Source organism: Oryzias latipes, chromosome 11 (assembly GCF_002234675.1).
Source record: "Oryzias latipes chromosome 11, ASM223467v1".
NCBI classification, from domain to species: domain Eukaryota; kingdom Metazoa; phylum Chordata; class Actinopteri; order Beloniformes; family Adrianichthyidae; genus Oryzias; species Oryzias latipes.
The window spans coordinates 13021538-13093626 of NC_019869.2; positions in this window are offsets into that span (position 1 = coordinate 13021538).

Genomic DNA, 72089 nt, shown 5'->3' on the forward strand with positions numbered 1-72089 from the left:
CAAAAGTCTTCAACCTTCTAAGAAATTTTATTTTGGAAAATCTATTGAGACAGAAAAAAAACATGTCCCAGAGATATACTCAAGGCCTGAAAGCTGGCAACAAAGCAATAAAGACATGAAATAAAGACCAAAAGTAATACAGAGGAAATATTGCATTTCCGTCTCCCCTGCAGTTCCAGAGCAGATTAGTTCTCCAACAGCTTCAGCAGATGAGGAGGTGCAGACAGTTAAGACAACGTGTTACATAATTGAATGGAGGAGTGGGCAAACAGGTTTCTGCAACTCTCCAGTTAATCTGAGGACAAAAATCATGCCAGTTAGTTACACATTCAAAGTTAAAACACATCCCACTCAATTAACATTTTAAGTGTCTTATACACCCTATCCTATTAGTGCATTTAATAACCAAATTCAGCACATCCCTGAATGAAACATTATTTATGTTTAACACATAGCTGGTGTGTGGCGTTCAGGTCTGTTTGCAACCCAATACTACAGTTAGAAAAGGCTCTGTGTGAAATGTCCAAGCTGTGCAAATCTATCTTGCAAATCTTACTCCAGGCTTTTTCATTCAAACCTCTACTACGATATATAAAAGACTTGGTGTGTACAATTCTGGCCGGGTACAAACCCCAACCATTCATTTATCCTTGTAAAATTATCAATCGGTTGGGACTTTGGTGTTTTGAAAAAGACACTTCCCAGACGTCACAAATCTGCGTTCCTGATTGATCCAAGTTTAACTGGTCTAACTTTCAGCTAACATTTTTTGTTCAAAAAGATGAAAAAAGGAACTTAAAGGGTCTATGCCATGCCAAACCTTTTGAGCTTTTGAGTGTATTATAATGTTAATCCTTTAATAAAAAAATTTAAAGCAGGCTTGAAAGCAGGAAACCTGACAGCTCCCTCCCCGGACCACATTAAGGAGTTCCTTACTTTCCTTTAGAACGTATTTATTCGCTCGTAATTTTCTAAATACATGCAGTCCGTGCTGAACTTTCCTCTGGGTCGCACAGACCCGGAGGAAGGTTTAGGTTTTGGTTACGGTTACGGCGGCGCAGAAAACGGTCCTGCGCGGTTGTTACGGCAGCACACCGCTCCCGCGGGAGTCGGGTCAGCTGAGGAGAATAAATGTCCCACACCTACATGCGTGACAGCTAACGGGGCTTGAACATTAAACACGTGCGAGCAAAAACAACATTAGTTTTAGACACACTGAAAATACGTGGGGAAAATGCAACGATCGACGTGTTTGAGATGAACCAGCGGCTCGCCGAGATCGTTGGGGAGACCGGGGGGGGGGGGGGGGGGGGGGGGGGCTGTGAGATGAAAGCGAATCTGCAGCAAGACTGAAGGAGGACAGGAAATTGGAGTTGTCCTTAACATTCAATTTAGTTTTAATATTCTTCTCCCCCTTAGTATGATCTGTGTTATTATATATTTTATGATTATTTTAATATTTTGTGATGTATGTAGCCTTTTTTTAATGAATTGGTATTTTAAATTATTTTAATTAATCACTCCACTACAAAAACCATCAGGACACATGTCCCATAATGCATTGTTTTGTAGTCTGTAGAGCAGCTTTCAGTCAGTTCAGTTTCCAGCTGTGTCCGGGTAGGTTTGCCCCTTGCTCCCACCCCTTTCTCGATTGACAGTTGATGTTGGAGCAAAAACAAAAATATACGTCACACACCAGGTGATCTGTGCAGCGTTGAGTTCACCTGGGTGATCTCAAACACGCTTATTGTGCATCTTGGCTGCACCTATTTGGTGTCACAAAGATAAATTTGTACTGTCATGACAGCGATGCTTTTGTTTTGTTGCATCTTCAAAAGTGCAGAATAAAATGTGACACTGAATTTGAAACAGCACATTGTAATTTCTGCATCTATTATTAAAGTATTTATTAGTAATACAGTGGAAATTAGTAGATTTGGTTAGAATGTTGATTTACGGTATGCGCCCCTAAATTTTCTGGTTGCGCCCCTAAAATTTTCAGTTAGGGGCCACTGTGCTCCTAGTGAAAAAAGTTAGTCTGGAGCCCTGAGCATAGTATTGGTCTTTTTTTGTGGACTGGGAGGGGCTAGTATTCAGAGCGCACGTTTTTAGAAGAATACTCAGAAATGCATGAATGGATCAACCACTTTAGGGTTTCTTATAATGAGGAATAAAGATTATAATACACTTAAAAACTAAATAAATGGATTTAGCATGATTTAGGCCCTTTACAAACCTTCGTAGTTGCACATGAATGCAAGAGTTTTGAACGTCGAAGACTGAAATGCGCAGTTGCTCAAATGGGCATTACTGAGTCCAGCGTGAACGTCGCATTAAGGTCATCAGTGGGTGGAGTCCAAAACCAACTTGGAAGATAATTTTTAGTCATTCTTTTATTGATCTTTATGCAATTTGTCTAATTTTTGGTGACAGTGATAATAAAAAAAAACAAGTCCTCTCATGTATTTCCTATATTTATCTTTTCCCTCCTCTGACTAATGCGGGACAGCAAGACATCAAACTGGATCACGGAGAGACAGAAGTACTAAATTGGAACCTCTGCATGCTAATCCCGCTGACTGATCCACTGAGCTAACACTTTTGTGGTAACTCACAGCAAACAAACACATAGAATCATTTTTTCTATAAATTAGGTTCTTCGTGTATCGTCTCAATGGGATAAGCCGAGTTGAAACGATTCCAAGCCACAGTATGTATTTTACGTAGAAAAACACGAACAAAAGTCGTACACTTTGAAAAGTCGAAGGATTTGAAGGACCAAAAGTCATAGTAGGCATTAGACGAAAGAGATAAACATTTTAATAGTTGAATGGTTAAAATATGTGAAAAATTGTAGCCGTAAAACGGCAGAAGATACCGTAAAAAGAATAAATAAAGAGAAACAGGAAAACAGCATTCAACATGCGCACAGCATGCCCCTTACTTGAACTCACCTATTTTGGATTACTGGAGTTTATAGGTGAAACTATTAATACATTTTGTGTTAGGTCAATAAAAATTATTTTAAAATAAATATATTTAAATAAAACTATCAGAATTTAATTGTGTTACATGAAAGGGGGGCTTGAATCATTTTTTTGAGTGCATTTGCAAGTTATGAACAGGTGCTAAATCTGGGTAAAGTATTAATCTTTTGGTGTAGCCTCCCTTTAAGCTATGCAATTAAAATAATTTCCTGGAAAAACAAACCTCTTGGACTTGGGCCCCTTTTGAACTAACCGATTCAATTGTGTAGAGCAAATAAACCTGATCTCTCAACACCATTTATGTTTATACAGTCAATGCTCCCACGTAGTGATGAGGCTAAAAACTTTTGACAGTAGCTCCTTCCACAAGCATGTGGAGCGTCATGTTTATGAACACAAGTTTTGGACAAGCATTTAGCAATGAATTTGCCGTTTGTTGAAAGAGAACTAGCGGATGCAAATTTTATGTACGAATTGTGTTCTGTGTTCTGTGTGAATGTAGTGAAGTATAAAGTTAAATATAGGTAAAATAATAAACGAGCACAAGAGGAAAGTATTGACAAGACATATATACTCACAGGTCTGATGAGACACAGATGCAAATGATCAGGGCAGATTGGAACAAGGGAAGGCAAGAAGAAACCTTCAAAATAAAACAGGAAGCAAAATTAAGGTCTAATCATAACAGAGTTTAGTTAATAACCGTCAATACAATGTGTATTTAAGGTCAAAAGAAGCTAGTAGCCAAAAGAATCCTGTCATTGCAGGGCTCCTCAATGAAATATTTTCACAGGACAAGGGTTACTTCTGAAGCAAAGAGTCTGATCAGTTTTCTATGTTGCTTTTTACCAGACCACATCTACCTGTTCTGTCCATCCAGCTGTTCTTCACCCCAATTCCAGCTTTCTGAACTCTTATAGATACCAAGCCCCTCCTCTATGGGTTTCACCACAGTGTACAAAAATTACCAACGCGACCATTAAATAATCTCTGAGCCATACATTAAAGAAAGAATCCTTCTACAAAAAACATCCAGTAACATGAATTTCCACCAATAGTTACACTTTTTTTGGGCTGCATGGTGTTGCAGTGGTTAGCGCTCTTGCCTCACAGCAAGAAGGCCCCTGGTTCAAGTCCTGGATGAGGGACCTGAAACAGAACATCAATGGGGGACCTTTCTGTCTGGAGTTTGCATGTTCTCTCCGTGCATGCAGGGGTTTTCTCTGGGGACTCCAGCTTCCTCCCAAGTCTAAAAGCATGCTTCATAGGTTACTGTAGATTGTCCATAAATATGAATGTAAGTGTGCATGGGTGTGTGATTATGGCCCAACAACAGACTGACGACCTGTCCAGATGTCCCCAGCCTTCACCCACCGGCAGCCCCGTGACCCCAAAAGGGACAAAAAAACGGGTTTAGAAAATAAATGAGTTACACATTCTCCTAAGTAAAAATACAGAATTGACATAAGTCCTCGCTATGATCAGTCTACTGGTTGCTTCTTCACAGATGTGGTCACCTCTATATTTAAGCTAGCTGCTCTGCTTTGCCTGCTCTTTTCCCTATGGGAAGGCAGTGAACCCAAAATGTATATATGTTATGCAAAAATGGTAAGCGGTCAGGTGTGCACCCTCTGATGCTCCAGGCTGCAGGAAGTATATGGGTGAGCATGGGAGTCCTCATGGTGGAGATGAACACACATGAATGAAAATGTGAAGCTTATAGGATTCTGAGGGTTTGGTGTAACCGCCGTGCTCCATCATACGGTGACAAAAGTATTGAAGATTGAAAAAAAAAAAAAAAAAAAAAAAAAAAAAAAAAAAAAAAAAAAAAAAAAAAAAAAAAAAGTATTGAAGATTGAAATTAAACCTAATGGTTTTGGTGTTAAAATATACTAGTGTGGTTTTGGTTTTAAAATATACTAGTATTTTCCTTTTCTTCGTTGCAATATATTATTTTAGAGTAAAAACTGCTTCATATGCTTTGACTGAAAGTTGGATCAATTTATATTCTCAATTTTTATTATAGGAAATGTTTTTGTACCACTGCTTTTAGAATCCATTGCAACGCTTACTTTCACATCAATCCAAACAAAAAAAAAACGTTAATAGGAAGTCTAAGCTTATGAATTTTCTCTCTTTAAAATGCATGACATGAGCATAGCTGGAATGATAGACCTAAACCAGAAACCCTTGACCTCTGAGGCTCCAAACGCTTCAGTTTTGTTTGCATTTACAGATGGGAACAGATTTTAGCTAGCAGGGGGAAGGTGGTGAGTCACCCTGTTTTTAAATTCAGAGACGGGATCATAGCAGAAATTACTCTTGACTGAGGGATTGAGATTGGAATTAAGCTGCCTTTTCATAAGATGGTTAAACAGGGTCAAACCCAATCATTTTAAAGCTGGTAATTTACTGTAGTGGCAGCCATATTTGATCAAAGGCTGGCAAAATTCAAAGAACATTTTTAACACTACTGTCAGCACAAGGAGCATGCAGCATGGGTAATCTAACAGACTTCAAATTAGGGTTGTATTTAAATGTTTGTGTGTATTTTTCTGGGAGCTCCAGCTTCTTCCCTCTGTCCCCTATGTGTGAATGTGAGTGCGTTGTTGTGTGGCGACCTGTCCAGGGTGTACCCCGCCTTTTAACCACCAGTAGCTCCAGCAGACCCCAAAAGGAATTCAGCAGGTTCAGAAAACAGACGAGCAAAGTTTAAAACACAGTGACACAGCTAAAACCATCTAATGTTGCAGAGAACAAGATATCTATCTTAAGGACACAAGTTCATCAATGTAAGCTACATGTCACAATTTGAAAGCTATATTACCGATGCAGTTTAAACTTTGATAAAGTAAAGCTATAAGTTATGTCACAAGTGATGATTAAACAAATACATCTACCGTAAATTCCGGACTACAAAGCGCACCCGATTACAAGCCGCACCCACCCATTTTCACGTGTTTAACTGCTTTTAATCATACGCAAGCCGCGTCGGGGTAAAAGCCGCATGCATTGGGTAACATAGTAAACCTGATCAATCACATCCTGACTCCCAAACTGCGTGAGATTTAAAACCACACTGTGGGAGGAGTCAGCCTTGCTTCAGGCTCATGCATTTTGAGTATACCCACACCTGCTAAAAAGCATGGAGCTCTATTCTGTTCACAAGTTCCTCAGTTATGTTTTTTTTATTTATTTTTTTTTTTAAGTTTTTTTTTTTACTTATTGACAATCTAGGTATCATACATAAAATTACAAATAGTAACCATATAATCAACATTACATCCCTCAGTTATGATGAGGAAATTTACATCCGCGATCCCCCATTTCCCATGAGTCTTAGGGGCTAAAGGCGGGGCCAACGCCCGGCTCGCCACACTGTTGTACATGTTTAAGAATGAGCAAGTATCAGCAGTGCATGGAGGGGTGAACGGGAACAGCTCTCCTTCCGCTTGTGTCGCGGCAGCGTTATGGGAGTAACGGGGCTGGTTAAAAAAACACACCAGTAAAATAAAGCAGCGGCGACTGAAAAGCATGCGCCTCAGTGCGATTCGCGCGCCTCAGCGCGCCGCGTTCGTCAGAAATTTCCTTCCACAACAAACACTGTTGCGCCGCGGACGCCTCTCTGCGCTCTGCGCTCCGCGCTCGCCCCGCGCGCTCCCCTTCCCATCTTCTCCGACACCTCTGGCCAGGGCGGCTCCAGGGAGGAGCAAATCGTGTCTGTGCAGAGCAATCGGACTTAATGCTGTACGTTTTGTGGATGAGGGGCGGAGGCGTTGTTACGTGTGGGAGCCATCAGACTGTCATTGACCCCGCAGCTCTATGTGATGAGCAGCAGGAGAACATGTCTCCAGCTCCGGACAGTCCTTAGAAACCGTAAAACCGATCACGTGGATTTGTGTTTCCAGTTGTGTCCCGGCAAAATAAAGGCTGATGTTATTCCCACATATTTACGTGCAGCCAGCCGAGTCACTATGAATGACTCAGAGGTAAATTCACTCCTGAGCATGCGCTGTTCTCTCCGTCACGCAGCTGACCAGCTTTTCCAAACCCGTTGGTGATGGTGGATTTTTTCACGCTGCTTTTAACGATTGCTTTTAACTTGAAAGCTTCATCATATCGTAGCGGCGATCACGTGTACGTTGGGTCTAATGGCACCAAAGGATTCTGGGATGTGGCCGGGCATGCGTGTTTCGTTTTGTTGAACCATGACTGAAGTGTCTAAGACCTAAAGTGAGGTCCATGCTGTTTGGCTGTTTAATGTGTTGAAAAACAAATAACTTGTGCTTGGTGTCAGATAGAGAATTCAATCCATTCACTGAGTCCGAAAAAGCCGCGTCACTGAACAAGCCGCAGGGCTGTAAGCGCAGGAAAAAAGTAGCGGCTTATAGTCCGGAAATTACGGTACTCTATTTATCCATATGCACCAAAACAGTTGTTGATCTGCTGCAATGCCAACAATTCTATGCTGCATAACTAAAACATTAAGGTGCAATAATGTGTGTTATGATTGTATCATGCCCATCTCTGCAATTCACCATTTATTTCCTAGTTATTTAAGTCATATTTTTCTCTTTTTTATCATTCCCTCTTTTTCTTTGTTCTCTTTCTTTAAGCCATTTTTATTTATTTTAATTCACTGACCTGACTTGGGAGCTGTCAAAAGAAAATTCCAATGTAGTTGTTCTGCATAAGTATAAAAAAACAAAACAAAGGCAACCAGCGCAACTAGAGAAGCTTTGCTTTTACAAAATAGAGAGAAAACAAGTATTTAAATACTCACTCTGATTAAAGTAATGTTTTTAAAATTTTCTTATGGAATTGTACTGATGATAGATGTAAAAAGACACGTAAAAAGAAAAAAAAAGAAAAACTGAGATTGTAATCGCATTTCTGAGTATTTCTATTGCAATTGTGGTGAATCACGACCAGACGTGAAAAGGAAGTTGAAAAAAGCTTGCAGCCGATACGTAGAAAATACGTTTTGCGGGGCTCAGGCTACCTGCTCTGCTCCATTCTTATCCTCCACTTGCTGACAAATAGATCCATGTACGTCTTTGTTTTCTTGTCGGAGTTGGAATCTGGCTACAAACCGTGCTACGTTTGGCTCTGATATTGCTTGCTATTTTTGTTGGACCAATGATGTTGGGTTGGTCGGGTGTGAAGGGCTGTAAATTGGTGGGACGGAGTATAAAATGAGAGCTCAGCAACAGGGTAGGAGATGGGGGCGTGTTGTTCCGCACCAACAGTCCCGCCAATAATTTACAGCTGAGTTTCTAATGAACTTCTGCCGCTCTGCAGTAACTACGTCCGAAGAAAACGACACAGGTTTTTAAATTTTGGCTAAAAACATAATTATCATAATTAAAAGACCTCTGGGAACACTCTGAAAATGGATCAAACAATGATCAAAGTAAGACTTGAAACTCAAACAATCCGTAACTACATTTTTCACCTGCTTTTTGCAAAGAGCTTTAACAGATTTTGCTTGATGTCTTTTTCAGGTGTCTGTGCAGCGGTTTCAGACTGGTTCCCTTGCTAAATGCAACTGCATAATTAGTCAGTTTAAACAGTGCAGGCTGAAAATGGCTTTGACCTCCAAGGCTTAAATGAGTGGAAAACGTCGTGAATGCTTCACAGCTTGCCCTCAGGCAGAGCTCCACACTTCAGATAGGGCATTGCCCATGATGTGTGTGCTAAATATTGTTTCGTTCTTGATAAGGAAACTGGCCTTTATGGTTAAAAGAGATGTCGGCTTGAAGTCCAGACTGGCAGGGCGATGATTCCAGTCAGCCGGACTGAGACAAGTTCACTTTTCTTCTTTGGTGATCCAGCATACCTGCTGGAGATTTGAGGTGGAAATCTAAGGTCCGTGTCTCTTCCTTACAGTGCATTGTCACATTAAATTACTGCTACCGTCCAATCAATAAGATGACCTACAGCACAAAAGTGTAACTTGGCTTCCTCCACTGATGCCTCCATTTTAACGAAAAAAGAAAATCTTCCACTTCTTCTACTATAGATTTTTCCCTTGTCCTCAGGCTAGTCAATTGCATCAATAACTCCCTACAACAACAGCAACAGGAGAAAACAAGGTGAAGTAGCCCCTTCTGTGAGTTCAGCACCCATTCTTTCTTGACATTCTGCCTGGGAAGTAGTATTTGTTTTTCTTTTTAGTTGTTGGTACTGTTATTCTCTTTTTCTTCTTTTTTCAGAGCCTCACTGCTTTTTTAATTTTTTTATTTTTCTGTAGCTGTCAGAACCTGGCACTGTGGCAGCTTTACTGCATTCCCTCACTGTGTATCTTGACAAGATGGAATCACCGCCTAAAGGTTGGCAGCTATTGAGACATGCCCTGTTTATTAATGATGGCAAAGGAAAAGAAGATATGAGTGTGCTTGCCCTTATATGGAAGGTTAGATCTGATAGTGAGCCAATGACAATAACAGAAACTAGAGATCGCCAAGTTTAGTTTGGGATAATTTCCCTCGATTATGCATGCAATTCTCATGAGAGAACAAAATCCCCAGAAGATTACAGTCTGTGAGCGTTTGAAACAAAAAAATGTGCATTCATTTTCATTTTTACAGCTAATTCCATAAATTACACAAGCAGTACAGTCTTGCATATAGCCTATATTAAATTCTAAAATCCACATTTTCTTGATGTTTGACAGCATTCTTCCTTATAATGAAAAAATAGACCCTCAAAAATAAGTTGGCACTGTCAGAAAAAAAAAAAAAAAACGATAGTATTGGTCCCCAAAAATAAAGAATACATTAAAAATTTCTGCAAGAGCTTTTTACCACCAACACTGCCCGGAACTTGATAAAAGCTTTTATAAACATATATATAGATATATAAAGATATATATATATATCTATATAGATATATATAGGTACACATCTTATTATTCCTGGAGGGTATCTGATAACTGGCAGTGCGTAGCTGTTTATTGCCCGGGTCATATAAAAAATAAAAAAAACGCCCCTCTCACCCTCCGCGGGTGGTTTCTCCTCCAAGCTCGGGTCCTCTACCAGAGGCCTGGGAGCTTGAGGGTCCTGCGCAGTATCTTAGCTGTTCCTAGCACTGCGCTTTTCTGGACTGAGAGGTCTGAGGTCTTTCCAGGTATCTGTTGTAGCCACTCCTCCAGCTTGGGGGTTACTGCCCCGAGTGCTCCAATTACCACAGGCACCACTGTCACCTTCACTTTCCAGGCTTTCTCCAGTTCTTCTCTGAGTCCCTGGTATTTCTCCAGTTTCTCATGTTCCTTCTTCCTGATGTTTCCATCGCTTGGCACTGCCACATCCACCACAACGGCTTTCCTCTGTTCTTTATCCACAACTACAATGTCTGGTTGGTTCGCCATTACCATCTTATCAGTCTGGATCTGGAAGTCCCACAGGATATATATATATATAAATATATATATATAAAAAAAAAATGTATATATATATATATATATATATATATATATATATATATATATATATATATATATATATATATATATATATATACATTTTTTTTTTTTTTCGTTCAAGGCTTAATGAAGTGGAGTCTTGGATTTGACTGTGCATTGAGAATTAGTCACATATGGCAGGAAAGGGTTAAAAATAAACCAAATGTTTTAAATATTTTAAACAGTTTTTTAAAATAAAAATACAAAAATAAGCTTAATTTGGAAACATGATCATTTGCACAAGTTTGACATCACTTCCTCTTTCCAGGTGTCAATGAATATGTATGATGGTGTATACAGTGCTCCGATATGAAAGTGTGGTAAGTGGTTGACGGTCAGTAAACTAAGTGTGCAGCCCTTAATGTACCGAGGTCCTGCGGCACATTTCGAGCATCAGGGGGCGGCCTTGCGGTCTGGCTGAGGTGGGTGTTGGGCAGTGTGATAACACGGCACAGCAGAAATTTAAATGCGTGATGAAATTTTGGCTTTTAAAATAACTAAATTTTGGCAAAGAGTTTGGGTCACATCAACCAATCAGGAACTCACCTTTGGCCCATGACATGTCGATGATGTGACCAACAAACGGAGTCCAAAACCACCATGGAGGAGAACAATCTCCCCCTCACCTTTATGATATAATTCTTATTTGTGAAGAGATAATAATAAAGAGTTCCTTTAATTCAATTTTTCTTTTTTTGTCAGACTAATGCGGGACAGCGAGTCTTCAAACTGGGTCACAGAGACGTGGAAGTAGCGCTGAAACATCCATCATTCAGGCGCAGATGGTGAAGCTCATCCCTGTGAAAACATTGGACTGTAGCTCATCCCACACACTTTTGAACACACTTTTGTACAAGTATCCAGCTGCAAAATTAGCATACATCTAAAAAGAGGTGAGGGAGACAAATTTGAAGTCAGTGTGAAGTCAGTTTGTCGGGAACACAGCATTAGATTCAAACAAAGTTCACTATTACCGAGTGGTGAAATGCAAGTGAGTTCTTGGTGTGTGTGCATGTCAGAGGTGGGTATGTTTGATATAAACAATAGAGACACTGCTGATCGACGGAGACACAAGAAATAAAACCAACTCAGGCTGACATTCAGGCACTGTCCTGCATCCTGCGATGTTGCTGCGTTACACCCCGTTTCACCCCCAGGGATCGGTACCGAAACTAAGAGCCAAGTTGGTACTGGTACCAAGTATTATGGTGCTACCGGTACTGTATAAATAAGTGGATTCTGGTGCCTTGTTTAGGACATGCCAATTCCTTTTATTCTATTCACTTTTCCTGTACTATTCTATACAATCATTCAATCAGTTGTCTTCAAAATATATCGTAAGCACATTAAAAATGGGGCATGAAATAAAACAAAGGTATCAGAACCCAACAAATGTGAACCTTTGTTAGTGTAAAAATCAGGAGCTTGGCAAATGAAGACGTATCAGCGTGTTCATCCCGCGGTCCAGTCGGACGTAACCCTTCATTAACACGATAAACAGCAGAATCATATTCCAATCACTTGTCTTTTTTCCTCCCCTCTGTCTCATTTAGTATAGTGGAACAGACGTTTCCAGCTACAACATGATGGATACATCCATCTAAAAATGCACTTTCCTTTCTCTTCTTTTTATTAATCCTGAAAATATCTGCATGTGTTTCATTGCACAGTTTGCTTTGCTTTTGGAGAATAAAAAAAGACACAGAAGAAAAATGTTCTGTTAGCACAGCTAATGAATCATCACCCACACAGTCAACACAAAGACAGACAGGCTGGGCTGCAACACCACAAGAAGCACAGATCCCAAGTTCAAACGCTGGTTCAAAGGGGCGAGATGTGAGCGAAAACAAAGGCGAAAAACAAATGCTCGTGTTGAAGTTTTTAAATCTTTAACAGGGCAAAAGAAATTCAAAACCAAAGTTACGAGTGTAAAGCATAAAATAAAAATCAATCCATCTTTTTTTAATAATTAACCATAGACTATCTTTCCGAGGCGCCGTCTAAACACCAACACAATTTACCAATGCACAGCATTTGATCTTGGTAGCTAAAATAATGACAGGATTTCTTTCAGCACACAATTTTTGATGTGCCAAAAGCAGTGAGACTCTCAGCTAGCTGCATGCAGCCTCTGAATGGCACAATTTACCTTTAAAAACTAAAGAAAGAAGGAAACAGATGAAAAAAACAGGGAAGGAAAGAAAGTAAATGAATGACCCCCTCTGTGGATGAAGGGCTGTCTCAAAAGAGTAGTTTAACATGAATTATAGACCCATTCAGGCCCCCCTCATAGGTGATTGACAGGGCCATTGGCAAACCCTTAGAAACAGATTTGGAGTGCTACATAACTCCCTCTGGGAAGCAAAGTAGATGAACACCCCCTGGTTCACTGCAGAACTCGGTAAAATATGTATTGGGTCATGGCACACTAGTGAATGGTTCTGCTTCTGTAAAATAACCAAACTGAATATAAATGTACCCTATTAAATATTTTTTAGGCTATTTAGGCTGGTTTAAAAAATTTTTTGCAGATTATGTTCATTCTTGAATTTGGGTTTGTTACCTCGTTCAAAGAGGGAATATTTTCACAAAACAAAATTAACATTTATGAGTTGTATTATTTATTTTACTATAACAAGTGAACATTGACATTTAGCCTATAAGATACTTACATTGCTGCACTGAAAAAATTAGAGGTTTTTGGTCAGACAGATTTTATCGCCCTCTTTAGCAAGCAGTTAAATGCACTAGAAAGATGCACAATGTTCTCCCATACTATATTTCCCATGTCTGGAGTGGCTTGAGTATCATCATCATCAGCAAAAATGTTTATAGTTTTTAGAGAGGAATTGCTTTGTGCTGAAATGACTATGTGAAAATGGAAATCAGCCTTTGAAAAAAGGAAACACAGGAAACATTTTCAAGTACATTTGAAATCAATTTTCATGCATCATGGATATCTAAAAAAGAAGTTCCGGTCACATAGCATAAATGTTTCAAATTATTGTGCTGACCTACACGCCAGTTGGCAACAGGAATAACAGACACTTGGAACATACATAGGTGGACAGAGGTTACTCCAGTTCACATGTGTCAAACTCAGGCTCGGGGGCCAAATTTGGCCAGCAGAATAATTATAATTGACCTGCGAGATCATATGAATGTGCATCAGAGCTGGCCCGTGGTATGTACTGTACCGGTAATACTACAAATCCCACAATGCTTTGCTAGTACGTTGGTGCGCAGTCGAACGGGTAAGCGCTCCTTTTTTCTGTTGGCAGTCATTGACGATCATGCTCCAGTCACATCGGACAAATTAATTTCACCCTCCACAAAAATGGTCAAATGAAAGATGGACAATAGGAGCTTTCAAGACAGGCCTCCTAAAATACTAGGCTTTTTCTCAGCTCAGAGCCTGACCTCAGTCATTGATGAACTTGAAAAGATGAAAAAGAAAAGATGCCAGGTGTCGGGCTTAGACCAATGTGCAGAGTAAATCAGAGTGTAGCAAACGGAGCTTGAATATACTGTATCTGTTTCTTCACTTTTCTACTGCAAGGTGTGGTCTGTTAATAGTTGAAATTCTATTGAAATAGATTATTTTTGGTTCTTTTGTTGTTGGCTTTGAAAAAGATTTATTTTAAAAGGGAACATAAAATGATTCGGGGAGAGACATACTTTATTTATTTATTTAAATAAGAAATCATTACCACAAATGTGTCTAATGTAATATCAAGCTTCGGTAGTTCCAGATTGTGCGTTTAAGCAAAACTAAAGTTTGTTTCCATATGAAATGGATAAATATTATGTATCAGTTGCAGTTAATTTTTCAATAAATATTGAGTTTGGCCCGTGACTTTACTTCACTGCTTAATTCTGGCCCGCTGTGAATTTGAGTTTGACACCCCTGCTCCAGATGATCACAACAGCAAGTCAGTAAAAAAGATTGTTGTCCTTCAAGTGTCCCTACGATGGACATGTCATCATGAAATAAATCAATTGTTAATATAAATTTTAACAATCAGGGTGAATGGTGGACACGTCTTGCAAAAAAAGTGATTTAGGAAACTACTTTGTTTATTAGAAACCAACTTTTGCTTCATCATCTGGACAAAAACAGGCAGTGAGAGGTGAACTTTCCCTCTAAAATGATGCTTTGTACCCTTGTACATGATGTCTACCATACAGATCACTTTCCTCTGCAGCAGTAGAGCGAGGTCCATGCTGGCTCAGTAGCCGTTACCATGACAACGTGTTGCACTGCGTATGAATTTGTCCGCTCCTTGTGAGAAATGATTTAAACCCACATAACAAATAACACGATTAAAGTGCTAATAATTGATGTAGTATTTATTTCGTTCATCAGTGACCATGGTATAAGAGGGATGATGCCCATCGTAGTTCGATACTATTAATGCCATTGATACTCAGCTTGAGCCGCCTACCCCTATCACAATCATCAATATCGAAGGTAAACCTCTAAGCTCGGAACAGGCGGAATTCTCCGGCTGTGACTCATATTCTCCATTGCCACTAACAAAAATAAAGAGTTCATAGCACATAAATCAAATGTCTTTGGCAGTGTTTTTTTAACCTTTTTTGAGCCAAGGCACACTTTATCATTGACAGAAATCCCGCGGCACACCAGCATCCAAATATTTAAAAAAGGAGAAACTCATACTCTAAATTGATGTACAGACCCTCTGCGATCTCACATGCATTTTTGGTGATAATTGTGGCAGAAAAAGCTGCAAGTTACAGCTGTTTTTTTCTAAAAGATGTAATAAAAGTTAAGTTACTTTTCAGTAATAATTTTAAAATAAATTATTTGAAATTTTACCTTGGTTGTTGTTTTATCCTTCAGTTTATTAACATGCAACTTCATGTAACCTCACAAAAAAACAAATATGTTCTTTCTAAATTGTGATTTATTTATTTTTTGTATTTATTTCAATGTTAGTGCAAAGGCAACTGTAACTGTTTTGCACAATTATATGATCTCGATATGTTTGATAAAATTTACACAAAAAAGACTAACATTATATTTATTTTTTTCTGTAGCTACACAAGAAGTAAACATGTTGAAATTGTATTAGTTTTTCTATTGTCTTAATCAAAAATGAAGTCTTTGAAAACTTTCACAAAAAAGTTTTATTTCTTTTTAGATGAATAAATTGTTTCAATTTCGTTTTATTGTGTATGTTGGCTTTTTCACCTCAATCCTGTTTCTTAAATGTTGTCATTACTTCTTCTTAAATTGCACATATAAAATAATCCAGACGTTATTAGAAAAGTGTTTCTAATAACGTCTGGATGAGTTTGGTTCTTAATGTGGCTAAAAACCAAACTCTGGGATGTTTGAAGGAGAACTAAACTGCTAACCTCTGATTTCATCAAGAAGATTTAAAAACTGTTCGATATGTGTTTGTTGTGGTTTCAATACGTTTAACAGGGAAGACTCTTGTACACTGAGACGCTGTCACTTTAACCCAATGCATCATGGGAGATGTTGTGCGAAAACGGCCAGAGATCGCTTCTCTGAACTTCATTGTTTTTTTCACTTGTTCCATGGTCCGACAGCAGATTCTGTGGAAGGCTACACTGCTAAAGACGAGCTATAGCTTTTATTTTTGTTGGAACTGAGAAACTTTACGAGCTAAATCTTGACAAGGAAGTGAAGACTTATTGGTGGAGACAGTTAAAGGGGGGGACTTTTCCGAAAAAAAAACTAAAGTTGCAGCTAAATTGCGGTAGTGTCATTTTTATCAAAATGTCTTTAATAGAATCAAATAAACACAAAGAAAAAAGTCTTTAACGATCTTTCATATTCCTAACGACTCAGTGTTTTACCAGGGCCTGTTTGGATGAACAAAGAACTGATATCCTGGAGATGATAAAGTAGATCAGTGAATGGGTAATTTCCCACAGTGCACCAGACACACTAGTGTGCCGCGGCACACTGGTTGAAAAACACTGATATATGGCATGTGAACATTGTGGCTTTTTTCTTATTATTATTATTTTTTTTTACACAAAAAGTAGAAGAGTTCAATGCAGTTTGCTGCCATATTAGTCAAAGCAATTCTTGTGCTATTCTACCTTTATAGCATGTGTCCAAAATAAAATATTCAAATATCAAGCCAAATGTATTACTTTGAAGTAGTGAGCTTTGTTTAATGAAAACACGGTACATCAATAGAAACATCACAGCTGTCAGTTTGTTGAGGCGGTCTTGAGCTTTAGCGTTATTTTGAATTATATGTTCTAGTTACCTTTGAATCAACCATTAACTTCTCTAGAGAGATGTAGATTTGAATATGAGGTCAGTTTTATTGACACGGTCACAGCTAAGAACTCAATAGAAGCGTTCAAGCATCCCAACACAACTGTGCAGAAACTACTACTCTTCCTTGACCTGAAGCAACCTTATTTCAAGATTGAGCTAAACCTTTAAGTTTAGTTTTTTTATGCTCCGTGACCAAGCTGGAATGTGACAATTACAGAAACACGAGTAGACGGATCAGAAGTGTATACAAAACCTACTGCATACCAAACAATGATTGTATGCTATTCACTCTGGTCTGATGAAAAAGTCAGTAAATAAAACACTTTGCACTAGATGAAAACTAAATTACCTTGCTTTTCTGTTGAATGCTCTCAAAAGTGTATGAATAAAAGCTACACATATCCCACACAAATGATTATCATTTCGAGAAAGACTGTAGTTTTAGTTGGATTTTTCAAAAATGCTAGAGCACTATTTTATAACTACAACCAAAATGGACCAATAACTGACCTCACAGATATCAACTTTTTTCTTGAGTCCTTTTTCTCATGATGGAATCTGTTGCACATAATGTTAAGTTGGGGGTGTGAGGGGCTCTAAGCTAGCGGGAGAGAGTGTAAACAGACTGCTCAGTTATGGGTGACGGTAAAGGGGACGGGGTTGCTCCACACCAAAGGTCCTGCCAAAAACTCAGAGGTGAATTTCTAATAAATTCCTGCCGTTCTGCAGAAAATATGCCCTATAGAAAACCATGCTTTTTTTGTTTTTATTTTGTCTAAAAGGAAGCATAATCATGATTTAAAAACCACAGGAAGCTGACATAAAAACACACATATTGCCAATTGCCACCCCGCACAATGACTGTGAGTAAAAATTTCAATTTACCCAAGAGAAAAGAAACTTTTTCTCTCTACTCCAGATCTCATGCCTTCAAATCTGCCCCATTCTTGACCTGTCTCATTTTCTCTCCACTGTCATCCAGTATTTATCTGTCTTTGTTTTCTAATACTCTGGATGGAGAAATGATGAACAGATGCAGGATGGGAGGGACAGTCACCCATCTGCTGCCTGATACAATATTGATCCCTGTTTCCACAAGAGTGAAAAATGAAGGTTTCTATGGAAGTCTCATTGAAAATAAACAAATAAAAAAAAAATAAAAATCATCAAATCATCAACCCCTTCCAGTGCCCCCTCCAAACTTATACACACACTGCCCGATTTCCTCCTGAATAATGACCTAAATGAAATTCTGACAATTTTAGACCATTCTGTTACAAATGTGAAACGTAATTTACACCCAGTAATATCTGACATATTAGGGTCAAAGTGTTCTGAATAAAACTCAACAGTTAAAAATGAGGCAGGTAATAAAACTTAGCAACTGGCAGTTGTAAGATTCATTATAACATAGCTACAGAAGTTGACAACAGGCTGTGGGAAGACCGGGGGAATATTAGATAGCAGATTAATTATATTGGATATCTGGCCACACCGCAACACAATATAAATGTCCTCATCTCCAGCCTGTCTGCAGGAAACGGATGAGTTCATAAGCAGACAATGGAGGACAGTGTGTGTCCTGAGGCTAAATGTGTCAAGAAGAGAGCTCAATACACATATGGGTTTTTGTGTGTATGTAAGTGCGAAGAGAATGACAATGAGGAAGAAGAGGAACACGTTCAAAAGGTTGGAGCACATTGTTCTAAACATGGATATGTTCACGAAAAAAACATTTTAAAATATACTGAGGATTTAGTGCAACAGAAAACAAAGCTTTGCTAACTAGTCAGGCTTGTACTGAAATTATAGCTCGTTTTATATTTATTTTTTTCCAGAAAACTCAAAAAAGATAACGTGGCTTGTTAGAAAAACCATCTGAAAATGTCTTCATTTTCCTTGTGTACTGTCTTTCTGCACAGAAAAGGGTGTGTATCTTGTGTGTAAGAGTCTGGCAATACAATAAGTATCCCAATATGCATCCCACCATACAATACATGTCACCTTCATTCATCTTCTAAACCTGTTTTGTCTTTCGTAGTCACTGGGCCACTTGTTTGCGAAGGCAAGCGACTTTCTGGACAGGTCGCCAGGGCCACACAAATTAGAATGAGCAATTGACTTATGAAGCCTGTTTATGGACTGTGGGAGGAAAACCCCGGAGAAGACCTACGCATGCACGGGGAGAACATGCAAACTCCACACAGAATGGTCCCCCATAGTCTGATTTCCACAAAATATTTTTTAGTATAAGAAAAAAAAAATGGAATGAAAGTGCCTTAACCAATAAGGTTGTTGGGAGAGGGGAGTGGATAACTGAATCCAAGTGCAGACACAAACTGATAGAAGTTAGGTTATTTAATTTGACTAGGCAGGCAGACTGGCAGGCAGGCAGACTGGAAGGCAGGCAGGCAGGCAGACTGGAAGGCAGGCAGGCAGGCAGACTGGAAGGCAGGCAGGCAGGCAGACTGGAAGGCAGGCAGGCAGGCAGACTGGAAGGCAGGCAGGCAGACTGGAAGGCAGGCAGGCAGACTGGAAGGCAGGCAGGCAGGCAGACTGGAAGGCAGGCAGGCAGGCAGACTGGAAGGCAGGCAGGCAGGCAGACTGGAAGGCAGGCAGGCAGACTGGAAGGCAGGCAGGCAGACTGGAAGGCAGGCAGGCAGACTGGAAGGCAGGCAGGCAGACTGGAAGGCAGGCAGGCAGACTGGAAGGCAGGCAGGCAGGCAGACTGGAAGGCAGGCAGGCAGGCAGACTGGAAGGCAGGCAGGCAGGCAGACTGGAAGGCAGGCAGGCAGGCAGACTGGAAGGCAGGCAGGCAGGCAGACTGGAAGGCAGGCAGGCAGGCAGACTGGAAGGCAGGCAGGCAGGCAGACTGGAAGGCAGGCAGGCAGGCAGACTGGAAGGCAGGCAGGCAGGCAGACTGGAAGGCAGGCAGGCAGGCAGACTGGAAGGCAGGCAGGCAGACTGGAAGGCAGGCAGGCAGACTGGAAGGCAGGCAGGCAGACTGGAAGGCAGGCAGGCAGACTGGAAGGCAGGCAGGCAGACTGGAAGGCAGGCAGGCAGACTGGAAGGCAGGCAGGCAGACTGGAAGGCAGGCAGGCAGACTGGAAGGCAGGCAGGCAGACTGGAAGGCAGGCAGGCAGACTGGAAGGCAGGCAGGCAGACTGGAAGGCAGGCAGGCAGACTGGAAGGCAGGCAGGCAGACTGGAAGGCAGGCAGGCAGACTGGAAGGCAGGCAGGCAGACTGGAAGGCAGGCAGGCAGACTGGAAGGCAGGCAGGCAGACTGGAAGGCAGGCAGGCAGACTGGAAGGCAGGCAGGCAGACTGGAAGGCAGGCAGGCAGGCAGACTGGAAGGCAGGCAGGCAGGCAGACTGGAAGGCAGGCAGGCAGGCAGACTGGAAGGCAGGCAGGCAGGCAGACTGGAAGGCAGGCAGGCAGGCAGACTGGAAGGCAGGCAGGCAGGCAGACTGGAAGGCAGGCAGGCAGGCAGACTGGAAGGCAGGCAGGCAGGCAGACTGGAAGGCAGGCAGGCAGGCAGACTGGAAGGCAGGCAGGCAGGCAGACTGGAAGGCAGGCAGGCAGGCAGACTGGAAGGCAGGCAGGCAGGCAGACTGGAAGGCAGGCAGGCAGGCAGACTGGAAGGCAGGCAGGCAGGCAGACTGGAAGGCAGGCAGGCAGGCAGACTGGAAGGCAGGCAGGCAGGCAGACTGGAAGGCAGGCAGGCAGGCAGACTGGAAGGCAGGCAGGCAGGCAGACTGGAAGGCAGGCAGGCAGGCAGACTGGAAGGCAGGCAGGCAGGCAGACTGGAAGGCAGGCAGGCAGGCAGACTGGAAGGCAGGCAGGCAGGCAGACTGGAAGGCAGGCAGGCAGGCAGACTGGAAGGCAGGCAGGCAGGCAGACTGGAAGGCAGGCAGGCAGGCAGACTGGAAGGCAGGCAGGCAGGCAGACTGGAAAGAGATGCAAAAGTTATTTTAGTTGCTCTTGAGTGTGAATGATTGTTCAAAGCCAAGGACTTGTTACCACAGGGTGAACAATAATCTGGCGCTGGCTGGAGATCCTCCTCAGGAATAAATAGAGTCTGTGATGGCCTGCAGGTGTGGAGGTGCTGATTGTAGAGATGAGCAGCAGGTGTTGGGCTCCAAGGAGGAGGCATACTCAACAGAACCACAACAAAGGTTCTAAAAGTACGATTGAGGAAATAAAGTACTGTTCATTTCAAACGTTTCTAAATGTAGCTTCTCCAGTACTTTGAAAATAAAAACATAAAAAAGCACAAATGTCTTCCAGAATCATTAAAGTGTGATGAAACAGCACGACAGGGTGAAGGAAAGCGCTTTAATGTGGCTGAGATGCTTTGTTTTCAAGAGTCTAGACTGGAGCTCTGTTTTTTACTGCTCATCGCCACAATGTTGACCTGTTCCTGAGCGTTGTATACTGTACATCACTCTGATCTATCAGGTCTACAGAATCTTTTCGTGTGAGGTTCTGCAGAACTTTGGCCCGCTTTGCTGATGCTCCGTGCATTAGCCACTGTGCAGCTACACTGCTTCACGCATTCTTATCTGTGCCGTTACAAAGCACCACAATCCGCATTTTTATATGTTGCTGGCAGCAACATGGCACCTAGTTTTGAATCAGTGACCATCCCAGGTAAAAAATAAGTAGTTCATGTCTGATAACAACAAAACAAGCTGCTTCATGCTGAGATCTTGTTGTTTGTTCTGTGTGGTGTAGAGCTGCTCAAAGAGGCTCAGTGTGAGGTGCTGCCAACTGGCGGTCGGGGGTTTAAGTCGAAAACAAGAGTCAGGCGCTGAAGAACGCTCAAAAAATAAATAAATATTGTCTTGACAGCATTTTAACTTGATACAAATATTACCAAATGAAATATTGCGATATATCGCCAAATCGATTTTTTTCCTACACCCCTACTTAAAAACTTTATTCTTTTTCAAAAAAATGACTATAATCCGGAGTGCCTTATATATGAACTAATTCTGGTTGTGTTTAATCATTTTGCAGTATTTATGAGAATTACATGGCACTCTGTCTATATGTCAGTCTGTTTTTGCTACAAGTTCCAAACAAAAAAATACGGAGACACGGCAAACATATAGTAATGTCGGACTGTGTTTTTTATGTTGCTAACAAGGGTGGGAGTTCGTGTAGTCACAGTAGCCTAATGTCTTTGTTAGCATAATTGTAGCGTTTTTAACATGTTACAAACAAGTTCTAGAATTACAATACACCCAGTTAATTTAGCCTGAGTGACGGACTTATCTCTGACACTTTTGTATTACTCAATGAACCTCATTTATAACATAGGTCTGAAAATAGACCATTCATTGACGATGGACCTTATAATCCGGTGTGCCCTAAAAAGCAGAAAGTTATGGTAAGTCCATAGAGGCTTGTTACTACAGTAATTTCTGTACATGACTACCTTATACATTAAAATCTAGATTTACCCATTGTAATAAGTCTAAAGACAGGAGCCATTGAAGATGGTAGAGCTGCTTGGCAGTCTTGGACTAGCGGTTATGAAAATACAGATTGCTGGCCATGTATCTTGGGGAGAATACCAATATAGCTCAAGACGGGCTGGGAATGGCTCATTATTGAACATCAATCACCTCACTCACCTCCTAATTTTTTACAAATGAGCTTTTCGCACAGTCCTTTTGTCTTTCTGCAGGGCTCAGGCAGTGTCTGCTGTCAAGGTTCAATATAGCCCAACACTCCCCTGCAGAATACAGACAAATTTGCTCCAACGTCCAAGATTATAGAATAAAACCAACGATCTGCCCCTGATGGGAGAGTTTATGGAAATTATGTCACGGTTTTAGGTTCTTTGCCTTTATGTTCTAGTTGTTTTATGTTCGGGCCTGTTTGAGTTACTTCCTGTTTTATTTTGTAGCATTTCCTGTTTTGTTGTTGTCTCAAGTTTAACCTTTCCCCATCAGTCCTGAGTGTTTCCACCTGTGTCTTGTTCCCTTGTATGTATTTAAGTCTTGTCTTTCCCTTCCTCCTGTGCTGGTCCATATTGTGCTGTTCCCTGGTTTCGAGCGTTGTGTATTTTCAAGTTTCGAGTTTCTAGCCTGCTAAGCAGTGGATTTTGGTTTGTAGTCATTTGTTATTATTAAAGCCCCGTTCCCCTGCAACCTCCTGCCTCCTCTCCTCTCTGCGTCTGGGTACTCCCTCTTCCTCTCCCCGTAACAAATTATGCAAGTTGAGCGTACTCTGTACAGGAGATACGTCGTTGAGAAGATTGACTGTTCATAGTCTACAACCAGTCAGGACACAGAACAAAGTGCGCTGCAGAAAATAAAAAATGGCCTGAAAACTGTAAAATGACTAAAGGTGAACTGCAATATAGTGAGAGAACACCATAGAATCAATGCACATATAAAATTACATTACTCGACTATATTGTAGTGTAAGGTCACAGTACGAAAAAGGTTTTTTTTTCTTTAAAGAACAATCCTGTCTTTTACTCCAAACAGTGGCTCTAAAAGAGCTGTTTCTTTCACGACCGACACACAACTATTGTTTAGGGAACAACAGAATTAGCGGATAACGTGAAAGAAGAGAGGGACGTAGATCACATTTAGTATCGATGATAAGACACTAAAAACCACAGAGACGCTAAAATGATGAGATAAAGTGCTGCCTGTTTCACAGAATTTGCGGCATCAGCCTGCAGCTGCCAGCTGCCTCTGAATAAGTGTCAAAGCAGCAAAAAGCCACACAGCTGATCTTCCAGCCGTTACGCCGTGCCTACACCAGATCTTATACTGGTATTCAATACTGTACCAAACTGGGTTGTTGTGAACTGTACCAACGTACAATACACAACAGGGCCACTCCACCCTGGACTTCAAAACCTCCCTTGCCACTTTTTTTCCCAGTTGTCCTACTCGTTGCAGTTTCCCTGGATATGACGTTTTCGGTCAGAACATGGAATCACCTGATCCAGATAATCAGCAGAGGGCAGGACAGGAAACATGACATGGCAGCTGTTAAACCCATCCTGAAAAAACCCGGTTCAGATCCCAACGTATTCAATAATCTCCGTCCAATTTCCAACCTTCCCTTCATTTCCAAAATTCTAGAGAAAATAGTCGCCTCTCAACTCTATGATCATCTGAAACATAATAATCTTCTGGAACCTTTTCAGTCTGGCTTCCGCCCCTCCCACAGCACTGAGACTGCTCTGCTCAAGATCACCAATGATCTTCTCATTGCAGCTGATTCTGGCCTCCTCACCATCCTCATCCTCCTTGACCTGAGTGCAGCCTTTGATACCATTTCACATTCCATCCTCCTCCAAAGGCTCTCCTCCCTTGGTATCACGTCCATCCCCCTCCGTTGGTTTCAATCCTACCTCGCTGACCGCACCCAATTCATTCATCTTAAATCATTTAAATCTCAGCCTTCCTCTGTCTCTTCTGGTGTCCCCCAAGGTTCTGTCCTTGGTCCTCTTCTTTTCATTACTTATCTTCTTCCCCTTGGCAATATCTTCCGTAAATTTAATGTTAATTTTCACTGTTTTGCGGATGACACCCAGCTCTATGTATCCAGTAAACCTGACTCCTCTCTTCCACCCTCCTCTCTCCACTCCTGTCTATCTGAAATAAAAAACTGGTTCACCTTAAACCTTCTCAAACTCAATAGCGATAAAACTGAGCTACTTCTAGTAGGTTCCAAATCCACCCTCTCCAAAGCCACAAGTCTAACTCTTTCCATTGATTCATCCTCTGTCTCCCCCTCCCCTCAGGTAAAGAGTCTGGGTGTCATCCTAGATAGCACCTTATCTTTTCAGTCCCACATCAATAACATTACTCGGTCAGCCCATTTCCATCTACGCAACATTAATCGTCTACGCCCCTCCCTCACTGTCCCCTCTGCTTCTATCCTGGTTCACAGTCTGGTCACTTCCCGTTTAGATTATTGTAATTCTCTCCTCTTTGGTCTCCCACAAAAAAACCCTCAATAAGCTTCAACTGGTCCAGAACTCAGCTGCCCGCATCATCTCCAGAACCCCCTCCTTCAGTCACATCACTCCAATTCTCCACCAGCTGCACTGGCTCCCCATAACCTCCAGGATCCAATTCAAACTCCTCCTGTTCACCTTTAAGGCCCTCCATAACCTGGCTCCTCCTTATCTCTCCGACCTCCTTCATCTCAAAACCCCCTCTCGTTATCTTCGATCCTCCTCCTCTGTTCAGCTCTCTGTCCCTCCCGCCCGACTCGTCACAATGGGAAGCAGAGCCTTCAGCTGCTCTGCTCCCAAACTCTGGAATTCCCTCCCTCCTGACCTCCGTAACATAGACTCTCTGCCTACTTTCAGGTCTAAACTCAAAACCCATCTGTTCATTTCTGCCTTCCCATCCTGATTCACTTTTTATTTTTTCTACTATTTTTATTGTGCTTTTAATGTCTATTTTTAACCTCTGTTTTGTAAAGTGTCCTTGGGTTTCTTGAAAGGCGCTTTAAATAAAATGGATTATTATTATTATTATGACAAAGACCAGGTACCTATGTTAAGTTAGCCTGCTACACAAACTAATGTAAATAAAATTAAACGCCTGATTATGTCCGATTACCTGAACCTGATTCAAATGCAAATGTAATGTTAATCTTGAGTTTTAAACCTTTAAATAACTTTTAGGGCTACCCAGCAAAGTTTTTACAAGGATTCCTCCACTAGATGTTGGGTTTTGGACCCCACATCATTACAAAAAAAAAAAAAAAAAAAAGCTTTCCAGGGTCCTTTTTTGTGGCTATACTTTTTACTCTTATCGTCAACTGTCTCTTTCGTCTTTTTCCACTTACTGTTGCGAAGCAACTTGGAAAAAATATGGTCTTCAGTTGAACAAGCTTTTGTATTACACAATATACTGTTAAGGGCATGAGTCAAAGCTTAGCATTTTTTTCAGCTTATTGCTACTTTTCCAATCCTTGAAAAAACATCTAGTTTCCTGCTAACCAATACAAATGCTGCACGCAGTTGCTATTTGCGGTATTTGAACAAAGCATTATGGATTTTTTTTAGAGGTCTATTGCTTTGAAGGGTAATAAACTCATAGTTTCTGTAGAGCAAAGGACAGATAACTTTGTCCTTGGCTCGCTCATAACCTCATCAGAACTGCTCAATGAATCACACAGTGTCATAATTCATAGCAGGGGCAGCTGGGATACAGTTAGGAGCTACTCTCAGAGGGGAGGACTGCGCAGCAATTTGGGGGGGTGCTTACTCAAAAACATTGTATGCATTGACACTCAGTAATATTTATTTACATTATAAAAAAACATTTATTTTAATAGGAAAATAGATAATTTCTTAAGCAAATACGGAAAAAAAAATAAACATATTTCAGAGGTAGGGCCCACAAATAATTTTTAAAGATATTATTGGGGATATCCCAATCCCATTTTTTTGGCCCCTCATTGGATTCTGAGTATCTGCCAAGAGGCCTGATTTTCTATTGCACCTTAATGTTTTAGGTATGCAGCATAGCGTTGTTGGCATTGCAGCAGATCAACAACTGTTTTGGTGCGTATGGATAAATAGAGTGAATGCATTTGTTTAATCATCACTTGTGACATAACTTATAGCTTTACTTTATCAAAGTTTAACCCTCCTATTATGTTATGGTTCAAATTGACCCGTTTTAAAGTTTGAACATCTAGGAAAAATTGTTAAAAATATTTTTTCAGCATGAAACTTCTTCTGCTTGCCTTAATCAGCGTAATCAAAATGTATTATTTGTGGCTCATCTCACAAATATCCAACCACCCCCTGCATGTTTATATCACATAGATACTGTTCGGGTCAATTTGACCCAGCAGTCAAACTGAAGGTACAAGGATGTCTTGTTATTATTAATATTCCTTTATTTGCAGCTGTGAGACATATTTCACCCCAATAACACACATAGACACAAACACACAGGTGCATAGGTGTTATGATTTTTGACAGGAACCATTTATGTTCTCGCGAGAAAACCCGACCCACATTCAGTGGACACTCAACAGGGAAGGGGCAAAATATATAAAAGATTATCTGCATGGGAGTCCTTCCAACATTACACAGGCAGACCTTTACAAAATGAGCAGCAGAAGCAGAAAGATGACAGTCCAGGAGGCTCTGGAAGTCATCACTGATCATGATCAGAAGAAGACTATCTTGAGCTAAATTCTGATTCTAATGATTCTGATTTTGAACCAGATGAGGGAATTGTTATTCCTTTTCCTCCAAGCAAGACATTCCTGTCAAAGAATGGTGAAATACATTGGTCTTCATCACCAAATATGCGTCAGACAAACCTGTCTGCAGAAAACATAATAAAGACAGTGCCAGGGCCCACCAGGATGGCAGTGACTCATGTGACCGTGTCAATTTAATTCAATTCAATTTTATTTATATAGCCCAAATTCACAACTACAGTCATCTCGATGGGCTTCATATCAGTAATTGAAAAAGTAAAACATAAAATCAAAAGGAACATGAATACATAGAATTCAAAAGGCAAATACTAAATTGACCCTCCTTTGCGGAAAGGAAAAACTCCTAACAAAAAAAACGGATTCCAGAAAAAACGAAGAAACCTCAGGGGTGTACACATGAAGGAAGAATCCTCCCCCAGGACGGACAGGCGATTTACCAGAACTCATTGAGAAGAACTAATATATCTAATTCTACAATTACATATTTAAAGTCCAGCAGACAAGCTTCATCCAGCCGGAGTTGGGGGGACAGTCGGGGGCGTGAGCGGAGCCGGAGACAGGATCCACAGCCAGGTGTAGAAGCAGTAGCAGAGGTGAGCCAGAAACGAGGTTCTTGGTCAGGTACAGGAGCACGGATGAGCCAACTGCAATCTGGAAGCACTCCCACTTCCCAGGAGGGGAGAGGGAACGAAGGAGAGTACATGAATCGCACTGCACTAAACAGAGGCATGGAGAACTAAATGATAAATAATGATCAAGAATAGAGAAGAGAGGGAGGGTAGAAGTAGATGAGAACGTGCACAATGGTTACCCCAGCTTCAACTTCTTGCAGCCTACTAAAAACAAATAGTTATTGTTATTAATTTTAATTTAACACATTAACATTAAGTTAAATAATCTCTGCATACTAGCTGGTCTGACAATATGCCTGTCCAAAGAGGAATGTTTTCAGTCTAACTTTGAATGGAGAAACTGTGTCAGCTTCTCTTACATGAGCTGGGAGCTTATTCCATGAAACAGGGGCTTGGTGGCTAAACGCTCTACCTCCAACTGTACTTTTACAAATTCTAGGAACCACAAGCAGTCCTACATTTTGCGAGTGAAGAGTTCTGTTTGGGTGGTAAGGGACCATGAGGTCTTTGATATAGGACGGGCCATACCAAGTAAGGCCTTATAGGTAATCAGGAGGATTTTAAACTTGATTCTAGAATCAATAGGAGATAGTGAAGTGAAACTAACACAGGAGTGATGTGATCTTTTCTGCTAGTTTCTGCTAACAATCTAGCTGCTGCGTTCTGAACAAGCTGGAGACTTCTTAAGGAATTCTTAGGACAAGCTGCTAACAAGGAGTTACAGTTTTCCAGCTTTGACGTAACAAATGCATGGATGAATTTTTCAGCATCACTCTTAGAAAGTATATTTCTGATCTTAACAACATTGCGCAGGTGAAAAAAAGGCAGTTCTGCATGCCTGAGATATGTGAGCCTTAAATGATAAGTCCTGGTCAAATAAACCCCCAAGGTTTCTAACTGTGGAATTGGGGGCTATACTCATGCCATTCAGGGAGACTATCTGAGCAGACAGACCATCTCTGAGGTTTCTAGGACCTAGTATAATGACCTCTGTTTTTTTCTGGGTTCAAGAGGAGGTTATGAATTGTCATCCAGGTCTTGATGTCTCTGATGCAGGCATTCAGGTTCTCTATATTGTCATTTTGGTCAGGTTTCATGGATAAATACAACTGCGTATCATCGGCATAACAATGAAAATAAATGCTGTTTTTCCTGATTATGTTTCCTAGGGGTAGCATGTAAAGCGTAAACAGGATGGGTCCTAAGACTGAGCCCTGTGGGACTCCATAGTTAACTCGAGTGCACTGAGAGGACTGTCCGTTTACATTAACGAACTGATATCGGATAAATAGGATTTAAACCACTGGAGGGCAGAACCTCTGATCCCTATGTCATGCTCTAATCCAGGGGTCGGGAACCTTTCTGGCCAAGAGAGCCATAAACGCCACATATTTTTAAATGTAATTTCGAAAGAGCCATACATTTATGTAGTGTCCCTTTCCCACACTGAGGCATGGAGACTTAACCTCTTTTAAGGTTCTTTATTCTGGTTACTGCAGACCACAACAAACGCCGAACAATTAATTCAGCAACTCCTGAATCTCTCCTGCCGAGACGAGAGAGAGCGCTTCTCCCAGCTTTATATACCCTTGCTCCCACTTTTAACGCGGCCCAACAGCCAAGTTAAACTCAGTCCGCGACAATATGTTTAAAACTAAATATACAAGTGAATGTGTGCATTTGATGTAATTTCAACATTTTTAAAGTACAATGAATAACATACTTATGCTGTTGCTGATAAATGATGAGTATTTCTCGTAGTAGTTTTGCTGATGGTCTGGTCTGGTTGATACGTGGTGAGTTTCTGCTTCATGCAGGCGTTGAGACTTTAAACGTGATCATAGGTCTGAATGTTCTGTAGATGTGAGACAGACTGCTCACATGCAGACCTGGAGTCAAACACACACTCACACGCTGCAGTGAGTGACGGGCAGCGGGTTTTACATTATTACAATCCCTGCGCGATTCACCTGTTGCCTGTCCCCCCACCCCCACCCCCACCCTCTGCTTTCTTCCTCACACATCCCGTCTCCGCAACTGCGCGCTCTTTCTCAGAGACGGGAGCGCGCAGTTTTAGGCACGACAATTCACAGGTTTCCAGTTGGTACAAACTCTGTGAAATAATAGATAATAGTAAACTGATCATGCTGGCGCTGATTTTTCTCTCCAAGCACCGATATTACTCCGCGCCTCTGGCATCGCATCGCGCCCGGGAAGGACTGGTCTAATGAAAAAAAAAGTATAATTAAAGAATTGTCTGCGAGCCACATGTGACCATCAAAAGAGCCATATATGGCTCGCGAGCCATAGGTTCCCGACCCCTGCTCTAATCTTTGGAGTAAAATACTGTGGTCGATAGTGTCAAAGGCTGCACTGAGGTCCAACAGGACCAGAATAGATAGTAGTCCCTTTTCTGAGGCCAATAACAATTCATTAGAGACTCTAACTAGTGCAGTTTCCGTGCTGTGGTGAGGTCTAAACCCCGACTGAAAGTCTTCAAAGTGGCTGTTGTCCTGTAGGTGGCAGTAAAGCTGTCTAACTACAACTCTTTCTAGGGTTTTAGAAATAAAGGGGAGGTTTGATATTGGTCTATAGTTGGGCAAGTTCCTAGGATCCAAACTTGGGCTTTTTTAGAAGAGGTTTAACAACTGCATATTCAAAAGACTGTGGCACGTAACCCATTTCCAGAAAAGTATTGTGAAGACCCCCAAGCCTTTCCCTGGAAAACCTTTCCAACGTAGCCCGTCTCAGATGAACTTAGCAGGGGTTGAACTGGTAGTTGTGGATGTGAACTGAGCAGCAAACAGACTTACATTGTGAATTAACGGGATTAAATGTTTTAAGGAGCTTGTCAGGTAAACCTGAATCTGCAGGCATAAATACTTTGAGTGGCTCTAAGCCACTTCCAGCTACTTTGAAGTCTTCAGCTATCTCTTCCATGAATGGTGTATCAGGGAGCCTGTGCAGCACACACTTCAGTGGGACTACACCACTATCTGGCACATACTTTGGTATGCACCTGTACCTGCCAGCATGTGTACTTCTGTAAGTTCACAAACACATGAGATGAAAAATATGCAAAGAGAGGTTTTGTATGCTAAACTTGTCTGACACATTCCAGGCTTTGAGATCCTTAAAAGCTCCCCCCACCACCCCACAAGCATCCCCGTTTATTAAAGTCACTCATTTGCAGTTATGAAAGGGATATTGCAAAAGCACATCTTCAAAAGAGGGAAAAGCTCAGCCACAGACAAAAAACATTCATGTTAATGCACGTAATAAAACAGGAAAAAAGAGGGTTTTAACCTTTCACATCATAGATAAAAAGAAGGTTGGATCAAAAAAGAATTACTGTTATATTAGTTTTAGATTAATCTTTCAAAATGAAAACACTTGCTATCGACCAGCAAGTTTAAATTCAAATTCAACTTTATCTACATGGCACTTCTCCTGCTAAATGGCACCTTTACATAATAAAATAAATAATATTGAAAAAGAAGAGTAGTTAAAACTAGCAATCATAATAAAAAATACTTAAAAATATGTAAAAATCCAATACATACACATCCCCAAAACCAATCAGTCATAAAAATTAACTTAAAAACATGTGGACATGTAAAACTACTTAAAAGCTATACTAAAATGTATACTATTAAGTATAGTTTACTAATAGCTTTTTCGACAAAATCGGTTAAAAACATGTCACAGGAGTGCTTGCAAACTTAAATTGGGTTTAATGATTGACTGTAATTTGATAATCAAGCTATAGAACTACATTTTTGTCTAGTGAAAGTATCCATAAGGTCTCAGTTAAGCAGCTCTATCAGATTGTAGTGGCAACGGAAATCTAAAATTCAAGCTGCACGCTTAGAATTACTGTATTTTCCGCACTGTAGGGCACAAGGCATAAAATCAATGGATGGTCTGTTTTCGAAGTTATGTCACATCAGGCATATTAATCCATGTTGTCGTGGTCTTTTTTTCTTGTTGTAGGACATATAGGAAGGATGGACAGGCGCAATCACAACGCTCCTAATTCACTGTGTACGTTCAACAGTTATTGATTGTTCCATTCACTACACTGCACTACACCATTCGAACAAGCATTATATTTCTGTGAGCTGTAAACAAATGGATAACGTAATGGCGAAAACAAGTATTAGCTTTTGGAACCCACCCACATATCAGGAGTTGAGGAAAAAAAGTAGCAAATTTTAATTATGATTATGTTGTTTTTTTATACTGAATTAACAAACCTGTGCCGTTTTCTAGGACATAGTTTCTGCAAAGCAGCAGGAGTTCATTAGAAATTCATCTCTGAGTTGTGGGTGGGATCATTGGCGTGAAGAAACCCTCTCCCATTTCCTCTCAATTCTCTGTTAACGTGCTCCAACCTAATATCCCCGGTGCAACAAAAATAGTGAGCAATATTGGAGCTATCCAGCTGTACAGTTTTGAGTCAGATGCCAACTCAGATGAAGAAAACAAAGACGTTAATAAATATTTTTGTCTACAAGTGGATGCATCAAAACAGCTCGGAATAGGGAGTTTGGGGCCCAACCAGTGTATTTTCATCTTCACAAATCCGGGCCTTTCCAAAATCCTTTTTTTTTCGGTTTGCGGCTCATCGTTTGCTTCATTGTGACTAAGTCTAGATCATGTGACGACCAGGTATGGTTGTTCTGCTCCAAAGACGAATTATATTCAGACTAGGGAATCTCAGAGCGTACCGAAGCTCAGTCCCATTGGAAATGAACTGAGACCACATCCAAAGACTGGTCTGAGAGCGGTTTCTGCTCCCGGATCAGGGTTAAGTTGGGTGTATTGAGACTGAAACTGTATAATGAATTATCGGGGAAACGACCTCTGGTTCATTTTAAGATGACCAAATGTTTCCAGTCAATACACCCTGAAGGATGTCATGAACCCAGAGATAAAGAGATTACTCTTTTTTTGTTGAATTCTTCAAAATAAATAAATCAGATGTCTCAACATCATGTGTGTCTTCCATGCATTGACTGTAAATGAGATATACACATGTGGTGATTAGGCTCAAAGTTTTGGACAGTGGCTCCTCCCACACACATATGGAGTGTTAGGTTAATGAACATTTTTGTGGGCAAGGGTCCAGCAGCACATTTAAAAAGAAAGGCGGACACAAATTTGACGTGTGAATCGTGTTCAGTGTGAACGCAGCATTAGAATGTTATCCCTAAACATGGGACAGCTGTATTCCCATTAAAATCTCGGCTATACTCTTATAGTTCTTACCATAAATCCTTGGTGCTGTAATAGCAAAGATGAGATTGTGCCTCCACATAGAAGTAGAAGAATGATTTCTGCACTGCTTCTGTCAAATAGCACACAATTCATCTAAGAAGGTTTTGTGTTGGCTTTGTTGGAGTCTCTTGACAGTCATTGAATGGCCTTGTGTTGCAATGAGGGTTCATTTAAAGCTTTGACGCTCCCTCTGGAACACACATAGCTGAGGCTGGGTTATGGGGGCTCTCTGAGACAGTGTACCGTGATTAAATACTCACAGCAGGCAGACACACACACATACAAGAACACTCAGCTAACAATCAACACAAAAATCAAGTGCACATCAAGTGTTTACAGTCAAAGATATAGGCTGAATTTAGTTCCACCATGGAAATGAAATCAAGAGCAGCATGCTACAAGATTTATCCCTGTGTTTTTTTTCCTGTTTTTTTATTGTCTAAATAAAAAGGTCATTTGCTTCTTTTTTTTTCATTTTTATTTTTACAACCCCAATTAAAGGTAACTCGACATCTGCTGGTCATTATGGATGACTGTGTATTCTCTGAAAGTCAGATTGGGTTTAACATTTTGATGATTTTAAATGTTTAGGAAACAGCCAGTGAACAGGATCAGTGTTCTTAGCTCTTTTGAGGAAATTTGTCTTTGTAAATTAAAATAAAGTAAAACAAAACAAAAGCCTTAACTTTGTAACAATTCACTAGGATAACTAGTTGAGTTACTAAAGAAAAACAAAAAAAGGGAACACAATAATTCCTCAATGTGAAGAAACAATTTTCAGACGAACAAAATAACTGATATTTCCAGACCTAACGCGTGCCTCATTTCCATACATTAAAGTCCAGTTGATGTGCGTTTTTCTTTTCCGGCTTGCGACCCCAAGGAGAGGACTTCTGGATCTTGATCTTGTTCTTCTCTGATCTCTAACAAAGTAGTTGGCAAATTAGCAGAACAAGCAGAAAGCCACGTGGGACTCAGTTGGAGCATGTGTAGTAACGGCTCTTGATAAAGAATCTGGTACAATGGCGTCTGGAAGAAAAGACAGTTCTTCAGATTGAGAGTTAATTGACCCCAATCAAGTCTCTCAAACACTTCATTGAGATCTGTTAGATGTTGCTCAAAATTGGGGAAAAAACAATAACATCATCTATGTCACGGGTCCTCCGTCAGCTGCCTCCCTCCTCCCTACTCTGCTCACTGGAACCAGCTGCCCCTCATCACCTCATCTCCGGCAGACCTTCTTAAGGAGCTCCATCCCAGCATTCTACGCCAGTCCGTTACACTCTCTCCGGTGCCTACGCCTGGTCACATGTTAAGTCTTGTTTTTGCCTAGTCAAGTCACGCACTTACTTTGCCTTGTTCTACGCCTTCAGGTCTCATCCTCCACAGGTACGCTGGTTCCTCCACGCCTCAAGCCGCTCAAGCCACGCAGTCCTCCTCGCTGCGCTCGGGATCGCTCACCACTGCACTTCCTCGAGCTCACCGACTCCCCGGCGCAGATCTCTCTGCCTTTATTGCAGCGTTGCTGCAGCGTGTGTCCGCCACATATAACATAACGGAACGTGAGAATTTTGCCAAACATCAAATCGGTCCATCCATGGTGCAATAAAGGTCGCTTTAACGAACTGGCCACGGTGGGTTTCTTCCTTTTGCAATCAAATCGCTCAGCGTCCGAAAATGTTGGAGGGCATACTCCAAACAAAACCACCTGTGGAGTAGTCATTCACGGCCTTTCGGCTTGGAGGGGGAAATACGCATCACACATCCCTCACCTGCGTTTCTGAGGAAGTCAGTTGGGCTTCAGCTGTGCCGTCACCACCCCCTTATATAGTCTTTTAATAAAGTTCCCCAATTATCTGTATCTTGTCTTAATATTTTTTTCTACCTATGGTTTCTACATCAGCATAATGTGACATTGTCACGACTTGTACAGGTGAACTTGGGTTATGAAAAGGAAAGTAAACAATAAAATTACATCTAAAATACAAATCTGCTATATTTGACAATACTTTTTTTTAAAATCTCGTTTCAAAAGTAACAAATTATTTAGAATATTTGGTTTACTGTACAAGGCAAATGAAAATGGTCTGGTTTTGATTTTATCTGTCACTGTACAGTAGTTTCTGACAGTTTTCAGAAACTATTACCCCACTTTAAAGTTCGTTATGTGCATTTACCGTAGTGCTAAATGTTGCTTTTTTTTAATGAAAATAGCTTGATTTAAAACTGGCTCAATTCAATATTTTGAAGTGAGCTTATCGTTTTCACTGTTTTAAAACTTTGTGAATTCCTTTTTGAAATATATTTCTTAAATTTCTCATATTGTTTGGTTTTAATATGGATTGTTGGGAAGTATTAATCGTTGATGTTATTATTGATGATAATTTTGACGAGTAGCAGAAGTGATATCAAATCGATTGGTTTCCAATACGAAGAAGTACAGAACCCATGTCCTGACATGGATAAAATAAAATATATCTTGTTCCCACAAGTTAATATCTCGTTCTCACAAAAGAATTAAGTTGTGCCAACAAAATATATGTTGTTCCCAAAAAATAATATTCCGTTCCCACGAATTAATTATTTGTGCGAACAAAATAGTTATTTACTTCATAAGTCATTCATTAACATAGATTGCTGCTTCGCCTACCGGACTTATCTCCTAGCTTCATAAACACGGATTTAAACAATAGTTAGATTCACTGCAGATACTTTCACATTTCTGTCTGTGTGTGTCTCATTACATTGCATTGAAGACATGGAGGATGTTCAGAGATCAGATTTATTTATTTTCATGTCTGGGTTCATTCACATCCTGGTACGATCTCCCTCCATCTTGTTGCAAGAGCCGCTTTCTGCCGCTACTTCTGTGTCTCTGTGACCCACATTTGTTCAAGAGGGGAAAAATAAAAACAAGAATGATCAATCTATTATTGTCTCGATGAAAATCAGAAAAATATCATCAGATTTAGGATGCCCAAGCTTCCTGCTTCGCCTACCGGACTTAGCTCCTTAGCTTTTAAAAGTCAACATACTTTACATCAGTCCTTGATATATTCAGAAAAGTGATACTTTACAAAATGTTATATAAACAAAGAAAAAGACTGCATGGATATGGACTTATTAACTTGTAAAACAGAAAAGATGAGGCAGAAAACAAGGTAACAGAAAGGACACCTCAACCAATGGTGCTTTGCCGTGTTATATTCAAGCCTTTATCACAATTTTTTTTCTCGTTAATTAAGATTATCAATTCAATAATTTGCTTGTCATTTATTTCTGATTAACGGCACATTTAGTATAAATTCTACAGACCTAAAAGCAGACTCTTTCACACGACATCACACAGCACGGCGGAACATGATTGGATAAAATAAATGAAACGGCAAGGTGCGTCTCTTTGTCACGGTGCCTATGTCAGATTCCTCCCCCTCCAGCTCGGCTCCACTCTACTCCTGATTTCCACCAGCTGCAGTCACTCATCCTCATCACCTCATCTTCTCTTAAGGAGCCGCCAGTTCGTTGCCCTTCAACGGTGACTCACCTGGTCTCAGTAATGCTCCGTCATGCTCTGCCTTGCGCTCGTTCTGAAACTAATTATTGTTCTTGTGCCTCAGGAAACCACTTCACAAGTGACGCCAGTGTGGACCTTTTGCTAAGCAGCATCAGGAAGCCTGCAGCCTCTGCCTCTGTCGCTAACCGCGTTAGCACCTCCAGCCACGCCACCAGCCATCCTCAAGTCCGGACCTCGTCTAAGCCAAGTCCCAGTCTTCCATGGAGAAACAATAAATCTTTACTCACCTACAACTTACCTGTCATTACTCTGGGTTCGCTCCACCTGATTATCATGGCACTCCTGGGGTTCTGCGTTAAGACCTCTTGCGTTCTCGTCCAGCTACGCATATTTTTAACACAGATTTATATAAAAGATTTATATAAAACATGCAGCAATTTAATGCGTGCTGAAAGGTTCTACCTTGACCAGTCACAAAATCAGATTTGGTAGCGTCCTTTTTCATTCCTGGAATTGCTAATCTTTTCAAACTCAATCATAGCAGAGACATTAATCATTATGGTTTAAGCCTGGCCAGAGTTATATGACACCAAGTCTTTCATATGTCAAAATAGGGCTGTGAAGGAAAAGTCCGGAGCAAGATTCACCAGATTTGCACTGCTTCGACATATCACACAAAGCCTCTTCCGACTGCGAGAACTTGTGCTACTATCACAGAGTGAAAGTCCAGTGTGAACACCACATAATAAACGTGTTTAAGAATGTATGTTTAGCGCATTCTTGAAGGCATGTCACATACCTAGTTATAACATAGTATAATGGTTTCAAAAACAGTTAATTATTAACAATAATCAATTTGCTTGACCTCACCAACCAAGCTGTCCGACCTTGCCCAAAAGGCAGTTAGGATATCCTACAGCAACCCCTGTGACCTTGGTGAGACAAAGTATTGATGGTTTGGTTGTAGGTGAAAACTCTATTGTACTTCTTATTTTTTTAAGTAAAAAAATAAATAAATAACCTTCATTCATTTTCTTAACCGTTTTTCCCTTTTGGGGTCACGGGGCTGCCGGAGCCTATCCCAGCCACTCGGGGCTGCACGGTGGCGCAGTGGTTAGCGCTCTTGCCTCACAGCAAGAAGGCCTCCGGTTCAAGTCCCAGCTGGGGGACATGAAAAAACAACATCAACGGGGGACCTTTCTGTGTGGAGTTTGCATGTTCTCCCTGTGCATGCGTGGGTTTTCTCCGGGGTCTCCGGCTTCCTCCCTTCGTCCAAAAACATGCTTCATATGTTAATTGGCAACTCTAAATTGTCCCTAGGTGTGAGAGTGAATGGGTGTGTGTTTGTGGACATTCTACCCTGCAACAGACTGGCGACCTGTCCAGGTTGTCCCCTGCCTTCGCCCACAAGTGGGAAAAAAACAAAAGCCTTATCAATTTAAATAATGTCAGCATTAAAATAAGAAACAGGAAAGAGCACTGAAGTCGATATGACCTGCTAAAGACTGAACTGCAACCCTGCACTTCAACAGACTTCAAAGCAGAAAAAAAATCTTCTAGTTCCAACATCAGCATCTAACCTTGTGGTCTCAGTAGAGAGATAACCAGACAGACCTTATCCCTCTGGCTTAATGCCCTTGCAGCTGTGGGTAACGCAGAGAGATGGATGGCCGTGACCTATCCCTCCTCACCAGGGTCCATGGCTGTGAGATTGAATGTCTGATGCTATCCTCCACCTCTCTGTCTGTGACAACTAAACTCCAACCTCTTTTTCTCTCACACCCTCCCACCGACCCCCCCCTAGATCGATGCACTCACTGATGTGCCGTCCATCAAATGCATGTGCTAAGCAATACACCACCAATCCAGAAAGAGTGATGTGTGCAAGACAGTGCATGGAGTGGAAGAAAGACACACACACAAACTCACGTGCCCACCACTTCCTGCACAGATCCCTCAATCTGGTGTCAAATGATAAACTTTTTTGTCTGGCTGTTATCCCATCCCTCTCCTCAGCTCATCTTCTCTGCTCTGTCTCAACTCACATCCTTGACATGTCATGATCAAATGGTTGCTTTTAGAGTTCAGTGAATGACCTGCACTCCAGAAGGCCAGCACTCTGTCAAACTGCTCTTCTTCCAGGGTTTTGCCTACATCCTTTCCATCACTCCACATCCCATTTTCCCATCAGGAAATCCTGTCAATTCTCTTCGACTTGGGATGGATAGTTTCCATATTGTTCCACATTATGGGAACACCCAAGCCACATCCAACACACCCCTATACTCCAAATGGTTTGCTTTGAAGGTGTTGTAAAGTAGAACCATGAGCTTGAGAAAAATAAAGTAGAACGATCAATGAAAAAAATCTTACTCAACCAGATGCCAGTAAAACCTTAATCACACAGTATCAACTGTTCAACCCCTTGCATCCCTTACATCGTTAAATATCATAGCTTGGGACTTGGGACTAGAAGATCAAAAAAGGAAAAATAAACAAGTGACAACTTTATTATGCCTTCATAAATGCCTACCATAAATGTTGGAAAATGTTTTACAATATTTGTAAGCACGTCTTCTGATATCTGCTATGTGATTTAGAGAAATAGGAAACAAGTGATGAATATCAACGCAAGTTAATAAAAATTTCAAATCTACATGCAGCAGGATTCTGAATAAAATCACTTTGCATTCACTTATTAATACTGACTCATACGCACACATGAAAGCAAGCCTTAATAACTTTCCTATCAGTGTGTTTCTTCAGTTCAATGTCACTTTATAAAAGTCACAAGTCAGAGCAGAATTTCTTTAATATGTACAAATTGTGGTTAAAGTTCATTCCTTCCCTGAATACAAATAACACAATTCCAGATGCAGGCCATTATTAAGTGAAGTCAATGAAGGCAAGCAAGGGACTGAGGCAGTAATTTCCCTTTGATCAACCTTTGCAATAAAAATAAAGTAAAAAGAGAGATATTATTACATCTACACTTAAATATTTATCCCCTAAAGTTTGCTTTTAGGGGTTAAAAACAAATAAAACCTCCCATAATTACTGACTACATTTACAAATAATGCAAATCGCTGAGTCAATGTGAACTCTAGATGGTAATTGTAAGATATGCATGCAGGAGGCGTGCATTGAATTAAAGACAGCGCTGCAGTTTGAAGGAACAAGCTGTGGTTGAGGGCCGTGAGTCAACGGTGGGTGGCCAGAGGTATATAGGAGGTGATGTAGATGTGAGGCCCAGAGTGAGTAATGAAAGAGACATTTACTGTAAATCCTCAGCAGCTAGGGGAGCGAAAAACATCACAAACACAATCAGATGCAGCCTTAGAGGTGCCTACGCATCTGCTCATCTCCTGTGGAGAAAGCAGAGACAACAAAGCCTGCAGAGGGGGTGGTAAAAAAATCTATGTGTCTTAGTTTTGTCAACAGTGGAATTCAATATTATATTTGCCAATTTATTAGTTACATAAATAATCTTACATGACTTTTGAACCTAACCTAAAGAGTTAAATCTTGCAGCCAGGTGTTAAATAGTGTGCATTAGGAGAAGTGAATACATTACCAATTCAAGTACTCTTCATTATTCTTGTGTGATTGATAGGCTTAGTCACATTCACCTGTGTTGGGGGGTAACTAACACAGGTTCTGCAGTTTTTTGGGTCGTCTGTACCTGGGGAGGGTTGTAGAGAGGTGCGGTTGTCTCTTAAGGGGGGTGCAGGTGTGTCTTGTAGTTTGCTAGAGATTCATACGGCCACCCTAAGAGAGCTTATGGAAATAGAATGCATGGTTGTCATACAAGTAGTAAGGTTATTGGGAATTACTTATAAGGATAATGTAAATTGTGAGGTACTGGTGGTGGTGTGTGGTGCACAGTGCCCTTACACCACACCCTAGTCATTACTAAGGTTAGAGTACCGGCCCTTTACTGATCCTGCACAGATGCTTCATGCGCATTGCTGTCGAACCCCATCGAGACGACTGTTGTTGTGAATTTGGGCTATACAAATAAAATGTTATTGAATTGAATTGCCACTGTGCATAAAGGGTCCCTCAGGGAATTAATGGCAGAGGAGCCAAGGTGAAAGTGTTCTTTCTTTAATACAAGAACCATGAGCACTACACTTGCTCCACGCAGGGCACATCAGGACCTGACACCTACGACTCTCCCTTTTTACTTCCTGTGATGATCCCTTATGAATGATAAGCCCCTCCTATTGGGCGTTGCTCTTCATTACCTCCCAGGTAACATCAAGGAATCAGTCTTACAGTCTCTAGCAAGACATTTAAAAATAAAATAAATAAACGGTGTGGGAACCACCACCATCTGACGGTGCCACACCGTCACAGACCCGTATATGATGCCCTCACAAACTACAATCTCATTTTATAATTTCTCAATTTCTAGCTGTCAGGCTGCATTCAGAACCACATACTTATCACGTGAACAGAACGCGTAACCCCTTGTACCATCTGCAAGATTTGGGGGTCAAAACAATGAAATCTCTGTGCGGCACTTACTCTTTGCTTACCTTTGTGTGTTGTGTAAGTGTTCACTGCGCCTCATTGTCCAAGTGGTCTATCACCATTTTTTTACTTGTAAACAGCCCGTATCCACCTGTAAGGACAGTTGTGACCAAAGCTTAAAGTGTTCTTGACTGAAGAAATAACAATTGCATTGCACGACACCTTTTTTGAGATGGTACAGAAGATGTACAGATGCCACCATTGTTTTCTTCAATTGCACACACATCATATCTCTGGCTTGTAGCTGCTGGTAAGAATGGGGAGCCAAGTAAGTATTAGCCAGAATAAAACAGTTTTCTACTCATGCAAACATGATATTGCTTGCTTGTGTGTACAAGTCTATCTTGGTATTGCTAGGACGGCAATCATTTCTGAGGAAAAGAATAAATAATTTGGCCAGATTATTAAAAACTGATTTATGCAATGAAACAGAATGTGGTTCATATTAATAAAATATAATGTGTAATGTGGGAAAGCTCAACTTTCTCAAAATTTTCTCTTTGATTTATGATCTTACCCAGCAGTTGCAATTAAAGTTTGCACCGAAAAGCATTATATGTTTCCTGAGGCAGGAAAGTCTGAGGGAGAACTGGGTAGAAAATAACACTCAATATTTTCAGCATGTGTGTGACAATGTTTTTTCACATTTATCATTTAGTTTTTTTTTTTTTTATTTGGTCTCCTTGATGCCTGCTGAAATTTTGGTAAATAGTTGCACAGTTGACATAGGACTTTATCCCCGAACACAAATAGCATTCTATATTTATTCTATGCCAGTATTTCTTTTATTTAATTGGTTTAAATGTAAATCAAGTGATAGTTATCTGTACTATCAAAGTATTTAGAAACACACTTGACTGGAAATGAATTTTTCCTACTGTTACTGTCAGTTAGAGGACGATTTGACAAATGTCTATCTATCCTCTTTAAACAAACATCTGCGGTACTTGAACTTTTACATGCCCCAACCCCTTTCACACAAGGCATATTCTCTACACATTCACAATTTTTTTAAATTATCACTCAACCACTAGCATTTTTTAAAAATAGCCTCCTAAGGGTACATAGTAGAGGTCAACTGCCCTTAATATCAGGGCTAATAACACTGATGAAGAAGGTGCTTCATTAAGGTGGGAGAAGACCATCTGTCCAATTCCTCCATTTTTTTATCTCATTGATGCCCAGTGCTTTTATTCTACATCTTTACTCCTCTGCTCTCCACATCGTTCTCAGGGTGGTTACCATTCATTTAAACCAGTCATTTTTTATCTATAGTCTTGTGCATTTTTGTACATACGTATTTTCAAGTTATGCTCCATGATCTAGAAAACTATAAAGTTGCAGAGTTTTCTAGATCATTTGGGGGATATTTTCATCTGTTTGTAGGAGCTAATAATCGTAATTTTTCTCTTCTTATATCTTATGTCTCCTATTCTTCTTTTACTGCTATGGTAACAAACAAATTTCACACATGTGGAATCAATAAAGTATTTCTGATTCTGATTCCTTCCGGGGTCAAAGGGTTGCCAGAGTCTGTACCAGCTAGTGTTGAGTGTAGGGTACACCCTGAACAGGTCGCCAGAGGCTGATGACATCTGGTTTATAGTGAAAATAAAGACATTATGTATCGATTTCCTAGTTTAAATGGTAAATGATGTATCCTTGTATAGCACTTTTAAACCTTCCTTAAAGGCCTAAAGCACTTTACTGTCACAGTCCCATTCACCCACTGATGGATGGCAGCTACTCTGCCTGACACTAGCGCCAACCTATAACCACCAGAGGCAAACTTGGGTTCAGTGTCTTGCCCAGGGATACTTTGACACTTGGGCAGACAGGAATCGATGTTGCAATCCTCCGATCAGAGGTCGAACGCCCTACTGCTGCACCATGGCCACCCAAGTAAAGAGTTACATCAACATTAAAATGGGAATGATACTTGTGTTTTTGCTATGAACTCTTGATTAAGTGTTAGATTTATGTCACACCATTTAGGAATCTGTATAGATGTAGCACTTTACATGAATCAGAACATTTCCATCTTTTTATCCCAGTCTGGGTGGTTCCAATCTGCCAATCAAACAGCAAAACTGGAATAATTTTCCCACCTTTGATAAATATTTTTGAAGTTAAAATGTATTTTATTGTTGATGATTTATTATTATTATTACAAAAATAAAAACAGTATTCCTTTATCTATTATCTTTTAAACGGAGCCATCAGTTGACAAATGGTTAACAGAGACCTCAACACCTGCAAGCCCACCCTCTATGAACAGACTCATCCTCTACCTTCAAGGTTATTGCTGAGGCATTTGTTGCAGATTAGATGATTGATTCTTAGATGAGGGATAACTGTGAGAAAGGTAAAATATAATTCATGCACGAATTGGTGATTTATGGAATAATACAGCTCAAGTGATAGGCCTTTTATCTGACTGTAGGTCATGCAAAGCAGTCTATCAAGTTGCCATACAGCTGGTCACTCCTGGTTAACTGACATGCATGGGAGAAAGTGGATTCTGTATTCTTTAATCTGTTCAAATCTCTCTGAGGCAGGTCATCATGTGTGTCACCACTTGTGGTTATTATCCTTTATCTTGTGTTTTAATTTTAAAGTGTATAAAATAATACATTTTAAAGTGATAGAATGGAATTGTATATGCTTACATAGAATTTTTATTGAGGCTTGATTTTTGTTATATTTAAAAAAAAGGGATTTTCTCTCAGTGGAAAGTGCAAGTATACTCCTTCAATAGTCATAGTTCTCAAAAAACATGTTCTGCAAAATAAAGGACAAAATATAAAAGACGAGATTTAAAAAAGAAACACGCCGTAAGGCAATAAACTGAAACCGTTTATGTCCTTTTTTAATTATCTTCTGCCGTGTAGCTTACTACTACCTATGTGCTGTTGCCCTAACGTAAAAAAAACAAAAAAAAAAAATAAGTGTATCTTTTGGTTTTCACGACAGAGTTTTATAGCCACAAAAAGAAAACAAAAAAATAGTAAAATTACGAGATTTTAAGTCGTACATTTGAGACAAAAACTCATCCATTTGTGAGATTAAAGTGGAGGTGAGCATACAGAGCAGCAAGTGAACGCCGCACAGCAGACTGACCAGCTAAACTCAATTGAACAGGTGAGCTGAATGTTTATTGAGAACATTCCAAATTTTTGGAAGCTCATTTGTTTGATTTATGATTTATTAATGTTTTATTTATTGATGGGTGGTTTGCAGCATCTCTGCATCCCCTTGATGAAGATATCGGTGTCCCTGCAGCTGTCCACTTCAATGCTTTCTTCCTCCTCCAAAAACCAGATCTCTACGTTTGTGTGACGCTTCCGTCTGAGGAGGAGCACTTTTTGGGATTGTCAACGTTCTAATGCTTATATAACAGACTATTTTCATTCCTCTTTATTGTTTTATGTTGAAACCGGACGTTTCATCCAGAGGAGGGGGCATATGTAACACTGTCTACTTCCGCATTGGTGTTCGGATGACAGGTTCATGACGTAATGTGACAAATGAACTTCAGGGTATGTGAATGAAATGTAAAATAAAGGCTGCAGCGGTCCTCTACACCCAAACGTGTCTCTGACATATGAAACTTTACCAACATCGAACCCCGGAAAGACGGTTCCACTGACAATAATCTGATTTTGAGTCATCAAAGGGTTCCAAATCTCTTTGTTTTTTAAACCTATCCGGAAATAAAGCTTCACAAAAGGCTCCACATATTTCATCTTCAAGCTCGGCTCCGATAAACGGAAGACTTTGGTGTTTTTTCCTCGTGAATCTACAATTTTTTCTCTTAAATTTTTAAGATTTTAAGTCGTAAAATTTACGAGATTTTTTCTTGTAGATTTACGACGTAAAAGTCGTAATTTGCAAAAGATACAGTGGGTTAATGAGATGGATGGATGTCATCCACTTGTTAAATGGCCCTAAAACTCGGTTGTAGGTTTTCAAATCATGTAAGAAAATATAATTGATATGTCCCAGTGGTGACATGTTTTTTTTTGCTTAAATGCAACACATTCATTTGATTAATACAGTCCAGCACCTTTGAGAAGCTGAATATTTAATTTAGCAAACAATTCTTATTTAGGAAAAATTCCTTTCTACCTTGATATTTTATGCTAGAAAGCCTTTGGCAGATTCTAAATATTTATTCAGAGCATAAAATGCATCTGTAAGTGACTGTTGTGTCAATAATTACCATGCCTAATTCTGGACACAATATTTTCTTAGTAAATCCTGATTATTTTGTAAATAATTTGAGTATAAACAAATTCATTTTTTTTCCTATCAATTGTTTGAATTGAAGAAGATGGAGTTTGGAGCCTACAGAACAAGGACATGGCATGAAACGCAATCTGGACAGTCAGAATTTTAACATCACTTAAACTACCTTCACACCGCCCTCGACAACATAGCTTCAAGTGAATACTTTTATTGTAAGGAATATATGGACGCATGCGCATTTAGTTGTCTGCTCTGAAAACTCTAGCATTTTCCCGTAGCTGTGCACATTTGTAACCCATGTGCTATCCAAGGCACTTCAACATTGCGAGTGGGGTCACCTGGACCCCACAACACACTGTGCTGAACCCTTTTTCTTCAATGATTTGTGATCTTCACCGGTGTCCATGGATTACATAAAATCTTTCCACCTTTATCCACCTTTGTCATGGTAGGGATAACATGTCAATGTAAGGGTGGGGTCATAGGATAGCACAAGGGGTAAAGGCGTGTTCAGTGCAGCTTGAGCTGCTTGGGAGATCTGTGACAGTCACTGACCTCAAGACACAATGGAAATGTGTAAAAAGATAAACAAGCTAGAACATGGCCAGGGCAATATGACTCGGTCTGTTCAGTATTTTTCCTTTTCTGAGTGTATATTATTCATACAAGAAAGTACTATGCAAATTCACTTTTGAAATGTTTGTTAATTTGTCTGAAGCTATACATAATTTTGAGGACATCCATGGGGGTTCTGTACTCTATTCTTATTTACTGCTCCTCTTCTCTGTTCTTTATCATTTTTCATTTAGTTCTACATGCTTCTGTTTGGTGCAGTGCGATTCATCTGTTGTCCCTCTCTCCCACTCCCCTCCGGGGGAGCTGGAGCATCTGGCTCATCTGGGCTCCTTTCCTTAGCCCTGGATCTCGCCTCTGGCTCGTCTCTGCTCCTGTACTTGGCTGTGTACCCCACCTATTGCTCGTCTTGCGCCCCCAGCCTTCTCTTAACCCCATCTGGATCAATCTCATCTGCTGGACAATTCAAACATGAAGTTATAGATTTAGATGAGCTAATTCTTCTCTAAGATTTCTGGTGCATCGCCTCTCCGTTCTGTGGAGGATCCCTCCTTCAGGTGGACACCCCTGAGGTTTCTTCTTTTTTTTTTCTGAATCCATTATTTTTTAGAAGTTTTTCCTTTGAGAGAAGGAGGGTCTCAGGGCAGGGACGCCCAGTTTAATTTAGCATTCTTATATTAGTTTAGCAATCAGCTATTGTATTTCATGACTGATTTCATGTTCCCATACATGCCATGTTGGAACCAGTTGGTGGCAAAAATTGGTCCGAGTCGGCCAATTATTGCCACTCCATTTCTAGTCTCCATTTCTATGGCAACTGCTCTCGCCAATCAGGAGTGAGCTTGTTGGAAGTCCACACCCCTACCAGTGGAAGAGAGCTCTGGAAAATTTGTCAATCAAATGCTTCGACCGCTTGACGTGAGTCCACATACATTTATTGAGGTATCTTACTGGTCAATTTACAACTCAAACTAAAGAAAGAATTATGAAAAACATTAAAAAAGAAAGTAACAGAGCAAGAATAGTTATTCTGACCAATAGAATGACTGAGTAAAATGACTGAGTTCTATGACATTTTTGGCTTCTGTGAGCCAGGGTGTACTTCCTGTTTGGAACACAAGGGGGGAGGGGCCATTCAGTGTATGGACATATTTTATACTACTGCCAAAATGTGTCCATAAAATTGCAAACCCCTGTTCCAAAATGTGCGAGGTGCAAGAAAATATTTAGATTTATAAAACTCCTCACAAACTTTTGATCAGTTCAGATAGAAAGAGCAGCTTTGCAGTCGTTCCATGGAAACCCCTTCATCATGTGAATAATTAGGTTTGTTAGAGACAATTAGGGAAACAGAACTAACTGTGCAGACATTATTTTAGCTAAACTAATTGGTAAAATGTGTGTACAAAATAACCTTTTTAATTCAGTTTAACATATTGGCATAGATTGATGGAATTTCCACAGAGAATGCAATATTTTTGTCTTGAGAAATGCTTTGGGATATTTTTCAAAAACACAAAAATACGTTTCAATTCAGTTTGAAGGGAGGACTTACATTCACAGACGGAATTTCCAATTTTTTTTCATATAGCATCAGTGGAGTTGCCAAGAAAATATCAATCTTCTGAAAGGGATGTTATGTTAATAGGTCATGTGCTCATGGTGGAAGACAGACATACACAGCCACTGGAGATCAGGTTTATTGTTCAGGCTGCTTTGTTTCAGGTGACCTTTTTCTAATCTCAAGCTTGCTTAAACTTTAACCCTCAAGCGACCAAGCTATTTTACTGACTGTAATGACCGAGTGGGGTCATTTATGACCCCATTGTGTTCTGTACAGGGATCCTTATTATGAATGGCTGGTTGTGGGTTTATTATACCAAAACTACTCCCTGTGTTTAAGACAGATTTTCTTTCAATGATCTAATGTAATATGTGTTTGCTAATAATATTTTTATTGCAAGAAATAACCAAAACACAGACTTTAAGAACAACACAACATTTATTTAGACAGTTGTTGTTCCTACTTGCAAAAGGATAATTTTTTTTGCCAACCTAAATAAAAACATACATTATAAAAAAGAGGAGTTTGAGTAAAAATATTTTAACTTATGTTGAGCTAGCATACTGGTAACATCAACAAAAATAATTAGCTGGCTTGCTGACTAGGGAATTCGCTAAAATTGGTAAGGAAGTCATCCTACTCAGAACACATTCGATCAACCTATGTTACTACTATGCCTGTGTTTAAAACAAAAACCACACAAACATCTTGTTTGTATATGTGTAATATGATATAAAAAATAACTGAAAATTGTAACTGTCAAAAGCAGATATCCAATTATGAAAACAAGTTCCCTCAAAGCTGTTGAAATGAAATTCAGCGATGTACTGAATGCGGAGTCATAAATGACCCCGCAAGAGTTTGTGATGTCTACGCCACACAAATTGCCTGATCCCTGCAAAAAAAACTATGAAACTGTGTAGAATTATAGACGACCTTGAGCAACTACACCAGGATAAACTTCTAGACAAGAGGGTGGCAAAACAAGCCACTCGTCTGGAAGCCAGAAGCCAGAGAGGAGCAGACCAGAAACGTAATACAATGTTAACGTAAGGCAATGTTCATATTTCAGTGTAAAAGCTGTGCATGTAATAATAAAAGGATTCTGATTCTGATTCTATGTACAATAACTGACGGTCGTGTAACGGTTTCAGTTGCTTTTCGTTTGTGTTGGGTTCTTTGTTGTTTCTGGATAGGTTTGAGTTCACTTCCTGTTTTATTTTTTAAGGTTTCCAGTTTTGTTGTTATTTCGAGTTTTACTTTTGGTTCCCATCTGCCCTGATTGTGTTCACTTGTGTCTAGTTTGTCTGGTTGTACTTAAGTTTTGTTCCTCCCTTTCTCCTGTGCGGTTCCATTGTTTAATGTTGCCCGAGTCCCTGTGTGTTTGTAGTACAGATTTCAAGTTTGCCTGCCTGCCTGATGCAGTGGTTTAGGTTTTATCGTTTTTTTTTTCTTATTAGAGTCCCTGTTCCCCTGCAACCTCCTGCCTCCTCCATCCTCTCTGCGCCTGGGTACGTCCTCATTACCTTCGTGAGAGGTCGTCAAATGGACTCTCCATGCAATGCAAGGGAGATGCACCACTGACGGACCAGTGGAAATCAGGTGTCAGTGTCATCAAATGTAGTAAAAACTTGTAATATCATGGATTGTGTTTTATTTAGGACAAAAACCCACCTGTACAGTGCTGTCAGTGATCTACTCTATACTGTACAGTAGAAAAGGAACGACTTTGGGAGAATTTCAGGCAGGCAGCTCAGCAGTGCGTTTACCTGTTTACTCCTCCCTGCGGGCAGTTCAGCCCAATTAACTCACCTGTTCCGAGTCCTACTTAAGAACCAGGTGTGCACGCCACGCCCTCTTCATCCATTTCCGCGAGCGCTGCGTTTGTTGCCCCACCCTCCTCCCCGGCTTTCACTTGTGAACTCCGTTAGGGGTAGTTTTAAACCCAATGTTTTTTCTATGGCGATCTTGTTTGATTGTATCTGAACGAAGCCTTATGCCAAACTAAAAAAGAAAATATGGAAATAAAGCTTTCTTACTGCATGAGTTTTTTGACTGAAATAAATGCATTGTTTTGTTAATCTAGACTCACAGGCTTGTGAAAGTCAAGCAAACATTTGAGACACGTGTGTATTAAATAAAATAGCTGCATCGCACACTTGCTCTCGACCTAGGGAGTCAATGCAGAGGTGTTATTTTCCACAGAGATTTACTCACATTACATCACAGATCAGATTATAATGTACTAATGGCTTAATTCAATAATCTTTATGGCCAGACAGATATTTAACAGGAAAAACCTTACAGGTGTCTCGAGTGGATAGTACAGAGAGAATTTTTTTATTTTTTTTAAAGGTGTTGTTGGATAGAAATGCATGTTAGCAAAGACAGCAGGCTGGAAGGAATAGTCTAGTTAATCACATAAAGTGAGGATGCTAGAAAATTTGGGATGGGAGGGGTGGAGGTAGACAGAAGACTCTGGAAAGGTGGCAAATGAGAAGTTACGGAGTGGAAAGCTATTATGAATAAAATAATGTATTTAAAATAGTTTTGTTATTTAATAAAATAAGTTGATGGGCTAAGATTTGATATAAAACTATTGCTTTGGTTAGTTTTGTAGTGTTTAAAGAAGCTGGTATTGATGGCCTCTCACTTTTTGTGAATGTATTGTCTCAAAAATTGAGAGCAAGAGGGGGGGCAAAGTTTTTTGCTGCCCCTCCCCCGGCCCTCCAGAAGCTCTGCCCCAATCACAAAACATCACCATTTTGCATGACTGAAAATGTAGAACACTAAGCGTATTTACTTTCAAACGTTTAAGCTAATGAATGTTAACTCTTGTTAATCTCATTAAATCTAAGACATTTTGATGACCCAGAATAAAATCATACCATAAAACTTTTACTTTGGTCACTCCAGCATACATTTTTTTTGTGATCTTTATTATCAAAAGAATAGTTTATTCGTCATGACGAAAAAATGTGTCGACGTGTTTTGCTTCTACCACAGTTCCAAGTGACCTATTATTCCAATTAACCTCAAAGGAGATTGTAATTCTTCAAAGTACTGAGAATACTAGTGTATGTTAATGGCGTGTATTGATTTTGATAGCTGGTTGAGTCATCTTTTATATTGCTATTAAATGAAAGCCTGGTTTTGAGGTTAAAGGAACTGTTTTGTTTCACTAAGCACTAAGTGTGCACACATCAAAAGATTTTTACTGTTGGTTGTGCAGTCCAAAGAAGCCAATATTCTTTTTCAAGCCATGGGGCCTAATAGGGAATTGGAGCCATAGAAAGTGAAGCTAGCACCATGTAGGAACGGCCATTAACTCCACATTTAACCATGAAATGAAAGCCCACCAGGAGGCAACAGTTTGTTGTAGGTTTGGGGGGGACCCTTGCTCTATTTCTTTGCTCGTCCCTGCTTTCTGTCTTGCTTTTCTGCTACAGATCCTCAATGAGGAGCTTCTTTTAAATGTTTTTGCTCAGGCAAATGGAAGTTTCCGTGAGAAAGTAAAAACTTGACGTTCGCTAAGCAGTTTTTAAACTTTAGCAACACAGAGCTAGAATGTCACCAGGGGAGTCCTTTTTTTTACATAATATTTTTATCCATCATTAAATTCACTTTATTCTATACAATCTCTTCTCAACTCAGACATTCCAGTCTTGACAGTAGCTTGTTATAAATGGAATCAATTACAGTAACATATTACTTTGAGCTGTAACAAAGTAGTGTAAGGGGTTGCATTTTAGCAAGATTACTCATTACCTGCTCAGTAAATAAACTTACTGGTGTCAAAAAAATAATTGTAGGCTTCGTTAAGCTTTTTAAATTGTTTGCAACTGTTGCAATTGTTTTTCATTTGATGTTTGCCAGTAAACAAAACTTCTCCTAGAGCTTCATGCATGGCATTAGAATGGCTTATTATGGGGGAATGTTTCCTCTTTGTGCAAGACCAGAAATCCTGTTGCTTTGCTTTTGTTCCTGTGCTGAGGTCATGCAAACCATCATTCTGGCTTCAAACCTACTATAATTCAAATCTGCCTGCTTTTTAGGATTTATTTTCTTTTCCCTGCTTTGAATTCACAGATAGATTGACGCCTCTGCTTCCCTTCCATTGTTTCCTTTTAGGTTTTCTTCATTTTTTTGTTTTAAATTTGAGTCTATGAAGATTATAACACATTCAAGTTATTAAGGAAATAACTCAGACCACTTTTTTTCTTCCCCAACAGATATTAACCAGATAATTAAAATGCGTACCTAATTTCCACGACTATAGGATGCACTGGGTTATAGGGCGCAGTCTCAGTTTTGAACACCCTGTTTACACCGATGTCCAGCGGTTGGAGTTATTTCGTCAAGGCTCCCGAATGACAGCAAGCTCCGAGTTCATTTGCTTTACTTGTTTTTTCACAGCGCCAGTGAGATATGCGAGCATGGAGTCACAGGTGATGCATGGAAAACACCTTCTGGTCTCTACGTACACCTCACTCAGCCACTCTTTCATTTTCTCCTCATCCATCCAGCCCTTTTCATTGGCCTCAACAATTACTCCTGCTGGAAACTTTTCTCTAGGTAGGGTCTTCCTCTTAAAAATCACCATAGGTGGCAGTTTCTGTTCATTAGCATGGCAGCCAAGCAAAACAGTAAAAAACAACTTTCCGTGCCGCATTGTGCGTATCGCTATCGTGCTGGTCCCCTTCTTTTCGACATTGTGACTCACCGGGATGTCAAAAGTGAACGTCACTTTGTCCATGTTGGTGATGTGGCTGGGCTTTCTTTTAGCTGCAGTATTAGCGGAAGATAGACAGCTTTTCTTTGTAATCCGCTGGAAGTGGCAGCGCGACTGTGGTCCGAAGAGAAAGAATGGGCCACTTCACCTTTTTTTCGTGGAAACTCAACTGCGTCTGCTTGAGCTGTCGGTGTTCATTTTCCATCTTCCTCCATTTTTGAGTCATGGATTCATTGATGTTGAATTCTCTGGCAACTGCTGAATTCCCATGTTCCTCCGCATTGCTGATAGCAATGCGGAGTGTAACCCTTGTGCTATCCTAGGCACTTTAACATTGGGAGTTGGGTCATCTAGACCCGCTAGACAGTGCGATGAACCTTTTTTCTTCAATGATTTGTGATCTTTACTGGTGTCTACGGATTACATAAAATCGTTCCCCTTTTATCCACCTTTGTCATGGTAGGTAAAACACGTCAATGTAAGGGTGGGGTCATCTAAGATAGCACAAAGGTTAATCATTGCATTTCGGGGTCAAACTGCGCTTCATATGAGTGTCTCTTTGCAGGCGGCATTTTGAGGGTTTCCAAAACCATGTCGTTCAGCATTATGCACATACCTGCACCTTTGTACTATTGGGGGGTGGGAGGTGTCTTCCTTTACGTCCTCAGTCCCCTCCCGTGTTCTCATGCTGTATTCTCTTACGTCCTCTGCCCAAGTCCCACAACAACACATTAGGCATACCGCCTCATAGGGCTCACTGTACATTTTGGAGAAAATTCAGACTTTTAAGTACGCCAATACAATAACTCCAAAAATTATATCAGCAACCTCGATCAAACTGACTAAGATTTGGAATTGTTGGCTTTGCTCCTGTGACTCCAGACTACTGCAATCCATTTCTCTCTGCTGGGCCAAAGTTGATACAGAGCCATCATTTCCATTAGGTACTGGCCTGATACACCAAACAAAGGCTCCCCTTTATAACAGGTCCTGCAACCTGATAAGGACTGGCAAGAAAATAGACTGACTTGTAATTCATGATATGTCATCGTCTCCAAGTTTGCCTGCCTACATTTTCCCTGCAGATAAGTCCAGACGGTTCTATTTTGTGACTTAATTACTCTCTGACACAAGTCTAAGATAAAGACATCTTTTGCACATGGAATTGGTTTGTCCCGGGCAAAAGAACACTGCATGATGTGTTCTCATTTTGGTTGGAAAGCTTTTCAAATGTCTGTGGTGTCTTAAATCAGTTATTTTTAGGGTGTGGACCAACCTTAAGCTACTTTGTTTTGAAGGTTTTTCACATTCATAGCTTTTGCTGTTAATGATTGGCCTTTCCATTAGAAGACACTCTTGTTGTTTTTCTGAACCCATTGAATTTTAATCTATACACCTAATCCGCCATGTCTCTGAACACCGCTTTTTGATTACAAAGCTAGATATATTCTGTTTCAAACAAGGAAATATACAAGGAAGTAAATATACATGTATGTTTTAGGGAGTTGTAAAAAATCTATGAAAAATGAATGATTTCAAAATGGAATCTTTAATCATTTATTTGCATTGATTAGTAAAACAGAGTGTATGAACGAAAGAGAAAAAATAAACAAAAAAATAATGTATATAACCACCCTTAAAACAGCATCAGTTCTTCTAGGTACACTGAATTTACTTTGATGAAATAACAGGCTTGTGTGTAAACTGAGTATTTCAAATTTTGACTTATCAGACCTTAGCAAATTCTGCCATTTTTCTGTACCCGATTTCCATCTTAGTGTAAACTTGTGTTTCTCCGTTATAGTTTTGACTTTTGATTTCTTCTTGTTGTTGACATATTTCTTTACTGAAAGGTTGAACTACATAGAAGTTATTATTGGCATTTTTGATATGCACAGACAATACCTTGGGAGAGTCAGTGGAGTATTTGTTTAATATTGTGTTTCAAGGTTGACTTTTAGGCTGCAAAAGCATTCAAATGGGGGGAAAAAAAACAGTGACTGGAGAAGAGTACAGAACACAATGTTCTCAGGGAACACTACATGAGCTTTTGTGATATTCTGGTTGCTTGAGTTTGCGTATAGACTGGCCTGTTGGACAGAGAAGACACACTTCAGCAGAATTTTAATATTAGACTCATAAAACCGAAGTCATGAAATCATGGAATTGTGTTCTTTTCAGTTTTCTTTTTTTTTTTCAGTATTATTTTTGCGGGATGCTTCCTTTTTTTTAAAGTATTCATATTCCTATTTTTTGCAGCTTTTTTTTTCCTGTTCGAAAAGCTTTACTAAATGCTTGAGTTTCTCTTTTATTTCCTAGATAGCTACTGCAAGAAAATGCAAAAAGCAAATACTGTTAAGGGTGTGTGCTTCTATCATTTTTATTCCACCAGGAATAATGTCAGTAAACCAATTTACATTTAGATGAAAATAGACAGAAGATAAACAGCATTCAAAGTTCCAAATATCATCCCTGCGGAGCGTCATCTTGCATTTTTGAGTTTTTGGTCAAACACTGCGGGTTCCTTCTTGCAGATGGTGATTAAATCTTTAATTGTCTGGGGAGGAGGGGCTGTAGAGCAACGAGAGGAATAACTGGCAAACACATTTTTAATTACAGTCCACTAAATTAAGATACCAAGACTTAGTTCCATCTCTCCAGCTGATCTTTTCCTCTATTCCTGTCTTTTTCCCCCTCTCAGCCCCTCAGATGCCCCTTGGCTCTGATTGTATTATTCATTCAGAAAGATCATCAGTCATTTCCAGTCACCGTACAGCATGGCCTCATATTATAACAGCTGAAGGAAGAAAGTGGGAGGTATGGGGAGATATCATATGGAGAAAATTGGAAATGAAACAAAGAAGCAATAACCACATTCATTTTTTAACAAATCTTGTGATTTTTTTTGTTTTGATTTTTACTCACATGGAGAAAAGAGGGAAAAGTGCTGCAGCACTTCAATAACCAACACTGCTTGACAAAGATGAGATGCTTTCAACCTTCTCGAGTTGGGGTAAATAAAAAATTCAACCAAAAAAACAAAATGAATGATAAATCTGTTTTTCATATGAAAGAATTATATTGAAGTTGGAAATTCAATAACTGCCTAATGGCTGACAAATATTTAAAAAAAGACTCTAGGCATGATTTACATTACATTACTTCAAAATCCTTAGTTGTGTAATTTAGCCAAACCTAGTACTGTAGGGACATGAATTCTATGATAAATTGCCTAAGTTTAAACATTATTGTTGATACTAAAAAATACAAATAAAGGTTATGGTAAAAGTTTAAAATCCAACAAGTTACAGAGTTCAGGGGGAAAAGGCCTTCACAAAAGTATTTTACTAAACGAGCTTGCATCCCAAACAGGATTTTACCATGTCATATTCTAATTACTTTAGCCAGATTTAATGGTATACTTATATAGTGCCTTACTACCTGCTTAACCCTTGTGCTATCTTAGATGACCCCACCCTTACATTGACGTGTTCTCCCTACCATGACAAAGGTGGATAAAGGTGGAAAGATTTCATGTAATCCATGGACACCAGTGAAGATCACAAATCATTGAAGAAAAAAGGTTCAGAGCACTGTCTAGTGGGTCTAGATGACCCAACTCCCAATGTTAAAGTGCCTAGGATAGCACAGGGGTTACAAGGCAAAAGGGGCAGAAATGTGGGGTTTAGTGTCTTGCCCAAGGACACTTTGATACATTGACAGATTCCTTCAAAATCAGATTATAATTAAAACAGAAAAATGTAGACATTTTCTTTTATTTTTTTATCTACTTCGTCTTCATCTTCTGTAAAATATGTGCTGCTGGTTTGATTTGGACACCAAATTTTGTGAAGGAACCATTAAAATATGATATAGATTTTGCCCTAAACCATAATCAGATGCCAACTTCAGCCTTTTCTTCTTTTAGGGTGAGACAGATTCATTTTGAAGTTGAAGGCTTTTCTTCTGTTTCCTCGAGGATCTTTCCTGATAAAGAAACTTTCCAAATGCAGTTGTTTTTTTTAACACTGCTAGCTTGGGGGTTGCAATTTAGTGCTTGGTGCCGCAGCTTTAAGAAAGCAACAAATATATTTTCAACACTTGACCAAGCGACTTGACACAATTGTGTGTCTATAGGTGCAGATATAAAAACTTACCTCACATGATAACCTTAAAAAAAAAGAATATTTTGGCCCAATGTTGGAAGGATGCAAATGTAGTCACCCTAAAAAGTGCTCCTTCTCAGACGGAAGCGTCAACAGACTCAGAGATCTTGTCTTTCGTGGAGGAAGAAGGAATACCAATGGCTTCATCAAAGGGCTGCAGAGATCCTGAAAGCCACCAGTCAATAAATGAAACATTAATAAATTGTAAATCAAACAAATGAGCTTCCAAGCATTTGAAACGTTAGCAATAAACATTCAGCTTACCTGTTCAACTAGTTAAGTCGGTCTGCTTTGCTGCTGCACTGTATGCTCTTTTCGACTTTAATTTCTTGTTAATTTACGGCTTAAAATTTTGTAATTTGATTTACTTTTTTTTATTTAATTTTTTTGTGGCCCTAAAACTCCGTTGTACTGTACAGTGTGTCCTGCCAGAAGGTTTCTCTGTGTGGATTTGCAGTTTGAGACTAAAAAGAGACTTGTGTCGAGGAATTTGAGCTTTGCCTCTAATCATGCATACGCACACAGGACAGCAGCAGAATGATGCAGACACTGCGGAAATATCACGGCAGTGACATTGTGTATGCAGCTCAGAAAAATGTCTGAATTTGGAATGAGGACACTTTGCATGCAGGAGTAGCACTGCATTAGTGTAGATGTCATCCATGTGCACATGACTTTATTACGATGACAAAAGCGCCTCTCATCTGAGCTGTTCGCATTATTGCATGTGTTCGAAGGATGTTTGGGTAAATGGGTGGGTCAACAAATTATTTGACTTTCTGTCGCATGATGGAACTCAAAGTGGGTTTTTGTATATTTACTAGACTTGAGTTAGATTTCTGCAGGTATTACAGCTTCCTGCCAATAACATGCCTGTTACTTTAATTGGACACTCCAAATTGACCGTACTCTGAAGAGCAAGTGTTGTGACAAGCGGAAAATTTGCTAGCTGCCCTTGGAACCTTTAGGAAGATCTCCTTGTGCACATTCGCACCGTAAAACACCTATTGATTTGATAGTGGTTGGTGCGACATTTGAGGAAACATTGTGGGTGTGCAGTGCCAGGATTGGATCTTAGCCCAGCACCTGATCAAAGAGGGAACCTAGAAAACATCCATAGATCTTAATGAGATATATTTCCACCTGAAAGTGTACTTCAGACTGCAACCTTTGATGTGTTGTTGTGTCTGTTGCTTTAAACATGTAATAGAGGCATACAACAGTTAGGCTGAAAAAAGTTCACCTTATTCTCTGTGAACAGAGATTTACTAAAATCTGTTCTTCTTAAAAGAAATGCCAATCCTTCCCTAGTACCAAAAGTACCAAGTGGAATGTTAAATATTGGTCTTCTAATCTGTAACCTCAATATTGAGCATGCAGACATATTTTCTGTACCTTTACAATAAGGCAGGGTTATTTTTTTCAATATTATGTTTTATTTTAGTGTCACAGCTGCATCTGTTATCCAACCAAATCAAACACAAATTACTGTTCTGCCTTTCTTAGCTGCTTTCTTTTCTCTTTCAGTTGGATAACTATCTCCATACCCCTTCAGAGATTTCACACAGTGGTACTTATAATGCTTCTACTTGAAGTGCACACTCTGTCAGTGTTCTCACATCCATGATACTCTACAAAGCTTAAGTCTGTGCTTGAATCTGGGATACCCAGATTTTGTAATTGACCCACGACAGGGAGGGCTAATTGAATTGCCAATTGAAACCACTTTTTGTACTGGTTTTAAAAAATGACTAAATCTTTTTTTTTGTCAGTTAGATGAGATTCAGGTTCTTCATACCATGTACATAAAATAGGGAATCTCTGTATCCTCCCCACCTGGAGATCATGCTATTTCTTGGCTTATATCTTTTCTCATCTTTAAATCATAGTTCATCAGTTATTGCAAGAAGGTAGTTTGGTCATTTCTATTCTTTTCAAGTCACAGAGACAGTAAAATAAATATTATTTTTCAACAGGGAAAGACGGCCTGCCACAGAGGCTTAGTCATTAGTGTAGTCATTAGGAAGACTGTAATGGGCCATGAGAGAGGCTGTTCTGCTCTGGTGCTGAGCCGGCTGACCTGTGGATCACAACACTACGATCAGTCAATGGATCGCATCATTTTGCCCTTGGCGAGATAGAAATTTAGAAACAGTTTGTCTTCAAAAAAAGACTAAACTGAGTGACTGTATCATGCAAATCAGTTCAATTCAGTTTATTTATAAAACACAGGTTTACAACTGAGCTTGATTCAAAATGCTACACAAAAAGCGTAATATCAGACATCTATTAATTTCAGTAAATTCCGTTTTATTTTTTATAGCCCAATTTGACAACACAGTTGTCTCAACGGTCTTTACTACTTGTACAAAACATAAATTAGTTTTAAAATATGAAAGCTGATTGCTAGTCTAGACTAAACAGACTAGGCTAAACTGGGCATCCCTGCCTGGCTTGAATAAAGGAACACGTGTGACAGAAAATACGCTGGGTGGGCCATAAGCTCCCTGCTTCTGCCATATTGTGATGCTTCTACTTGTAGACAACTAGATTTTGGTTAAAAACGACATCATCATAACCACTGAGGAACACTTTCAGAACAGATCAAAAGATGATTGGAGAGGGTCATCTTTAAATCTTAAAATACAACTTTTTTTTCTATTGATTTTTCAAAACTTTCAGGCAGTGTTTTTGGTACCAGCTTGTTTATCCTCCATTTTCTCATTGACAGCTCAGACTTTTCTTTTGCTATTATCAAACTTCACACTGCAAAGCTAAAGGTCAAAGACATTTGCATGCAGCAGGGAAAATTGAGCATAAAGGACAGCGCAAGGGAGGCTGCAAGACTAAGAGTGAAGCGGTGACAGAATGGCTTCACTACTACAAATGCAAATTGCAGTAACTGTCAACCCAGCCACTCATTTCTGCCACTCCCTTTATTTCCTGCCACAAGCCTGTCTTTCTGTTGGACTTAATGACAAGATGAAATGTATTTCTTTTGTCTAAATGCCAAATGAGGCAGGTCTGGTAAAAAAAAATAAAAAAAATAATATACTTGTCAAATTTGATCTCGGCAGACCTACTATTCCATTATCTCATGGAATATTTAGCTAGAAAATCATGCATATGCATTCTAATTTTAAAAAAACATCAATTGAAACTAGATCCTTGTTCCATTTATATTAAAAAAAGAAAAGAAAAATGTTGCTACTAATTTTAGATGGAACTTGAAAAGCCAAAAACTTCAATCCTGCTCCCTGTGTCCCTGATCTAACAGTGGTCCAAGTCAGCAATGGCCAAACACAGCCAGTAGACATTGCAAGACTCATTAATCTTTGAGTGACTTTCCTGGAGGGAGTTGGGGAGTTGTAGCCCGTTAAGTCTCTCTCCGCAGCTACTGAGTGCTCTGTCCCGCTGCCAGTAGTGGTTCGAAAGAAGCGGAGAAGAGGCTGGTCTCGATAGAGAGGGATGTGGGCAACACAGCAGCTCTAGGACAACACTCACACAGTGCGACAGTTGGCAAGACAAACTGCGCTGAGAGTCAAACTCACTCAGCTCACTGGTGAAGATCACTAATTTTCAAAGCCTGACTGAGAGACGCTTCACTTGTTGGAGGGAGGGAGAGCACGGGAGGACGTCTCTTTTCGATGTTTCAAAGATGTCGGATTCATCTATGTGGAGCCTCCCTCGTGTAATGTGCTTCATTTGTTTTCTTCATGCGTCTTATTTTTTGTACATTTAACTTTCTTAAATCAAAAATGCAAAATGTTTTCTTTTCCAACCAGCCAACTTCAGGCAGGAGGTCTGGCCATGCGACAGTTTTCGTCCATTTGGTCAGCGATTCAGTGTGCTGCCAACAGAAATTGAGTTGCAATACAAAAATTCTCAGCAAGGGGTAGTTCCAGCCGGGGTCCTGAAAAACGTGACAAGAAAAACTTTTTCCTGACTTGCAAAACCATCTAACAAACACAGAGACACCCTTTACAGATTTTGTTATATGCTACAAAACCCATACTATTTTATTATGATTTTTTAAATACCGTATTATTAATATATTAGCCTAATTCAGTTAAGATAATAATTAAAATAAATATAATTTTAATGTAATTATGTCCCGCAGCTGTCCTGGACAACAAGAATCAGATTGTTGTTGTGATTACTCTTTCTTGCAGTGTCTTAGAATGAAAATTCGACCCCTGCCATATATTCAAAAACTCAACAAAATTTGCACACACCTAGTACCTGGTGAAAATGTATATTGTGCATTTTTAAACTTCCACCCCAAAAATGATGAAATGATGACATCACAGCAGGTAAAACCATCCAAATAATGCATTTCTAATGGGGCTCATAAAAAAATCTACCAGTGAAATCAGAACCCACTTATCAGAGAGATTTAAAGGAAGTTTTTAAAGGCTTGATTGGTGAAGGTGAACCCTGAAATGCAATGATTAACCCTTGTGCTCTCTTAGATGACCCCACCCTTACATTGATGTGTTCTCCCTACCATGACAAAAGTGGATAAAGGTGGAAAGATTTCATGTAATCCATGGACACCAGTGAGGTTCCCAATTAATGGTGAACATCACAGGTGACCAACATCTGCTAATAGCTGCAAGATGAGACGGGGCTGAATTCTGACAGTTTTTACAAGATAGCCAAAGGAACTACGGCTTGGCATTTTGTGACAAAGTGTGAAACTTGGCAATTTCATTTTCGCACAAAAACAAGAAAAGGTTTTCTTCAAGAAATATCACACATATGCTTAAGTCTACAACCATAACCGATGTTTTGCTTAAATTTTCTGAAAGTATCACCTTTAAGCTCACCTACAAATTCTCCTTCTAGAGATTTTGGTCTCTCGTCTCCTAACTCCTCAAGCATCACTGGGAAGCTACGTGGTGGGAAAAAAAAGGTTGGTTTTGAAGTTTGTAGATTTTGAATGGAGCAACCCTGGTGAGCTCGCAAAATTGCAGCCATTTCATACTTGAAGCAATGGCTCAAGCTGAATGAAGCGATATGACATCCGGTAGGAACATATTAGGAATGTGGGTGTGGTTAACAAAAAACCTCTGTTGCCAAGGAATTCTAAAAGTGACCAAAACATAAAATGGTAGCTATGGAGCTGAAGCAAAACAGCCATTTTGAAAAAAGTATTTTTTTTTCTCATGAATTTGTCACATGCAGCTTTGATTAACCTGGCAGAGACAGGGAGGAATAGTGAAGGGCTTGAAGCAGCCGCTCAGCCATTGAAGGCAGGTAAGAGAGTGCGGGTTAGCGCCTGCGGGCCAAACGGTACTGCTTGTGGGCAATGTACATATTACATACTGTCGATATTGCACTTCACACATAATCATGTTTTATTTATAGTAACACAATGTATGCACATTGCAGAGACAGTTGGAGGGAAAATGTTAGCTGGCCTTTGACATCAGATGTCTTCCTCTTGCCCTTTCCAGACAAATGTTGCAACACCTACTGTGAGGCAAATAAATGATTAAAAAAAATCGTGAAATTTGTTTTTGTTTGTTTTTTTCGCTCTCATATTGGACATGCACCTAAGATGAAATGTTCATACCAACCCTATGATTTCTAAGTAGGAAAACTTGAAAATCACAGGGTATTCATATACTTATTTGCCTCCCTGTGATTTGTAGAACAGTACAGTCCGTCCCCATAACCCCATTTCCCCTTTAATATTAGAGTTTTCCAGCAAAACAAATAATTTGGAAAGATAAGACTAGATCAGGGCCGGCCAACACTGGTCTTCAAGGGCCACAAGTCTGCTTGGTTTCCAGCTCTCTTGACTGCTGGATGCTAACTACCTAAACCAGGTGTGTTCAGTCCATCAGGATGATGAATCACTTGAGTCAGCCGATCACTAAGGACAGCTAGAAACCAGGCAGGATTGCAGCTCTTGAGGACCAGGGTTAGCCAGCCCTGGACTACCGTAATTGCCGGGCAGAGCGCACCTGATTACAAGCCGCACCCACCCAATTTAATGAGGATTAACCACTTTTTACATACACAATCTGCACTTGTATACAAGCCACATGTTGTGGCAATTCACTTGGAACGTCACTGAGACCACAATAGTCTCAGAGAGGGTTGAGTGACCAGTAGTTTAGCCTAGTTATTTGAACTCATCCACATCTGCCAGACAGCATGGACCTCACTTCAGCAAACAGCTCCCTCAGTTATGGTGTGGAAATTCACACTCAGATTTCCCACTTCCCATGAGTCTTAGGGGTTTAAGGCAGGGCTAAGCCCCGGTTCGCCACACTGTGTTGTAGATTGAGGATGTATATGTGCTGAAACAGCGTGCGTGTTTAAGAAGGAGCAGGGAGCTGCAGCGGAACGCGAGAGCAGCTCTCCCCTCCTTCCGGCAGTAACACGTCAGCAATGTGGAAATTACAGGGCTGGTTGAAAAAACATACCAGTTAAAGAGAGCAGTAGTGACTTATAAGCGCGCGGTAACCCCAGTTTCCTTCCACAACAGTGAAGGAAACCTCTGGCACGCAGCAGACCGGCTTTTCCAAACCCGTTGGTGATGGTGGATTTTTTCACACTGCTTTTAACGATTGCTTTTAACTTGAAAGCTGCGTCATATTGTAGTTGCGGTCACGTGCACGTTGGGTCTAATGGCACCAAAGGATTGTGGGATGCGGCTGAGCATGGGTGTTTCTTTTATTGCAACATGACAAAAGTGTCTAACAACGAAAGTGAGGTCCATACTGTTTGGCTGCTTGAGTGTGTGTCAAAGCAATTGCATAGAATTATGCAGACAGTCTCCACTCTGAGGCTGCCGGAGCGCTCCTAGTGGCCGTTAAGTAAAAGCATAAATTAGCCGCATCATTGAATAAGCCGCATGGTCGAAAGTTTGTGACAAAAGTAGCAGCTTATAGTCCGGAAAATATGGTAAATGAAATTTACCAAGGGAGACATATGGAAAAATGCCTCCACATGTAAATGTTTGGATGCAGGCACTGTGTACACATAATGACAAATGATCACACATGTGTGGGTCCATCCTTTGTGAACACCTACTTTAACAACTTATTTGTGGAATCATAATCTTGTAACCCAGGTGTTAACTGTATACGACTGTATATGACTGTATATGGGAAATGGACTGAGTGAGTGTGACTTCATCCATAGAAAATGGTTTACTTCTGGCTCAAATGAAATGAAGTCAGTTCAGTTGCCATTTTTTGCATTATGTACACTGCCATATTAGAATCAGAAGTTGTCAGTAAACAGTGAATGGTTTAAGTAGGTCTGATTCATCATTTCTATGCCAACCCCTTTTGCCAATCAGGGTAAGCGTGTTGGAAATCCACACCCCAACCAGTTGAAAGCGGGCTTGGGAGAATCTGTCAATCAACATTCAGAACGTTCAATGTGAGACCACAGACTTTTGTTGAGGCATCTGATTGGTCAGTTTGTAACTTGAATAACTTGCACTACCGAAAAAATATGAAAAAACTGAATTAGCAAGAGTACGTAAGAACAAAAAGGTATCAGATCAAGAATGGTTGTTCTGACCAATGTTATAACTGAGGCTGTTGATTTCCTCCATAGAAGTCTATAGGATTTTGGCTTCTTGGAAACAGCAAGTATTTCCCGTGGCTAACACCTCTGGTGTTAACAAGTGAAACCCTGTGCCCCAGAAAACCAATAAATAAATGAAATAAATTAAACCCTTTATCCCTCTGCTGTGGATGCATCATTGACCCCCGGGGCGGCAGGCCAAGCAGCTTGCGGGCAAAACACCGGCCAAGGGCAGCCGGCCCCCAGGCCCTAGGATCCCAAGTCTCCCCAACACAACCCACGCAGCAGCAGCCAGCCACCCAACACGGCCCCTGGCTGCTGTTACCGGCTGGCAGCCACAGCCCGCCCTGCACCCAGAAGGCGCAGACACAGGGACCCCTGCTTCAATGCCAGCCAAGTGCATATAGTGTTGCATAATGACGCAAAGTTGCTTTTCTCAGCTTTAGAATCCACTGGAATTGCGTTAATCACGTGAAATGGTCAAAGGTTTACAGTAGTTGAAAGAACGAAGCTCTGGTTTTACGAAGTGTTGCTATTCATTACAAATCAGAAAATAAAAATATTTAGGACTTATTGTAAAGGAAAAAATAAAAGAAGTCACAGTAGCTTACCAAGACAAATCCACAATCTGGAGAAGCCTTTGGACATTTTCAGCCGGGTGGTCATTAACTGAGCTATGTTGCCTGTCGCCTGAAGTCTAGATAATGCATGATTTTTACAGGCTCGTTTAAAATGTCACATATGTGCTTTATGTCTTTTATTCGCCATGTAGTTTCCGGGTCTTAAAGGTTTTCATGCCCTTTCGAACCTACGAAATGTTCTCAATCAGGAAAATATCCAGGCAAATGTCACCTGGAAAATAATTTGAATTTTAAATTGGAACACTGACTTTGGTTGCTGAAAGGTTTTTTGAAACACAACTATAAAAAATCTGAATTAAACCTTTTTTTCATGTATTACAATTTTTTTTAAAGTTACTCCCCCCCTTCAATACTTCCACAATGAACCTGAAACTGTCCAAGTTTCCCTGAGTTGTAAATTTTGTCAACATTTTACTGCTAAAAGGAAAAGATTTTTATCATAACAATCAGATGTGTAGAGACAAAATAAAAATGTATAGATGCAAAAAAGAATAAAATAAAAGGAAAGGTCAAAAATATGTGATAAAATGATTAAAAAAACAGGTGAAGCTCCACTAATTCTGTGTTTTTCAATCTTATCAAGCCAATGATCACATTTTCCTTGACAAAAATCACAAGGGACACAAGCAACCGAAAATCTAACAAAAAATAAATAAATAGAAGCTTTTACTGTATTAACGATGCACTGGTCCCTTCTTGCATTCGTTTTTTGCAATAGACAATACAAAACAGAAAAAGCTTGAAGTTCCGTATAATTTCCTTAAAAGTTGCAATAAAAGTTCTGACAGTTTTCAATAGCAATTTCAACTACAGGCCGCTGGAGGATGTACAAATTTGAAAGCAGTTGTTTTTCAGAGACCACTGTGGGTTAAAACTACAGATGACTCAGAAAGGCCTGATTGCCTTATAGGTTCCAGTTTGATCATCTATTAATCTTTTGTTAAAGTGTTCCCAGTGGTCTTTTTAAATATTATTCTAGCCCAAATCAAATGACCTGTCTCCGTTTTTGGAACACAGTTTCTGCAGAGCGGCATTGGTTTACTAGAAATTCACTTCTGATTCGTGGGTACTGTTGGTGCAGAGTAAGTCCACCCCTGCTTCCTGACATCCATCCACTTACACTCTCTCCTGCTAGCTTACAGCTCCTCATATCCCCAACCTAAAATTAACAGTACAACAAAAATAGTGAGAGAAGTTGGAGTTATCCAGTTTTACAGTTCTGAGCCAGATTCCAGCTCAGAAGACAAAAACAAAGACAAACATGGATCTAGTTGTCTGCAAGAGTAGGGAGAGTGGGGAGGTTGTGGTTCGCTGACTGTAACACCTCCGTCAATGCTACAAGCTTTTACAATTAGCTTATATGTTCACAACAATTTGAAAGAAGAAATATACAGAAATGCAACTTTACTCTTCGTTTTCTTTATAGACGTCCTGCATTTTGAGAAGAATGCTACAATTAGATGTTAAAAACACAATTTTTATCGATATCTACTGCCGTTCATGTGGGCACCCCAGAGGTTTCTTCGTTTTTCCCAGAATCGTCTATTTTTAGGAGTTTTTCCTTACGTCAAAGGGGGGTCTAAGGGCAGGGATGTCCAGTTTAGTTTAGTCTGTTTAGTTAGTTCAATTTAGTATTTTCTTATTGAATTTTATGTACTCCTGATCCTTTTGATTTTATGTTTTACTTTTTCAATTACAAACACAAAGCCCATCGAGATGACTGTTGCTGTTGCTATGCAAATAAAAATGAATTGAATCAAATATGAAGGAAGATTTCATGTGTTTCCGGGCACTGCACTAGAATTCATATGGGGGTTTAAGTTTGATCATTGTTATCCTTATTCTTTTGGATTACCGTAATTTCCGGACTACAAGCCGTTACTTTTTTCCTGCGCTTACAGCCCTGCGGCTTTTTCAGTGACGCGGCTAATTTATGGATTTAATTGGCGGCCGCCATGTACGTATTTTCGAACTCAGTGAATAGTTTGAATTCTCTATCTAACACCAAGCACGAGGCATTTTTTTCAACACACCTCTTGGCAGCCAAACAGCATGGACTTGACTTCAGGTCTTAGACACTTCAGTCATGGTTAAACAAAACGAAACACGCATGCCCGGCCGCATCCCAGAATCCTTTGGGGCCATTAGACCCAACGTGCACGTGATCGCCGCTACATTATGATGAAGCTTTCAAGTTAAAAGCAATCGTTAAAAGCAGCGTAAAAAAGTCCACCGTCACCAACGGGTTTGGAAAAGCCGGTTTGCTGCGTGACGGAGAGAACAGCGCATGGAGTGAATGTACACTCCATTTACGGTTTCTAAGGAAACCGTAAAAGCGGAATTTTGCTTTGAAAAACTCACAGCCTCCGTGTGAGCTGGAGACATCTTCTCCTGCTGATTGAGCTGCGGGGCCGATGGCAGTCTGATGGCTCCCACACGTAACAACGCACCCGCCCCTCATACACAAAACGTACAGTATTAAGTCCGATTGCTTTGCACAGAAACGATTTGCTCCATCCACCGGCGCAATGGGGACGAAGTGCTCCTCCTTGAAGCCGCCCTGGCCAGAGGTGTCGGAGTAGATAGGAAGGGGAGACAAGGAGCGCGCGGGGCGGGAGCGCAGAGGCGTCCGCGGAGTGCAGAGGCTTCTGAATTCTGACGCACGCGCCGCACTGAGGCGCGCGTATCGCGCTGAGGCGCGCGCTTTTCAGTCGCCGCTGCTGTATTTTACCGTTGTGTTTTCTAACCAGTCCTTTTACTCCCATAACGCTGCCGCGACACAAGCGGAAGGAGAGCTTTTCCCGTTCACCCCTCCATGCACTGCTGCTACTACTAATTCTTAAACACGTACAACAGAATGGCGAGCCGGGCGTTGGCCCCGCCTTTAGCCCCTAAGACTCATGGGAAATGTGGAATCGCGGATGTAAATTTCCTCATTATAACTGAGGGATGTAATGTTGATTATATGGTTACTGTTTGTAATTTTATGTTAGATACCTAGATTGTCAATAAGTAAAAAAAAAAAATGAAATAAAAACACCATAACTGAGGGACTTGTGAACAGAATATAGGTCCATGCTGTTTGTCAGATGTCGATACACTTAAATACGTGACCCAGAGGCAAAGGTGGCACCACCCACAATGTGCTAATGAATTGCACTCACTCTGGGATGCTGGGCGTGATCTGTCAGGATGACAATATCGGCTATCACATGCGCGGCTTGTACTCTGACGCGGCTTGTGTATGTATAAAAGCAGTCAAACACGTGAATATGGGTGGGTGCGGCTTGTAATCGGGTGCGCTTTGTAGTCCGGAATTTACGGTAGTTCTTTGTAATTTTCTGGTCAAGTTCTCCCAGGCAGCTGTTGTAATCGTCAGTATCTGTGTGCGCTTTTCCCGAAGCCCCGTGTCATGTAAAGTTTGTGTTTTAGCATGCACGCTTTACCACACCGCCAAGTTAATCCAGCAGGGAGACAGTGCATGTGTAAGCTTTTCCAAAGTGAGCAGCTGCTCTCCCCTGTGGGAGTCATTAGCAGTGAAGCTCATCCTTTTGTCACACACTCCAGTGTCTGTCCCTCACCTCTCAGTTCAACCTCGGGGCCTGTCGTGTTCCCCCTGCACACCTGGCTTTTCTGCCTTCCTTCTTCTGTCTGACTTCAAGGGTTTGCTGGCTGCTTGCTCCCATAGAGACTGAGCTAGATTACTAAATCCATGAAAAGGGGCAAAACAAAATCTTAAAAGTGGAAGACGTAGAGGGAAAAAGAAACAAAAATGGAGAGGGTCACAAATACAGTTTATAATTAAAAAAGTCTGGGTTATTTTAAGGATTCTGCATCCAAAAAGTGTAAAAGTTTCCCCCTTTTTTTCTTTTCTTTGCAATGCTTATTTAAGTAAGAGCACATTCTACATTTTCCATCATCCATTCATCCTGACTGCCATCGACGTCCTTCTGGCTGTGTATGGTTTGACCACAGGGAGAGTCGGTTGTGGGAAAACCTCCTCTTCTTTTCTAATCTCAGCACTGCAGAGAGCCTGGAGCTGGCTTTACTTCAGATATACAGACCCCCACATGCTTGCCTTTGCCCAGAAAAATCCCTTTTCATAGCTACCCCTGACAGTACGCCAGCACATGCTCCAAGCCATCCCCGAAAAGCCCTCAGGGGTTGTCTCCTTTACCGTTAAACTCTAATCCACCTCAGCCCTGCGTGCATTAAGCTTTTACAATTAAATATTTATTTTACTCTTAATTTATCATTTGTCAAAAAAGTTCTTTTTGTAGAAAAGAAATGAAGAAAATTGTATTAGAAGGAGCAGATGGCGAGGTCCCTGGACGGGTTTTGCAGGAACTCGATAGTTTCACATTACAGACGTCCCTATCACATCAAACTGAGAAATGCAATGGATCCCGAGGGAAGGCAGTTGGAGCAGGGAAAAATACCTCTCCTTATGAGGCTAGCTGATGTTGATGTTGTCATGGGCCTAACCTGAGCTCAGTTAAAGTGGATTCCAGGCCTTCTTGCTGGACATATACCGTTTGGACTCTCTTGGGATAAGTATAAGACCCCCTCTGAGCACAAAAATCCCCCGTAAACAAATAAAGCATCAGTACTTTATATTTGTTTTCAATGCATAAAGTGGCTCTGAGCACTAAAGGCTTTGATCACAAGTGACCTTAGAGGTGGATTCGGGCTGTCTGCAGGTGAAAACGGTTAAACTGAAATGGCCCGCATGAAAAAGCAAAGTCGGTGCAAAAGCGAACACCTATGCAACACATAAGGGGGATGAAGGTGAGGTGCAGGCGTGTTGTGCTGTACGGATTTTTCATTCTTTCTACCCTCCCAAATCCTGCAGGGCCGGTTAGAGCTGTTCCTGGGATAAGTATACGTCCCTTGCGCATAGACAATCAGAACACAGTTTGTGTGTGTATCCTGAGGGTGTAATATGGGTACTTACGTATCACCTGCACAGTACGTGCATGCAGCATTTGCACAATCAGTAAGGGACACCATACTAACGACTAGAATGTGCCGTAAGGACACCGTACGACAGCATCCCCTGTACTTCATAAGTGCCTAACAAATACTTAATATTATTAATAATGGATTGGAATTTTTTGCGCTTTTCCAGACCCTCAAAGTGCTTACAATGTGTCCATTATTCATTCACTCCTCATTCATACTTGGGGATGGTAACTACTGATGTAGCTACAGCTGCCCTGGGGCAGACTGACAGAGGCGTGGCTGCCAGTTCGCGCCTACGGCTCCTCTGACCATCACCAGGAAATTCATACGCATTCACACACCAGTGGAGACACACTGGAAGCAGGGAGGGTGAAGTGTCTTACCCAAAGACAATGGCAGTTGACTGGGTGGAGTGGCGATTGAACCGCCGATCTTTGAATCATTGGGTAACCTGCTCAACCGCCGTCAGTGACGTGCAATGAGATTCACAGCTGGTGAGCCACTGATGTCATCAGTCAGATTTACAAGCAACTTAACCCTACAGAGTTGCTAAGCCACGATTTGATAGGCAACTGTTATCATTGAACATTCACTTCCATCAGCCTGTTGCTTTATGATTCAACCCCCCCCCTTCTATAATCATCATTCTCTTTCCTTAACCCCCCTTCTCCCCCCTCTCCTCTCTAACATCCCACTTTTATTCCCTCTTCTTTTTTCGTCCTGTCAAACAAAAAACGGTCATAAATATACTAATATATTAATATAAAAAAAGTTTGCTCAGCTGTTGGACAGGACAAGTTAAAAAAAAGAAGAGGGAAATTTCTAATGAATCACTGCCACTCTGCAGAAACTGTGTTCTGGAAAATGACAGTTTTTTTTAATTTTGGCTAAAAACTGCATAATCATAATTAAAAGACTACTTGGAACACTCAAAAGACGATTTGGGTGGGACGTGGCCGCTCCTCTCTATGACCCTCCACGGGCACCCGAATGCGTCAACTCCCCCATACATGTGCCTTAAGGCCCGTACACACCGGGACGAATTTCACGCACGATATTACCGACGTTTAACGCCTCGTGACCAAACAAAAGTTAACCAATGTGAGTGTGCACACCGACGCGAAAAACGCCACGCGTTAAAGCATAATTTTTTTAAAAACGCCTGGGGTTCATTTTTTTGGTTTGACGCGCCGCGTCAAAAACTATACGACCAATGAGAACGGCTCTTTTGCACACGTGTCTGGAGCTTCTGAAGTTACAGTAAAACACAACTTGGGGGCGCTCAAACACAAAACTGTCTTGCTGAGCACACATACGTCACGGCGAAGAAGATATACGCCAAGTAGCGTCTACACTGCCGCGAAGAAATAAGACGAAGAAGATGCACTCACTGACGGACATTCTAAAATATCCCCGAAAACGCTCATGATACATTTTCAGCTCTTGTACCAGTCGATAAAACTCCCCCTGTTCTTCTCTTCTCGTAACTATGGGATGTACCCAAAATCGACGTCTTTTCCGGCGTCTTTCATCATTCAACAGAACAATAATTTCTTCATCGCTGGAACTGGAGCTAGAGCTACTGGTGCTGGAAATATTCATGTTTTCTTTGTATGATTCTGACAAGCGCGTAAATACTTGCTCTCTTTTTCTGAGTGAGAAGCGACTTCAAGAAGCGTAAAGTTGCGCAGCGCCACCTTGTGTACAGGGGGTATTTCTGATTTACATTAAGCGCCATCTAATGTCAGGGAATGAAATTGCATGTTCGCTCGGCTCATCGTCAGCGAAAATTGCCTGGGTGTGAACACAAAAAACGTGGCGAAAAACGCTGGCGAAAAACACTGGCGAAAAACGCTGTCGAATATTCGTCCCGGTGTGTACGGGCCTTAAGCCTTAAAGCAGGAAGGACCTGCTTGTGTCATTTTACAAATGTTGTCACTCCCAGTCTACATTTTAATCCTTGATAGGTAACAGATCAGAGAAAGATGTTTCACGCACTTTTTCAATCCAGTTTGTAAACCTTTTTTCTTGTTTCTCCACCATAACTTTATGTATCTATGAGTTGTTCCCTTTCATTTGGGTAAAACAAAAGTGTAGTATTTATGAAAGAATGATGGTGAACAGCCTGTTACAGGCCTGTTAATCACAGAAAAACAGAAAAAGACTGCAGGAGGAAGCAAAGTAATACAGGTTCTCCAAACTGGATGAATAAAATGACTATTGATTTCCTATAAGGGAGGCGGTGCCAGGCCTGATGCAAAAGCATGCTGGGTAGATCAGGCTTTAATGCATATCTAAGGTACTCTGATGAAGGAACAGAAAAAAATAAAGATGAAGTGGGGAAAAAGAGAAAAGATGAGTTTTTAAAAAAAAAGTACAAGTTAAGAATTAGTTTGTCACGCAAAGACACATGTGGGGCAAAATCTGTATAAAAGTGATCATGTTTCCAGCAAAGCATTGTTGTAGGCACACAGGGCCTGAAGTCATTCCTGTTTGGTCTTATCCCCTAACAGTTCAGTGATTATTAAGGTGACAGGGTAAAGCATGCCAGCGGAACACACACCAGGTCAAAACTGGCTGTCCTGCCCCTGCTCTGAAACCATTTAGTAATTCTTTTCTATTTTACACCATTGATCTGCTGCCTCCAAACTCAGGAATCCTGGTCTTTGTGGAGCTGTTAAGCCGGCCTGCAACTGGACTTTCTGCCTTCTTGCTGAAAGCACTAAA